The sequence below is a fragment of the Bos javanicus genome, chromosome 23 (assembly GCF_032452875.1).
Source record: "Bos javanicus breed banteng chromosome 23, ARS-OSU_banteng_1.0, whole genome shotgun sequence".
In the NCBI taxonomy this organism is placed as follows: domain Eukaryota; kingdom Metazoa; phylum Chordata; class Mammalia; order Artiodactyla; family Bovidae; genus Bos; species Bos javanicus.
This window is the reverse complement of record NC_083890.1, coordinates 35,684,185-35,756,273: the sequence shown is the minus strand read 5'-3', so window position 1 is coordinate 35,756,273 and position 72,089 is coordinate 35,684,185. Positions and strand designations below refer to the sequence as shown.

Genomic DNA, 72,089 nt, shown 5'->3' with positions numbered 1-72,089 from the left:
GAAAATGCATTGCAGTCATTCAAGCTGAATCAACCTTACGTAGGTATTTCTGGGTTCATGGAACCTGAATGTTTTCCAACATGACTCTGCCAACAAGTCCTGGTGAGTAAGAGGTCTTCAGTCTCCTCAGCATGAAGCATATAGAAACTCTTCCTGGCTTTAGAAGTATCAGTCTTCTATGAGTGTATCTTTTATTCTTGTGAAATGAATAAAAATAAGACAAGATTTGGGGAAAATGCTACATCTTTATGTAGAAATTATAAAATAAGTGCATCAGGTCAAATTTTGTCTACAGAATTAATAAGGTAAATTACTTGTTAGCATGAATGCGCTGAGTTATTTTCCCACGGGTGTGATAAATTTAAGGATGAGCAATCTTTATTTTGGTTTGCCTGGTGGCTCAGTGGTAAAGAATCTGCCTGCAATACAGGAGCCAAAGGAGATGTGAGTTCAGTCCCTGGGTCAGGAAGATCCCCTGGAGGAGGGCATAGCCACCCACTCCATTATTCTTGCCTGGAGAATCCCATGGACAGAGGAGCCTGGTGGGCTACAATCCATAGGGTCGCAAAGAGTCGGACACCACTGAAGCAACTTAACACAATCTTTATTTCCCCTCTCAATCTCCTTTGTATGGAGATTTGCCCAATGATGGCATCAATTCTAAACCATGGAATCATTTTCCACCTCTTATCCTCTTTCAAATTCCACAAAAGATATCTCAGCGAATCCTACCTCTCCCCTTCTAAAATCTTATCATTCTCCCTACCTTTGCATATTCCCATTGCTACTATCTTACTTTGCTACTTCAATAGCTCCCATCCAGACCCGTCTCATCCAGATTAGTAATATCCTAAAGCATTTTCCTTTCTTAGGTTTCTTCATCTTCCCATTTGAGAACACTGTCATAGGAAATGATTGGAAAGACTGAGCATGATACCAGGCTTAAGTATTTTTCTGAAGCATTCAGTGACTCATAGAGACACTTTCTAAATTCTCTTCCACACACTTTTTCCCCTGGATTGACTGCAACACCAGTGACCAGTAATGCCTCATAAACATAGACTCTTATTTCTTAGAAATGTGTTACAATTCAAATAGATGTAGAGCTAACGTTCTCTTTGTACTTCTTATGTTGAATTTTTTTCCAAGAAAATTAACAGTATCATCAAGACTGCTGGGGTAATTTCTAGGCTATTTAAGAGAACAAATTGTTTTCAAGCATTGGTAGGCAGTGCAGAAGAATCTATTTACATTTAAATTATTTCCTAATTACAAATCATTATTAGCTATTAACTAAGAAAAGTCACTTAGAGACAACTACTAAGCAATGCTTTGTTAGACTTGTTCTAATTATGGGGACTGGAGACTAATAAAACCTAGATTAAAACTAGTTCACAATCCATATTTCTTTTCATCAATTCAAATATACCTCTCCTCATTTCCACTAAGCCAAATGCTCGGGGTTTTCTTGGACCTGCAAAATATCTCGGAACAAAATAATATATATATATAAGAGGAAGGATGATCAATTGTCTAAATTCCAGAAATCAGACCCCTCAAGCTTAATCCTTTCCCTGGATTTCTTTAAAGACTATAATCAAGGAGGTAGAACAATGCAGTCTCAGAAAAGACAGCTGCAGGGATAAGTATTTGTTTTCACTTTGAAAACACGTTTTGGGCTCCCATACAAGTCTTTCCAGAATTACACAAAGATTTCAGAACAGAAGTGAAACAATGGCCCAAATTACATATAATTTAGCACATAGTTCTTTAAGTTTGGGCAGACAGAAATCAAACTAGATGTCTCGTCATTTACTGTAGGGTCAATGTAATGAAAAAAGGAACAAAGCTCTGCTTCATTCAATTCTGTACGGGGATAGTGTTACCCCCAATGCATTTCAGTGGAGAAAAGACATACCTCAGGTTCCACGTCATGGAAAAAAATATAGAAATGAAATAAAATTCTGGTATTGACATACATACTCCTTCCTGTGGCATGAGTCATGCTTACTTATTGGTGGAAAATGATGAGAGCTAATTATTAAAAAAAAAAACAAACTTGGAGTATAGTTGCTTTACCAATGTGTTAATTTCTACTGTACAGCAGAGTCAATCAGTTATACATATACATATATTCCCTCTTTTCTGGATTTCCTTCCCATTTATGTCATCACAGAGCACTGAGTAGAGTTTCTATAGAGTAGGTTTTCATTAGTTATCTATTTTATGTGCTTGTGTGTGCTCAGTCACTTCAGTCATATCCAACTCTTTGCGACCTTATGGACTGGAGCCTGCCAGGCTCCTCTGTCCATGGGATTTTCCTGGCAAGAATACGGGAGTGGGTTGCCATGCTCTCTGCCAGGGGATCTTCCTGACCCTGGTATCGAACCTGTGTCTATTACATCTCCTGCATTGGTAGGTGGATTCTTTGCCACTGAGCCACTGGGGAAGCCCATCTATTTTATACTTAGTATCAATAGTGTATATATGTCAATCCCTATCTCCCAATTCAACCCATCCCTCCTTACCCTGAGAGCTAATTCTTTATTTAAGTGTTTTGCAAACTATGTAGTACTCTCTAAAAATAGGTGATGTCAATACTAGCTGCCAGGGGGCACTTCTAAACATATAGACCAAGAATGACAAGCTAATTGATAGGACTTGTAAATTATCTTCTCAAGTGGTTGTTTAAAGACTTGACAAAATATTTCTTTAAAAGGGAAGGCTGTTATGCGCTCTATAAACATGGTGTGTGAAAATTGTGTGCATGTCACATCCAAGATGGTATTTCTCTAATATATTTCTATAGCTTTGATGGCATGAGAGAGTAGGATGGATAAGGATGACCTCACAGAAGTAAGTGATTTCCAATGCTTAGCTTCTGTATAGAGTGGTGGGTTCACAGGTCTTTGATATATTGCTAAAATAAACATATAAATAGCACCAAGCATGGCCCAGTAAAAATCTGTCATAGATGAAGAAGTATATTCATTCAGTTCCGTTCACCTGATAGGCCCTTATAATATGTCAACAAATTATTTAAGAAGGGTACTTACTCTTATCTAATCCTGAATATTCACTGGAAGGACTGATGCTGAAGCTGAAGCTCCAGGACTTTGTCCACCTGATGCAATGAGCTGACTCATTAGAAAAGATCCTGATGCTGGGAAAGATTGAGGGCAGGAGGAGAAGGGCAACAGAGGATGAGATGGTTGGATGGCATCACTGACTCAATGGACATGAGTTTGAGCAAACTCCGGGAGATAGTGAAGGACAGGGAGGCCTGGCATTCTGCAGTCCATGGGGTTGCAAAGAGTCAGACACGACTGAGCCATTGAACAATAACTTCCACATAAGCTTGATATAGTCATTAGTGTCTGTCAACTGTCAATAAAACATTTGAATATCTGGGACTCTTTGATTTCTCAATTAGAGATCCCATGCTTTTCAATGTCCCTCAAATAGACTTGTAGTTATAATAAGCTGACAATGACAAGGCCTTCATTGTGGCAACACAAGTATGAACTTATCCAATGAATGTTCTAACTGTTCTGTATCTGAAGACCATAGTCTTTATTTGATTCTTCACTCTGAGAATAAAACATCCTGGGAACTGAGTCAATTTGATCAAGGAAAAGTCTTTAAGTCATGAGTTAAGCCAGTTATTTTAAGTAATTTAGCAAAACCACCAATTGAATGACCAAAGTAAAAATTCTTTTTCAATAGTTTCTGTTGACAAAGTGGGTGTTGTGCTATTTAGCCTGTTGGTGCTGCTGCTAAAGTCGCTTCAGCCGTGTCGGACTCTGTGCGACCCCACAGAGAGCAGCCCACCAGGCTCTGCCGTCACTGGGATTCTCCAGACAAGAACACTGGAGTGGGTTGCCATTTTCTTCTCCAATGCATGAAAGTGAAAAGTGAAAGCAAAGTCGCTGTCATGTCTGACTCTTAGCGACCCCATGGACTGCAGCCCGCCAGGCTCCTCTGTCCATGGGATTTTCCAGGCAAGAGTACTGGAATGGGGTGCCATTGCCTTCTCAGATCGTGTTGGTGATTAACTGCCAAATACTAACACCATGCACTCATGTGCCTCTATTGTGGACCTTGTAAGGAATGGCAGGACAGAGAAGAATGTTCTCTACTACCCAGATTCTCAAAACCTCTCTGAATAGATCCTTCTTGACTTTTGGCTGCCTGATCTCGGCCACATACTCATGGCTTGTGGTTTCTATTCCCCTCTGCTTTTTTTTTTGGCCAAAGATCACCTAGCATCAAAAAAGTGACCCTTAAATATATAAGAAACAGGATATATTATATAGCATAGAGACTTACAGCCATTATCTTTTAATAACTTTTAATGGAGTATAATCTAGTTTAATGGAGTATAATCTAGGTGTATGCTATGCTGTACACCTGAAACTAATATAAATAAAATATATGCAGTAATTATTTTTAGAAAGCAAATTAAAAAGCCTATGATCCTCAAAATAATTAGGAATCTTTTCAAGAAGTAACAAAGTTATTTTTATCTCTCATTTGTGCCAAGTGGTTGTGCAATGTCTAAAGCATTCCTGTATGTTAAATTTCATGTTTTTTACAGTATGTAATCATAATCTCATTCCAACAAGTGGCCGGAGTAATGATGGGATTTTTAGGACACAGGCTATTAAAATATTGTGAAGTAGACACTGGAAGTTAGGAAGAAACATGAAACAAAAGCCAAACATAGCCTTCTGGTTGTCTGTCCTATCAGCAGGTAGAAGAGGGAGACACACTTTGACTCTTTGCCTACCCCATAGCCAAATTTAGAGGTTAGTTCTAGAGAAGGGATCCTCAGCCTTTGGGAGTCCATGCCTGATGATCTGAGGTGGAGCTGATGTAATAAAGTGCACAATAAGTATAATGTTCTTGAGGCATCCCAAACCATCCCCTACCCTGGTCTGTGGAAAAATTGTTTTCCATGAAACAGGTCTTGGGTGCCCAAAGTTTGGGGACCACTGTTCTAGAATATTCAGCTGCACCATCAAGCCCAGTGTGTCATGGGACTGAGACTTAAAAATGTCCTGCCAAGACTCTTCTGAAGGAAAAAAGCATGTTATGGTATTTCCTTTTTGGAGCTTTGTAATGCACAGACTCATTAAAGGCTCTGAGAAACCCTACAGAAAGAAACCTAAATTTTATTTATCCCAGAATTTTTTGGAACATGCTTGAAATGGAATCCTAATTCTTTTGGAACTGGAATCCTCATTTATTAAATTCCCATGACACTGCCTTTTCTTGGAATGGATTTTGGGAAATAATGGTTTATACATAGATGATTTATATTCCTTAATAGGGTAATAAGGATGTGTGAAAAGAAGCACTCAATATGGGAAAACAGAGAAGTAAATAGCAGTCAGTGGACAGCCTACAGATGCTATTGGTGAGAGACCAATGAGTAAAAGAAGACCATTATTTTTGATGAAGAACAAATAATTGTTGTAATATGTAGACATTGACATATTGTATAAATATACGTGGAGATTTTAAGAGATTACCAGAAATGCAAGATTCTATAAATAGAGCACTTTAAAAAAATATGAAATGCTATACTCAGCCTTAAGAAAGAAATTTGCAACCATATGGATGGATTTCAAGAATATTACACAAAGTGAATCAAGTCAGATAAAAGAAAGACAAATACTGTATGATTTCAATTCTGTGTGATTCTGAAAACAAACAAACAAACAAACTAGTGAATATAACAAAAAGGAAATAGACACACAGACATAGAGAACAAAGTAGTGGTTACTAGTGGGGAGAGGGAAACAGGGAAGGGGCAAGACAGAAGTAGGGAGTTAAGAGGTACAACTATTATGTACAAAATAAAGCTACAAATCTATATTGTATTACAATGCAGGAAACAGAACCAATATTTTATAATAACTATAAATGGAGTATAACCTTTAAAAATAGTGAATTGCTACATTGTTCATGTGTAAATTATATAATATGTTATATCAACTATGTGCCATGCTGTGCTTCATCACTCAGTCATGTCTGACTCTTTGTTTCCCCATGAACTGTCCCACCAGGCTCCTCTGTCCATGGGGATTCTCCAGGCAAGAATATTGGAGTGGGTTGCCATGCCCTTCTCCAGGGGATCTTCCCAACCCAGAATTGAACCCAGGTCTCCTGCATTGCAGGTGGATTCTTTAGTCTCTGAGACACCAGGGAAGCCCACATTAACTATACCTCAGTTTAAAAATAAGAAATGGTATTCTCTATTTCTCTAGGAGGTTTGTCTAAGAATATCTTTGAAGACTTGATTCAGAGAAATACTCTCCTCTTCTGTCTTCTTTGCCATGCTGAAGTAATAACATTTCTCTTTGGGGAACCCTCACGTCCATGCTCTGAGGGTTTCATACGGTCCGCTTCTCTTGTCTCACTAACATCCTCTTTGGGCAGCGGTGGTCCATGGTAATGGAGTGTGGAGCTAGCATGGTCTAGTCCCAGAAGAACTGCTGGGAACACCAAAGAGCATGTCAAGCACTTCATTTTACACTCTCTGCAAATCTTGCATATTTATGTAAGCCACTGAAGAGAATGCAAACAAAGGGGTGGATGGTTAGCATATTTTGGGGGTAGTTGTTTCTTTCCAAAGTCAGATTTAATGTCAAGGCTCTCCTTGGAATTTAGGGCAGAAATGAAATCGATGGGAAATATGTCCCATTATGTAAATGTTATAAATATTTAACATTACAAATGCATATCTATGAATCATAAAACAAAATGCCAAATTGGCCAAAGATTGATTTTTTTTTTTCTGAAGTATGAGGGTTGGTTAGAAGAGTTTTGAAGCAGGGAGAGAGAGAGGGTCTAAGACATGGAATGAGGCAGAGAAAGAGGGCCATTTTCTCTTTATTAATTTACACTTTTCATGAGAAGAGCATTCCAATTCTGACTCAGAGAGGGAACACTGAGAAGATTAGCCTTCCTGGAAGCAAAGCTTTGATGTGTTTAATAACAAAGGGTCTGTGTCTGCCACAGAACTGAAAATGATCCGAATGTCTACTGCAAGGAATAACTCCCTCACAAACTTTTTGATACTGAAAGTTTGCTATCCTGAATCAAATATGTATATATATGAATATATATACATGCACATATATATAGTCATATATGTATAGTACTACAGGCTTTCATAAAACAATTCAATAATAAAATAATAGCTATAACTCACATTTTAATGACTTAGTGTAGGCAACATTGACAGATGGTGAACGCACACAGGGTGAAAATCAGGAGATCAATATAATCATACAAATGAATGCAGAGACTACTTTTTAACTCTTGCAGCTCTGATAATTTTCCTGTAGCTCTGTCTCCAAAGCAAGCTTTCAACATATCAGAGCCCAATTTCCCCTTTCTTTCAAGGCTCCTTCACTTGTGTACTTGTGTGAATTTATTCCTTGAAATTGATAAAGAAAATCTTTGTTCTCTGAAACATGTTGGTATCATGAGATAGTAAGAATGGCTGGGCTAATTGTGTTAGGATTTAAATGGTCAACTGAGCATTCCTATCAGGGAATCTCCACAATGTTTTGACATACATTGGGGTTCAAGAGTGGAGGCAGCAGTATCTGGGGTCTTAAAAGACTCTGAATGTTTTCTTTAAAGTGATGATGCTTTTGGTAATATCACGCAGGTCTGAGTAAGCAGTTTAGGAGTTATTCACACAGTGTCTTTTCTGAGATTTCGGGGCTATTTTAGCTTAAAGCTAAACTTACGAGTAAGCTGGAGATCATGATCCTTCACATATTCTCCATCCAGACAATACCTGGGATTGGTCTTCCCAAAATATTGATTGGAAATGACAATTATGGCTTCCAACTAGGATGCTACTTTCCTTTTGTCATGATTGCAGGAAGTTTCTTGTTTAGACATGTTTCTGTTTTTCTTAAGCAGGTATTTATTGCTTCATGGTTAAGAATCTACCCTGAAGAATCTTGCATCTAAGACATTAGTTCTTTTACGTAATTTGTATGTGAACTGTGGGAAAGTTATGGTCCTCTTTAAACCTATTTCTCCATCTGTAAAATATGGATAAAAGTATTACCCATTTTATGGTAATTAATGAAAAGAAAAATTCACTCAAATTATTGAGCACAGGTTGGTATACAGAAAATAATTTTTAAAAATATAAGCTGTAATTGTGATCTAAACTGGACATTGAGAAAATGTGACAATAATTGTACTGGCAGAAATGAACTTGCTCTCTCATCAACTTGAGCTGAATCCAGTTCTTTACCCACTACTAAGGTCACAAGCTCCTATAAAAGGAAGGAGATAAACAAGAAACTTTCAACTGCTCTCTGTCCAAGGGTCACAAATACTGTCTCTATTATTATGTACAGTAAGAGAAATGTCATTGATTTACTCAAGATTGCTGACCAATAATTTCAGATTATGTATAAATCAGGCATAATGTACACATTATTGAACTAAAAAGTTATATAAAAGTTGCTCTATTCCTAATGATTTCACTTCTTTTTACATAAACAAAATGAAAAGTAGACATTTCAAAGACTAGATGTATATTTTATCAAATTGCAAAATCATTTTGCATTACTCCAGAGTAAAGCCATTCTTTTCATAGTTCTTTGCTGACAGGTTGACACACACAAAGACCATCATGACACCTACATTCTCTATAGTATTTTCCCTTATAAGTGGCCCATCAAATATTTCTGTAATGCTTAACCGGGTATTTTAAAGAAATGGATTATTTCAAATTTACTTCATTTAGTGCTTGTTGTCATATATTGCTCAAGTTATAGCTGTAAAGAAACTAGTTTTATGACAATATAAGCAAGCAAACAAAAGAAGGATTAAAACCACCGTGAAAACTCAACACTTGTCTCCTAATTCTTTACAGTTGCAAACCTGAATGCCTTGGTTTCCCTTGATGGCACTTAACTGAGTTATGTGTATATAGTAGAGGTCCCTCTCCATGTAAATCTGAATGGCTAGGAAGGGGAGACTCAGAACTCTGCCCTCAGAAAGTCAGAATATTGTTTTATGGAATCCGATCTGCTACTAGAAATCAAATCTCATATATGAATTTTGGCCACCATAGAATTCTATAACTTCTTAACCATGCTCTTCTTTTCCCTTTGAAAGCCTGGACAACATTGTACAGTTGAAGGAATGGGCTATCCCCACAATGCCCTTCGTTCAGCTTCATCTTCTACCCTTCCCCATGTGTATGTCATCACAGCCCCTGGCTACTTTCTGGGATGCTGGGGAGAGAGAATGCCTGGACTGCGGGAATTGTACCAAAGCCACTGAGGTCACTTTATAAACAGACTGTGTTTAAAGGAGGTTTGAAGAGCTCTGAGGAAATGTGAAACCCACTGAGGCTCTGCCCAGGGAAAGGACACCCCCACTCCCTAATTCTCTCTTGCTCAATCCATGGAAAAAGACTCAATTAGACAAGTTGCTGAGTTTAAGGTCAAATTGAAATTCTTTTCCCACCTCTCTTCATTTTTTCCAAGCCAAACATTTCACTGGCTCTAATGCAGAAAGCATAGCAGTTTATCCTTACTTGCCCTAGAAACCCTGTTATTTTCAACTTAAATAACCACTCTCTGGCTTGGAGCTTTTAACCTGCTACCAAGTGAGGTTTCACTGGGTTTGCTCTCCTCTGATTTGTCTCAATTTGTATCATTTTAATTTATAGATACATAAGCCAATGCTTTGAATTTTGCTTATCTACACATAACCAGCCATCATACTCCACCTATAAGATTTCTCTCCCACTAAAACCTCAGTTTTCACCTACACTTTATAGCAGAGGTTCAGTAACATGCATGTTAGGTTGCTTCAGTCATATCTGACTCTTTGGACCCCATGGATGGTCGCCCACCAGGCCCCTCTGTCCGTGGGATTCTCCAGGCAAGAATACTGGAGTGGGTTGCCACGCCCATGCCCTCCTCCAGGGGATCTTCCCGACCCAGGGATCGCATCTCTTACGGCAGGCGGGTTCTTTACCCCTAGTGCCACCTGGGAAGCCCCAGCAGAAGTCCTCTAAGGATGGTCCCAATTCTGTTATCTTTCATTTTCTCTTCAACCTATTCTGACTAGGTCTTTGCACAGATTAATTCTCACTCGTGTAAAAAAATCACCAATGATTTCCATCTTATGAAATCTACAAGGCCATCAAGTGTAAACTCTATACCTATGAAATTTCTAGAAGAAACAGAGAAGGAATCTTCTGTGAACTTTGATTAGTTAGGCAGAGAGTTTTTTGATATGACTGGAAAAGCCTAATTTATGGGGGAAAAAATGATCTTCTGGACTTTTTCAAAGTTTGAAACTTCTGCTCTCTGAAAAGCACTGTTAAGAGAATGAAAAGACAAGCCACAGACTGGGAGAAAATATTTGCAAAGCACATATCTGATAAAAGTCTGGTATGCAGAATACCTAAAGAGCATTCATAACTCAATAGTAAGGCAACACACAATGTGATTAAGAAATGGACAAATGATTTGAACAGATAGTTCATTGAAGAGGACAGTAGGGATGGCAGATAAGTACCTGAAAATGTGCTTAGTATCAGACATTAGAGAAATGAAAATTAAAACTACAATGATATATTACCTTTTAGAATGGCTAAAATTAAAAGAAAGGAAAAAAAATAACTATGGAGCAAGTAGAACTGTCATTTATTGTTGGTAGGAATGAAAAAAATGGTTCAATGACTTTGGAAAACAGTTTAGATGTTTTTTTAAAGAGTTAACCATGCAATTACCATATGGCTCAACATTCAGCTTCCTTAGTATTTACCGAAATGAAATAAAAACCTCAAGACACACTCACAAAAAAACTCTGTGAATGTTTATAGCAGATTTATTGGTAATCTCCAAAAACTGAAACCAACACTCAACAGGAAAATGGGTAAACAAATTTTGGCTTATGGATACAATGGAATACATCTCAGCAGTAAGTGGATTAGAACTACTGATCTTGTAACAATTAGGATGAATCTCAAATGTTTTATGCTAAATGAAAGCAGCCAGATTTAGAGAGCCACATGCTGTATAATCCCATATATATGTCATGCTTGCAAAATAGAGGGGCAGGAAACGTATCTATAGCAGAGGATGTGGAAGGTGTTTACTTCAAAGAGGCACTAAGAATATTGGGTTCTGATGAAAAGTTCTGGGTCCTAATTAGGGTAGTGGTAACACACCTGTATTTGTTTTTCAAGACTTACAGAAATGTGCACTGGAAAGGATGACTTTTTCCTATACTTATACTTTATTTTTAAAAATAAGAAAAAAATTCCATGGACAATTACTTCATAAACGTCTATAAGAACTTGATTACCATTCATAAATAATACAGTGGTCAATTCTAAGTTCACCCCTTATCTGACCTTTCAGTGCACTTAACAAAGGTGAACTCTTCCTCCCTTCATGATTTTTTTTTTCAATTTAGCTTCGGATAACACACTTCTCTTGTGTTCCTTCTACATCACTGGCCACTCCTGCACAAGCCCATTTGGTGGCCTTTTCTCCCTTCAACTGGGACCACTGTCCTTCTGCTCCAGACCCACTGGTTTCCTTGTTCTTCATCAACAAAGACCAAATACCTTCCCTCCTCAGGGCCTTTTTCATTTGCCTGTCCATTAGCAAAGAACACAATTCTTTGCAAAAGTCATTTTCTATTTTCAGGTTTTTATTCAACTCTTATTCTGATGGAGGTCTTACTTACCTAAAATAGCTGCTCCCTTCACATCATTTTTCTATAATTACTTTTACTGAATATCCTGGGTTTTCATAGCGCTTATCTGGAATTATCTTTGTTTTTTGTCTCCCATAGGGACACACACATTTCATGAGAGCTGTGGTTTTACCTGGCTCTTTGCTGTATATCTGATGCATGTGACAAGGCCCACACAACAGACTCTCAGTAAACACACACATGTACATACACATACACAAATATATTCTTTCTCTTTCTCTTACATACACAATCTTTCCTATACTACTTGCTATAAAATTCACCCCTGCCCCTTCACTAATCCTAAAGTAAATTAATAACACATTGAACTTTATGAAATTGTGAAATTGTCACTGTTTGATCATTTTGATCAAACCGTAACTCCATACGGTTCAAATTAGCACCATTGTATTAAAAACTAAAACTAAAATGTGTGAATGCACCAATGATATTAATTAAAATAATATAGGTATTTGATAGGAAAGGTCAAATGTCTTGAACAGAATAGTATTACTTATAAGCGAAACTTAGTGCTACCACTGTGATGTCTTTACCTTTCCGTGAAAGTTTGTAAGCCAGTAGGGAGTGACCTGCTTCCTGAGTGATAAGAAGAAATGAATGGATTTCACACCGTCAGCTGGCTAATCCATTACCTGGCAACCAAAACATTGGAGACCAATCCCCATTTTCAAAAAACTATGTTCTCTCTTGAAGTCTTATTTAATTAATATCTGTGCAATCTATGAATGAATCTAAACCAGAGGCATGTATAAAATCATAATGGCAATCACTGATAGATAACTAGCTCTTTCTCTGCTAATCCAGAAAAAAATATTTTTTTTTTTTCATTTTTCTTTCCAGCACACCAGCTTTTATTGAATTTAAGAAATGCCCCGAATGAATGCTTTTTTTTCTCACAACTTGAAACATATAATCCCATGGTATTTGCACATTACACTTAATTGCAAATAGTTATCGACAGCCTAAATCTTACATTAGTATTCTAGCCTCAGTGAGATTTATTTGTACTTTCAACCTTTAGTACTACAGATGGTTTAATACTGAATAATCTTTATTTTTCAATTTTTCAGCAACCTTTACTTTTATAAGTTTTCTAACCCAAAGTTTTTCCAGCAGATTTGAAAGTATAATAATCTATTAGTGTCTATAGTCCATTAGCTGAAGACAATGTAGTTAATATTCACATTGTAGGTTTGTCAGTTGAGCATGAGACTAGAAATTTATTTCCTATTCTCTTATTTTTCTCCCATCAGCTAGTGTAATTTATAAGCATATGCCTTTTTTGAGCATACTCCAAAACCTGATATTTATGGTTTTACAATCATGTCAATAATCAAGTTTACTCTTCTGATAACTCAGTTTTTACACACAATTATTAAGCCATGCTGGCTCAGTCAGTGATACAAATGGTCCTTTTTTGATGAAGATGTCTGAGCATGCTCTTGGTTATTAGACACTGAATGAACAAAGAATTGTTACTAGCAAGAGTATCAGTTCAGTTAAGAATGACAGTTTTGCCTGTGAAAGCAAGGCAGAGTGCTTTAAATATATACAATAAATACCTGAAATTTCATCTCATTTGACTGTTCTTATAGACAGTTTTGAAAAATTTCAGCAAAATGAGTGGTTCACTTAAAAATTTCACTATAAAGACATTGATAAAAATTCACAAAGAAATTACTATGTAGCATATTTTCGATTAATGTTAATGAATTTAAAATTTGTAAAGTGAATCTGTTTATATTTCTATAAAATGTTTTTCTATGATAGCACATGTAAACATACGTGTACATACATACATACATACATACATGTTTGCACATGCATTGATCAGGAGAGAGAGGACCAAATGGTAACAGCATGGTCTAAAAGGTCAGTGTCCAATAATAAGGAACCAATAGTAGACCAGAAAGACCATCCGTGAATTAATTGTCCTGCTTACGTAGAACAGTAATCACTGAAGAAAACTGATTAGTTGTTACTAGCCAGTTTAACTTATTCAAAGCCTCTGTTATTTTATTGCATAATAAACTAGTGAATTAGTTGGAGAAGGCAATGGCACCCCACTCCAGCACTCTTGCCTGGAAAATCCCATAGACGGAGGAGCCTGGTAGGCTGCAGTCCATGGGGTCGCTAAGAGTTGGGCACGACTGAGCGACTTCACTTTCACTTTTCACTTTCATGCATTGGAGAAGGAAATGGCAACCCACTCCAGTGTTCTTGCCTAGAGAGTCCCAGGGATGGGGGAGCCTGGTGGGCTGCCATCTATGGGGTTGCACAGAGTTGGACAGGACTGAAGCGACTTAGCAGCAGCAATAGGATGATTAAGTTTGTTCGGGGAAAGAAAAACAATGCAAATATTATCACTTTCTTTGTCTCTTATCATTGGATATTTGAAAACAATTGCATTTGTAGGTACTTGGGTGGAGTATATCTTTTTACTTACAATTTTGCAATGCCAAAGAATGCTCAAACTACCACACAATTGCACTCATCTCACAGGCTAGTAAAGTAATGCTTAAAATTCTCCAAGCCAGGCTTCAGCAATACATGAACCGTGACCTTCCAGATGTTCAAGCTGGTTTAGAAAAGGCAGAGGAACCAGAGACCAAATTGCCAACATCTGCTGGATCATGGAAAAAGCAAGAGAGTTCCAGAAAAGCATCTATTTCTGCTTTATTGACTATGCCAAAGCCTTTGACTGTGTGGATCACAATAAACTGTGGAAAATTCTGAAAGAGATGGGAATATCAGACCACCTCACCTGCCTCTTGAGAAACCTATATGCAGCTCAGGAAGTAACAGTTAGAACTGGACATGGAACAACAGACTGGTTCCAAATAGGAAAAGGAGTATGTCAAGGCTCTATATTGTCACCCTGCTTATTGCTGGGCTGGAAGAAGCATAAGCTGGAATTAAGATTGCTGGGAGAAATATCAATAACCTCAGATATGCAGATGATACCACCCTTATGGTAGAAAGTGAAGAGGAATTAAAAAGCCTCTTGATGAAAGTGAAAGTGGAGAGTGAAAAAGTTGGCTTAAAGCTCAACATTCAGAAAATGAAGATCATGGCATCTGGTCCCATCACTTCATGGGAAATAGATGGGGAAACAGTGGAAACAGTGTCAGACTTTATTTTTGGGCTCCAAAATCACTGCAGATGGTGACTGCAGCCATGAAATTAAAAGACGCTTACTCCTTGGAAGGAAAGTTATGACCAACCTAGATAGCATATTGAAAAGCAGAGACATTACTTTGCCAACAAAGCTCCATCTAGTTAAGGCTACGGTTTTTCCTGTGGTCATGTATGGATGTGAGTGTTGGACTGTGAAGAAAGCTGAGCGCTGAAGAATTGATGCTTTTGAACTGTGGTGTTGGAGAAGACTCTTGAGAGTCCCTTTGACTGCAAGGAGATCCATCCAGTCCATTCTAAAGGAGATTGGTCTTGGCTGTTCTTTGGAAGGAATGATGCTAAAGCTGAAACTCCAGAACTTTGGCCACATGATGTGAAGAACTGACTCATTTGCAAAGACCCTGATGCTGAGAAAGATTTAAGGCAGGAGAAGGGTATGACAGAAGATGAGATGGTTGGGTGGCATCACTGACTCATTGGACATGAGTTTGAGTCAACTCTGGGAGTTAATGATGGACAGGAAGGCCTGGTGTGCTGCAGTCCATGGGGTCACAAAGAGTCAGACACGACTGAGTGACTGAACTGAACTGAACTTGTCATAGCGCCTTATAAGGATTATAATGGCTTGAATTAGTCTTATATCTGAGTCCAGACCGAACTTTTACCACTAGGCGAAACTGCTTCTTCTAAAAATCCAAAAGTGAAGAAGTACAGATATGGCTTCTGGCCAGATCCTTGATACTGTGATTATCTGACTTAATTTCTTTGAGGAGAAGCTATCATAAATAAATACATTACAGTGTGTCCCCAAATTCAAGACACTTGTTATGGCTTTTTCAGATTTATAATTAGACCAATTGATTTAAATTTAGAAGGGCTTCATCTGAAAAGGTGTCCAGGTATTGAAGAAAAACGTATTAAAATATTCATCAGAAACAAAACTGTCATGCTGTTTTATAACAAATTTATCTTACATTTCTTACCTTTTCTTGGTAATGAAGATAATAGATGGATAGATATTCTAGTTTTTGTTGTTGTTGTTCAGTCACAAAGTCTCGTCCGATTCTTCATGATCCCATGGGCTACAGCACACCAGGCTTACCTGTCCCTCATCATCTCCAGAGTTCGTGTCTACTGAATTGGTGATACCATCCAACCATCTCATCCTCTGTCACCCTTTTCTCCTTCTGCCTTCAATCTTTCCAATGAGTCTCTGGAAATGAGTTTTTTCCAATGAATCATCTGTTCGCATCAGGTATTCAAAGTATTGGGGCTTCAGCTTCAGCATCAGTCCTTCAAGAGTATTCAGGGTTGACTTCCTTTAGTCTATTGACGGGTTTGATCTCCTTGCTTTTCAAGGGACTGTCAAGAGACTCTCAAGGAACTCTTCTCCAGCACCACAGTTTGAAAGCATCAATTCTTCAGCACTCTGCCTTCTTATTGTCCAGCTCTCACATCCATACATGACTACTGGAAAGACTATAGCCTTGACTATACAGAACTTTTTCAGCAAAATGATGTCTTTTATTTTTAAGACACTGTCTAGATTTGTCATAGCTTTCTTGCCAAGTTAATATCTAACTAGATATTCTAGTTAGATATTAAGAAATATGTATCTATATCTTTATAAATAGATAAGGAAATAAGATTAGTTTTAACAAATGATGGGGATTTCCTTGACTAGTCCCCTGAGACTGAGTATTCCAGCCCACATAAGCTTTAGAAAGTCAAGAGATACTCTTGGTGAGGGAAATAACATTACATCACTATTGTCCTTTCAGGTTTGCAAACAAAAGCTGGATACAGCCAATTATAAAAGTCCGAGCCAGATACCTTTGCCTTACCAAATTACAATGTTGGGGAATTTCCACTACAGTCCTGGGATGTGTCCTGTGAATAAGCCAGCTTTTTATGACCTCACTTGACTTACTCTCACTGCTAACCATGTCTTTCTTCTAGGAGAAAAAGGAACCAGGAAAAAAAAGATGAAGAAGAAATGAGTGGTGAGTGATCCTATCTAATATATACTTACCCTTCTACTTTGTAATGTGACACTAAGGATGAACAAGTTCCATAAAAATTTCCTAAATTAGATCATGCTTATGCTCCAGGAATTCAATAATTAAGACAATATATTGATGGGAAAAGCAGTGACTAGTGATTGACAGAGCTGTTCTTGACCTGACACCTGATACTGAAAAGCTGGTCAAGCTCTTGAAGCTTTGGTTGCCTCATGTGTAAAATTTATGTTCTCTTAGTCTTTCCACATGCTTAGCCTTTGAAAAGATGAAGACAAAAGCTGAGATGTCACAGGACTTTATTATTGTTATTTGGGGCATCATTGTTTACTTGTTTTCAAAACTTTAGGTTTAGATCTATATTTAAGTAAGAGTTTTCTAGACAAGCCAGTCTGAGACTGGCCAGGTAATTACATGTTCACTGTAATATTTCAGTGTCAGTACATCTTAAGGGCAGTGATATCCACTCACAAAGAGCTTTCAGCAAGTTTCAATTCTAACTCATTTCCCTTGAACTTACTCAATTTTTGGGTTCTTAAATTTTTATTACTTTAAAATATTTGGCCACATCCTGCAGTATGTGGGACCTTAGTTCTCTCACCAGGGATTGAATTCATGCCTCCTGTATTGAAAGGTGGAGTCTTAACCACTGGATTGCCAGGGAAGTTCCTTTTTTAATTTCAATCAATAGATTAAATCCTGGAAAACTTTGTTTTAACATCAAGTATTTACTCTTAATATTATATATTATTAAATACTATTTGTTTAACTGCAGGCAAAAAGTCTCAAACAAGAGCAATTGAAAAAACTGCATCAGATAGAAGTTTATGGGACTAACGCAAACTTTCCAATTGAACTATTCTATCACATTTCCAGAACACAATCAAGTTGTACTGAATTAAGATCGAATTCCTCTTAAGAGGAATTTATGTCAAGAATAATGATGAATGATAAAACTAAGACCAGAGATCTAAAAGTTCTTTGGGAATGATTGATTGGTTTTTCAAAGGTAAACTGTTAGTATGTAGTTGCTGCTATTTGAAAGTATAATTTGACTAATTTCAGAAAAAATGTGTAATAAATGATAAAGGTTTCAGCATAATAACAAAGTTTGTAATAAATATAATTCATTACAGTAACCTGTTAGGTATAATTTAAGATTTAACCTTGCTCTGTTTTGGTAGACTTAAGTTGCTAGGGTAATACATCCTCACATTGAATAAAGCTTGTCAACAGGAAAAAAAAACTCAACCTAAAAGTTGAGAATTATGTTTTATTTGGTGGACAAAACTGAGGCCTTAAGTCTGAAATGCTGCCTCTCAGATAGTTCTGAGGGATTGATCTGCAGAGGTAAGAGAGAAGCCAGGGTATGTAGGAGATTTTCTACAAAGACCAGGTAATTAGAACTTCATTACTGTTAATGAAAAGAAACCAGATATCTCAAGTTAATGAATTTAGCACTTTTCAAAGTATGGGAAGATGCAAGAGTCTGGTCTTACTGAAATCATTCCTCTGATATGAACCTTGGTCATCTAGAGTCAGTATCCTGTTCTTTCCCATCCTGGGTCCCCTCGAGGGGCACCTCTGGGGGTGGTTTGGTGGCTTGGTGGCTGCGGTATCCTTTGTTTACTGATAAGGCAGGCAACATTGTTCATAAGGTCAAGTTGATGGTGAGCCATTTGAAAATAAGACAATCATACTCTTATTTGGAGTTAGAAAACTCTATCTCAATCATACAAATCAGTGTTTACGAAGGTTAGCTTCTCCTAAGGTGAGTTTAAAGAAGGCTTTCTCAACTCTGGCACTATCGCTATTTGGGGCTGGATAATTTGTTGTGGAGGGCTGTCCTGTGCATTGAATGGTGTTTAGCAGCATCTCCAAAGTCTACCACGAGATGACAACAGCACACACCCGTTTGTGGCGATTGAAAGCCTCCAGACGCTGCCAAATGTTCCCTTGTGGGTAAAATGACCTCTGGTGAAAAACACTTTTCTAATGTTTCATCCTTCCTCGATGAGTTCATGATGGGATTTTTATGACAAATTCTGCAATAATATAATTCTCTAAAAGATTCACATTTAATAGTAACATCTTAAAGATCCTGAAATATCTTATTGCAGTGAAACCAATTTACTTTTGTTTAATTGAACATTTCCCAAATATTTTGACTACAAAATCATCAGTATCTCAGTAACTGCTATTGTAAATTTCTGCATTTTGTTACAAAACATACTGGAAAATCATGGTGAAATTGAATGTTTACATAAGAACTTAATTCATTTAGAAGAGCAGTTGTTTTGCTGGGTACCCCAGCTGTGGTCCCTGCATACAGCCAACATTAACTACCAGATATCTGAGTGTAGAAGCTTTTGAGATGCCTCAACTCTATCTACCACTTGCCCTCAGCCTGCATTAAAGACCATAAGCAAGAACCATCAGAAATAAGAAACTGACTGTAGTTGTTGGAAAGCTACTAAATTGCAGGGGTGGGGGAGTTTGCAACAATAGATAATCAAAACTATATCATCTTTAATGAAAGATTCAAAGAATATTTTTAGCATTATTCAATATATCATGAAATTAGTCCTGTGTAGAGAGGTTACTGCTTGAGATGAGTTATTTGACCTATCTTATTTCATAATGGGCTTCTCTGGTGGCTCAGTGGTAAAGAATCTGCCTGCCAGTGCAGGAGACAAAGGTTTGATCCCTGAGTGGGGAAGATCCCCAGTAGAAGGAAATGACAACCCTGTCCAGTATTCTTATCTGAGAAATCCCATGAACAGAGGAACTTGGGGAGATACAGTCCATGGGGTAACAAAAGAGTCAGACAGGACTTATCAACTAAACTATATCAACACCAATTCTTGATACCTCAGTAGAACTCGGAGATGGCAATGGCACCCCACTCCAGTACTCTTGCCTGGAAAATCCCATGCACAGAGGACCCTAGTGGGCCGCAGTCCATGGCGTCGCTAAGAGTTGGACACGATTGAGTGACTTCACTTTCACTTCACTTCAGTAGAACTAGATATAACTAGAAGTTGCTCGCCATTGCTGCCTTGTAGAGCTTTGTGAACAGAAGATAACATGCAACAATCAGGAACTATCATAAACCACAACAATTCATATTCCTTAAATTTGGTAATAAAGTATTTTATCACAATCATATTGGTGCAGGCTCAGTAAGCCAGAAACGTGGTCGATAGTCTAATCCAAAACTCCTTTTTCATGTTCGATGATTATATAAGTCTATATAACTTCTTAACAATCACATACAATTTGGTCCAAGGAAAAAGCATATTTTTCATCCTAAATCTTTAAGTTTGCTCTGAAATAACCCTTTCAAAAAATAAGACTTAAGATGTAAACTTGTAATTTGGGTTTATAATGGAAGTAAAACAGTTTTAATGTCATTTTTTATACTGTGCTAAAATGTGTCAGCCAAAAGGGAGAATATATATATATGTAATTCTTTCATTACATTACAAAAATTTTTTTTGGTTTATGTTTGGGATGATGAAGTTTCCTATGCTTGGGATGACACTGAAGTAAACTATAAGAAAAGACTTTCTGAGGTTTTTGTTTTATTTTTTTATGAGGAAAAACTCATGACATTTTCACAAAGCCTTTGGTCTTAACCCAGGAAATCTGTATGCTTAGGATAAAGGCAGAGAAAATGAGCAAGAGTACTCTAAAGGTGGGCTGCTATTATTAAATGCAAATATATTCATTAAGGAATTGGCCAAATAGGAAGTTATATTCCATTTTTAATGAACTTTTTAAACACACAAATATTCTGCAGGTGTGCAGTTATAATTTAATTAACCTTTAAAGGAAGCAGTGGTTATCAATGGATAGGGGCCTGGATGATAAGATGTTATCTAGATTTAAGTTTTCACCTTTTATTTTACATACATGTTATATAAAATTTTTAAAATTTTATATAACATGTATGTAAAGCTGCCTTATTTCTACTTTCATACTCTTGACTTTTTCACAGAGTCAAAGCTCTGACGGCACCATTTTAATGGAATTTTTATTTTGAGTTGTATTGCTAGGAAAACTTCATATGATGGGAATGTTACATGTAATTTTTAACAATATATATTTTCTGAAAACTTTAAAACACTGATTAGGAATTAAGATATATTTTGCAGTACACAGTGAGACTATGATAGTTATCTGAGTAATATCAGGACAGGCACACATACACATCTATGGCTCACCCCCTAAATACTGTAAGTAAAAATGACTTACTGAATTTCTAAAGTAAAAATATTCAGGTAACACTGATAAAATCTACCCATTGGTGTGTCTATTATAGAATTCGTTTAGAGCACTAAAAAAAAACTGGCTTCACTCTTTTAATCATCATTGTTTGGGTCATCAAGGTACTTGAAAAGTAAAAAATATTACTAATTTCACTAACAGTTGCTTAGAATCTACAAAACCTACCAAACAATTTGACTGACCACTTTTAACTATCTGATTTGCTCATGTGTAAGTTATGACCAACCTAGATAGCATATTCAAAAGCAGAGACATTACTTTGCCAACAAAGGTCCGTCTAGTCAAGGCTATGGTTTTTCCAGTGGTCATGTATGGATGTGAGAGTTGGACTGTGAAGAAAGCTGAGCGCCGAAGAATTGATGCTTTTGAACTGTGGTGTTGGAGAAGACTCCTGAGAGTCCCTTAGATTGCAAGGAGATCCAACCAGTCCATTCTGAAAGAGATCAGCCCTGGGAATTCTTTGGAAGGAATGATGCTAAAGGTGAAACTCCAGTGGTTTGGCCACCTCATGCGGAGTTGACTCATTGGAAAAGACTCTGATGCTGGGAGGGATTGGGGGCAGGAGGAGAAGGGGATGACAGAGGATGAGATGGCTGGATGGCATCACCGACTCAATGGACGTGAGTTTGAGTGAACTCTGGGAATTGGTGATGGACAGGGAGGCCTGGCGTGCTGCGATTCATGGGGTTGCAAAGAGTCGGACACGATTGAGAGACTGAACTGAACTGAAACAAAAATTTTAAAGTTTCTACACACAAATAAGACACAGATCTGGGCGAGCAAATACAATAAATTTCATTAGCCCTCCATAATCTGGGGATGTAGAACCTGCACATATGCAGGACATTTCTATTACAACACCATTTTATAAAGGGACCTGAGCATCTGTGAATCTTATATCCATCGAGGTCCTGGAACCAATGCCTCCTGCATATTGAGGGACAACTGTACTTCTTGAGATTGTTTGAAAAAATAACAGGAACAAATCTTCTGTCTCGATATTTGAGATTGAATTTCTCTTTAGAGTCTTGCTATTCAGTCACTAAGTCGCTTCCAACTCTTTGTGACCCCATGGACTGCAGCATGCCAGCCTTCTCTGCCCTTCACCATCTCCTGGAGTTTGCTCAAGCTCATGTTCATTGAGTTGGTGATGCCATCCAACTATCTCAACCTCCATTGTCCTCTTCTTCTCCCGCCTTCAATTGAATCATATAAATTCTACTTAATTTTTTAAACTTCATTTATGTACACAGGAGTTTGAAAAACCTAGTTATTTCATCAGATCAGATCAGATCAGTCGCTCAGTTGTGTCTGACTCTTTGAGACCCCATGAATTGCAGCACGCCAGGCCTCCGTGTCCATCACCAACTCCCGGAGTTCACTCAGACTCACGTCCATCGAGTCAGTGATGCCATCCAGCCATCTCATCCTCTGTCGTCCCCTTCTCCTCTTGCCCCCAATCCCTCCCAGCATCAGAGTCTTTTCCAATGAGTCAACTCTTCGCATGAGATGGCCAAAGTACTGGAGTTTCAGCTTTAGCATCATTCTTTCCAAAGAAATCCCAGGGCTGATCTCCTTCAGAATGGACTGGTTGGATCTCTTTGCAGGGACTCCTTGTTGGATCTCCAAGGGACCCTCAAGAGTCTTCTCCAACACCACAGTTGAAAAGCATCAATTCTTCGGCCCTCAGCCTTCTTCACAGTCCAACTCTCACATCCATACATGACGACTGGAAAAACCATAGCCTTGACTAGTCGAACCTTTGTTGGCAAAGTAATGTCTCTGCTTTTGAATATGCTATCTAGGTTGGTCATAACTTTCCTTCCAAGGAGTAAGCGTCTTTTAGTTTCATGGCTGCAGTCACCATCTGCAGTGATTTGGGAGCCCAGAAAAATAAAGTCTGACACAGTTTCCACTGTTTTCTCATCTATTTCCCATGAAGTGATGGGACCAGATGCCATGATCTTCGTTTTCTGAATGTTGAGTTTAAGCCCACTTTTTCACTCTCCACTTTCACTTTCATCAAGAGGCTTTTGAGTTCCTCTTCACTTTCTGCCATAAGTGTGGTGTCATCTGCATATCTGAGGTTATTGATATTTCTCCCGGCAATCTTGATTCCAGCTTGTGTTTCTTCCAGTCCAGCGTTTCTCATGATGTACTCTGCATATAAGTTAAATAAACAGGGTGACAATATGTAGCCTTGACGAACTCCTTTTCCTATTTGGAACCAGTCTGTTGTTCCATGTCCAGTTCTAACTGTTGCTTCCTGACCTGCATACAAATTTCTCAAGAGGCAGATCAGGTGGTCTGGTATTCCCATCTCTTTCAGAATGTTCCACAGTGTATTGTGATCCACACAGTCAAAGGCTTTGGTGTAGTCATAGGCTTATCTTAAAAAAGTGTTCGTAAATGATAAAATATGTGTTCATATATTCTTGATGTGACCTTAATGGGAAAGCTTTATTTAAACCAAACTTGAAAACCTCCTCAGTTTCATAGCTGTATCCAGTATATGCTCCTTGATTTTCTATTTATCCAAATGGACATTATCATTCTTGTGAGGTACACCTGAAAGTAGTCAAGCTCTTATTCTGCAGTTATTAAAAGAAACTTATAGCTTATACTCATTTTCTTTCTTTATGAAGTGAATGTCCCTTCCTGGAGGAAACACCCTATCTTTCATCTATTAAGTTAATTTATAAGATATGAATACAAAATAGCCTATAAAAGATAGAACATTCAAATCCCATATCATCTATAGTGGTAATAATAATATTGCTTCTCTCAAGTGGCCAACATATAACCTTTTTTTTTAATCTACAAAAATTCTCTGACTTTCATTCTACTAATGATGTAGAGTTGTCAAGTGTAAAAACTAAATGAAGCTGTTATGACGTATACAATACTCAAATCAGTAAAAGAATTCTTAGAGACCAAAATGGCAGACAAACCAAAAACTAATTTGAAGAAGTAGTAAAATTACTAGCTTTTCATCCCTTATCTACATAACTCATTAAGACATATTCAAACAAACGTATTGTTTTATAACATAATTTAAAATCATTCTCAAATTCTCTTTGGCAGTGGTAATGTTTCCTTAATGGCTCCAAAGAGTTTACAACTGTTATTTCTCTCTCTCTCTCTCTTTGGGAACCCAGTTACCCTGGCAATTTCCCTTGAAGTAATGTGTTTCTCAGTTTTCCCTCAAGGTCACATCTGCATCTCCTCACCAAGATTCACCATCACCCACATAGTAAGTTCAGAGGGTACAGGTGTGGTTATAGGAGGCAAAAAGAAATATTAATGGTATGACAAAAAAAACTAGAGTTCCTGTGCCAATTCTGTCAATAACTACATATGGTCAACACATTTTCTTCATGTGTAAAATGAGATATTGGTTAGATTGACTCTATGGGTCCTCTGATCTCAAATACTATGATTTAGACAAATTACAGATTGTTCAGAAGTTGCCCTTCAGGATGATTAGTCTTCCTGATGGATAAACAGATTGAAATTGAAATGGACATAATCAGGAGAAAATGGAAGAGAAGCTATTATAAATATTCAGGTCAAGATAACCTAGAGAGAGGAGAAAAGAAACTGTTATGAATGTTAGAGAGACAGAGTAATTGCAACACACCCAGTGGTTGAGTGTGAGTCAAGAGAGACAGAAGAAAAGGAAACACACCCCTGAGACGTTAAGTGTAGGTGACTGAGAACATATTAAAGAGAAAAGATGGGTAGTTAAAGATTTTTAAAAAATAGTTCATCATATCTTGGTTGAAGACATACGGGTTGAAATGTCTAACAAGTTGATGGCAGCTCGGAAGAGAGTCGGGGAAAGAGAGAGTTTGGATCATCTTCACGGATATGACAAAGTCATGACACTGAATGTGACAGCCAATGGGAAGAATGCCACTGGCAGTGATGAATGCCCAAAAAAATGTTTGACATTTCAAAGGACTCCAAGAGTTATTTAGATTCAGCGATTAAAAAAAAAAAATCACTGTGGCTAGTAAGGGAAAAGCAAATAAAACAGACTGTGCTAAGTTACTTCAGTCGTGTCCAACTCTTTGTGACTCTATGGACTTAGCCTGCCAGGCTCTTCTGTCCATGGGATTTTCCAGGCAAGTATACTGGAGTGGGTTGCCATTTCTTTCTCCAAAACAAACTGAACTACTTCTATATTCTTATGTGCCATATTCTTTTAGAAAATTGCTACATTTTCATTACAGTCAAGTATAATGTCATTTATCATAGATGTTTCATAGGTGTTTGAAATACATACACACATATCTACTCCTACTCTTATGTCTTTATTAATTTCCCCTCATGTTTTCATAGTATATGCTTTATGTTTTGGATCCTATTATTAAATGCACAAAGACTGTTGATAGCTTTGTCTCCATTATAGATTGTCCACAACAAGATCACATGGCCCTTTGCATTAACAATTTTTGCTTTACATTTAAACTTGCCTAAGGGCTTCCTTGGTGGCTTATTCAGTAAAGAACCCACCTGTAAAACAGGAGATTGCCAGCAATGTAGGAGACCTGGGTTCGATCCATGAGTTGGGAAGTTTCCCTGGAGAAGGAAATGGCAACCCACTCAGTATTCTGGCTTGGGAAATCCCATAGACAGAGGAGCCTGGTGGTCCCCAGTCCTTGGGGACACAATGAGTCGGACATGACTTAGCGACTAAACCACCACCATTAGTAAATTTACTACTCCAGCAAATTTTTTTAATTTTATTTTTTGTGGATTAAACAGAAGAGTAATATAAAGAATTATCAGGCTACGATAAAAGAATAAGGAGTTTGGGATTCACATGTACATACATCTATATTTAAAACAGATAACAAGGGCCTACTGTATAGCACAGGAAATGCTACCCAACAATTTAAAATAATTTGCTTAAAGTGGTTTTTTGTACTTTAACTTTGCTTAGCTACTTCATTTTAGATCTCAGCATTAGGGTTCTTTAATGAGTAAACTTATCCCATAATGCATTTGATGTTTGATTCTATTCTGATCTCTATATTGTTTGTTGCTTATGTTTCCTTGTTTCTAGTTTTTGTTAAATGGAAAATACATTTTGTGTGTTCCTATGTATTTTTATGTGTGCGTGTGTGTTTGATATTTCCTTTTTACTGAGAAACTAAAGAATTTATAATCAGTTCTCATATCTCATATGTAATATATATGCTAGCATATACCTACCTATCATCTATCTACTTACATAGCTGTATATAAATGGGTTTCTTTTTCTTGGGTTGGTTTTGGTCACTGCCTCCTGTACAATATTACAAACCTACATCCATAGTTCTTCAGGCACTCTGTCTATCAGATTTAATGCCTTGAATCTATTTGTCATTTCCCCTGTATAATCATAAGGGATTTGATTTAGGTTATACCTGAATGGCCTAGTGATTTTCCCTATGTTCTTTAATTTAAGTCTGAATTTTGCAATAAGGAGCTCATGACCCGAGCCACTGTCGGCTTCTGGTCTTGTTTTTTTTCTGTTCATATTGAGCTTCTCCATCTTTGGTTGCAAACAATATAATCAATCTGATTTCATATTGACCATCTGGTGATGTCCATGTGTAGAGTTATCTCTTATGTTGTTGAAAAATGATGTTTGCAAGCGAGTACAAAGAATGTCTATATAGGTAGACATACTTTATATTGTTATATAAATACATGTGTATATATAAACATGTATATACACACGTGTGTGTATATATATATATATATATATATATATATATATAATTTCTTTTGATCAATAGAGCATTCCATCAAGGAATTCATTCTTATTTATATTTCAACCCTAAATGATAAATAGGAGTTTGCAAACAATTGTCACTTTAGTTAATCACTAAATATCAAAACCTATATTACACTAGTAAGACATATTGCATTTAATGAATAAATAAGAAAAAAAGATGGATGGACATGTCACAGCTAAGATACTGTAAAGAAATTTTAATACAAAAATGTAATGAAGGATGATGGGAATACAGACTAGAACTGGAGGATATTTTTTGCTGTGGAGAACCAATCCTATTTCCCAATCTGAATTCTTTCTATATATTGGAAAGGATAAACAGTGAAAATAGACAGGAGAGATAGCTCATCAACACATGTATGGCTTTATGAGTTATTACAGTATCAAAATACTTCTCCTGATCGGCACAGATATGTTACCCTGAGTTTCCAAGCACCTTGACTTCCCTTGAAAGTTTCCGCCTCATCTTAGGGATTCCTACTCTCTCACCACAATGGAATGATTAAAGAAATGAAACATATCAGATTAGGGAGCCTCAAGGACCCTGGTCTACTGTTATAGCTTCCTGTTCTGTTTGATGGTACTCAGGCTAATGATAAAATTTAAAATTATCCCTGGAAGAAGACATGGCTGAGTCCCATTTCCTATTAGACTATCTCTCCTTTTCCCTCTGACTCTCGCTTGAAGTATGTATGCTTCAGATCCACTTGCCCGTAGACAAGGAATACACACAACAATATCTAAATATGAAGAATCTTTTGCAAGTTAATAAACTGCCCCACATAAAGTTAGCATACGGCCAAATATTTGATGCTTTTACTTGCAAAAATGAAATCTCAAGGAGAGAATCTATGAAATCCCTAGGCACATCATCCTTGGATCTGGCATTATTTTATATCAGGCATTAAAACTTGTCCAAAGGTATAGATGATTCAAAACACTCATATGATAAGAAACTCAGAGTAAGCTAACACAACCCATGGATCTAGATCAGAGGATATGAATAGAAACTCAGAATAAGCTAACACAACCCATGGATCTAGACCAGAGGATATGAATAGAAACTCAGAGTAAGCTAACACAACCCATGGATCTAGATCAGAGGATATGAATATCCTGTAAGTGAAAAAAAGAAAAAGAAACATGAAATTACAGGGGAAATTTTCATTTCCAAATGCTTCCAATATTGCTTTCTTATTTAAGGAACAAATGCCCTCAAGACACTGTTGACAAATCAAGTTATTTAGGGTTATTTAGAGAAGCTGATGATTTGCAAAGCCCTAGTAAAGCGACAAGCATTGAACTTATGGGGGAAAAAATATATGTCTTAATACAAATGAAGTTAATGTACATAACAGAATGTAATCAAATCAATGCTTTTGTTTATCCTGCAAACAGTGTAATTCAAGAAAGCCCCATTATGATCCATCTTTTCTCCAATGTATTCTTTACATTTTCTGATCATTTATATCAAAAACAATACAGGCAACTCTACTCAATACACTGTAATAGCCTAAATGGGAAAGGAATCTAAGAAAAAGTGGATTATGTATATGGAAAACTGGTTCACTTTGTCATACACCTGAAACACAACATTGTAAATCAGGTATACTACAACAAAAATGAAAAAAAACAAAACAGAAAACCCAAACAAACAAAAGCAACACATCTCCTATCTGCTTTTCTTTTGAAGAGGAGAAATCGATTTATTTAGAGAGAAGCACACGCAACATAGTGGGCCATCTCAAAAGGTGCTGTGTTATGTGATCAGTTGCTCAGTCATGTCCGATTCTTTGCAGCCCCAAGGACTGTAACCAGCCAGGCTCCTCTATCCATGGACTATTCCAAGCAAGAATACTGCAGCGGGCTGCCAATTCCTACTCCAGGGAATCTTGCTGATTCATGATGAAACCCACATCTCTATGTCTCTGTGTTGGCAGATGGGTTCTTGGCCACTGACACCACCTGAGAAGCCCCCTCAGAAGGTGAGAGGCCCTGAAATATGGGCTGGTTCATTTTTATGGTCTGGGTAATTCCATAGGCTAAAGGGTGGGAGTATTATTCCAACTATTTTGGAGAGGGGGCAGGTTTCTAGGAACTGGGCCACTGCCCACTTTGGAACTTTTATGGTTGGCCTCAGAGCTGTCATGGCCTTGGTGGGCAAGTCATTCAGCTTGCTAATGCGCTACAATGAGCGTATCCCAGATTCTACTTCTTATCTGATCTTTTGAAATTTTTCAATCCATAACACTATGCCTATAGTCATTTTCAAATTAGAGACCGTCACTCCACATATAAGTGAAAACATACAGAACAAGTATAGCAAAACAAAAACAAATTCACAGATACAGAGAACAAATCAGTGGTTGCCAAAGGGGAAAGTGTGGGGATATGAGCAAATCAGGTGAAGGGGACTTGGGGTTACAGACTCCAAATATTATTTATTTCAGTTATAAAATAAGTCACAGAGATGTAATATAGAGCACAGGGAATACAGCCAAAGTTATTATACTGTAATAACTTTGTATGGATAATAGCTTAAAAATATCTAATTACTATATTATACATCTAAAACTAATTTTATAAGTCAACTATACTTCAATCAAAAATAATAATGATAAAAAGACAATTCATTACTAGTGTAAGTTGAAATGTCCTTGTGATCCATTTATTCTGATGATTTTAACCACCTAAATTTCTTTAGCTCTTTAATATTCCATACTATATCCAGACAACTTTCAAGTTATGTGAAGTATTTTAAATATTTCTGCATCATTAAGGAAAAAAAGAAAAAATATTATTTCAATCTTAAAAATAGATGAACAAAAGAAAATATAAAGAGCGTATAGGCTCCATTTCTAATTAGGGATGAAATCCAACCTGATGTTACTTAGTATTAGAAGCTTTTAGAAAGGATGGAAAATATATCTGTTAGTTTTAGGAACTAAAAATATCATGGAGAATTGAACATTATTTGACCTATTTATTCACCCACTTGACAGAAATCAATCACCAAGTTTAATCCTAAACTCTCAGTCCAAAAATGGCAATGAACGAATATCTGTCAATAGAAACAGACAAGTCCATTCTTAGTGAACTTCTTGATTGCTCTAATGTAATGGCAAGTTTTGATAAAGAGGAAGATCTGCAAAAGAGCACATACAAAAATTAAGGTAGATAGGCAGTGACATATGAGAAAGACAGATAAGACAGTTATGACATTTTATATAAAATAAGCCTTTTACATTATTTCAACCCACTCCAGGTCTCTTGCCTGGAAAATCCCATGGATGGAGGAGACTGGTAGGCTGCAGTCCATGGGGTCACTAGGAGTCAGACGTGACTGAGCGACTTCACTTTCCCTTTTCAGTTTCATGCATTGGAGAAGGAAATGGCAACCCACTCCAGTATTCTTGCCTGGAGAAACCCAGGGATGGGAGAGCCTGGAGGGCTGCCGTCTATGGGGTCGCCCAGAGTCAGATACGACTGAAGCGACTTAGCAGCAGCAGCAGTTTGCATTATTTAGCTATGGCAGTATCCTTTTAACAGGAAATATAGGGCTGTGAATCAGCAAGAAAGCACACAAGAAATTTTACAGAGAAACATGGACCTCTTCGGAATCAAATAGATCAGTTGGCCTCCATTGAATAAACAACTTAGGCTTTTTAAATTACTTTTTTCCTCGGTATCTACAAAAGGTAAAGCACCTTTAAATTTTAAGATTAAGTTGTCAATTCTTAGGGCAGATTTTCCTATTATTAAGTTTCAGGAAAGGAGGGGAAATTGGGGCAGCATTAATTTCTTTACAAATGGCACTGCTCTCAACAACTCAGACTTTCACTGTCCAGGGAAAAACAGATACCAAGCATGGCATTTTGACCCAGCTTTAAGTTGACGGAGTCTATGTAGCATCATACTTGATTCATTTGATGCAAAATCAGTATTGATTAAGCTAAGGCAGTTAGGAGGATAGTTTTTAAGTGGCGTTAGTCTTTGTTATGATTTCTAAGTCCCCATAAGCGCACTTGGATAATTGCTAAAGCAAAATACAGCAGGAGAAACTATAGAAAATATGAATGCAATAAAAAGAGATTATTTTCTTAATGCAGCTCACTTGTCAATTTACTCTGAGAGACATATGGTAAAATTGAAACTAAAGGTCACAGGCTGCTTGAGATGCATGAACTTAAAAATTAAAGAAAGTCATCAGCAACTTGGTCTATATTCATTACCATCATCTCATTCAGGAAATCTCTAAAAGGCAAGTGGAACTTTAGAGCCCATGAAAGATGAATTTTTGTCACCTTGACCCTAGAGTGGCTTGAGGTCAGAGAATTAAAGCTATCATAAGTTAATAACAGTTTGTGTAACCTTACCCTTAAGGAAAGTGAACATGACTGTTTAGAATTTTGTTTTACTGCATTTACCAGAGTTTGTGTGTGTGTGTGTATGTGTGTGTGTGCCCTTGAAAACCACTGTCACTTCCCCAGTATGAACTCCCTAAAGTTAGGGGTGAGTTTTGTGTTCATTGGAGAAGAGAGGGCAACGTATGTTGGAGGATTCATTTTCCAGCCCTCTTCACATCCCTCCTGATTTCTCTTGAAGTGATAAACCTTTCGGTATCTAACTTGACTAATTCTATATCCTTGACATTTAAACTCCCCATCCCACTGTTTCTCAATCTGGGGACGAAAGATATAACTTTACATACATGTTAAAATCAAAAGACTTATGTGAAAACGCATGTTTTACCACAGAGATATATCCTTTTAGAAAGGACGAAACAGAATGTGTAAAAATCAAGAAAAAAAAATGAGGAAAATGTATTGAGAGTATAACAGGAACTGAAAATCTTACTTACTCATCCTTATTCTATATTTCTTAGTATTTAGTGTGTAAATTTTGAAATCTTGACTTCAGCCAGCAATTTTGAATGAGAATAAAATACTCTTTGATAATACATGAGACACCTAAGTGAAAGATAATGCTATATTCAAGAAACTGCAGAGAAATAAAGGCAAATGTTACAAGAAATGACTGCTATAATTTTATAGTTCCTCTAACTCAAACTAGTCTCCAGATCTCACCATCATTATCTCTCTCATTTCCTTTCAGTCTAATTAATCAAAATCCTTCCTAGATGTTCATTTCTGGTCAGTATGTCTTCCTGAATATGAATAAGAAATAGAATACCATTCAATGTTTGAAATTATGGGGGTAATCTCAATGACGGAAATAGATGACTGGCAAAAGGGAAGGGAATGCCTGATTAAATATATTCATGAAGATGTCAAAGCCTTATAAAGCCAACATCTGGGGAAGAGAAAGCCATAGGACGAGAGCTTCCTGGTGAAGTGTGTTTCTTGAAATCATCACCACCATGGACAGCAAAGGTTCGTCACAGAAAGGTATGTACAGCAGCTTGCGGAGTTGTTGGGTTTTATCCATGTTCCAATGGGGGCATTAATTTGAAATTTGAGGAAATATTCTCTTGGGTTTCAGGATTACAGAGTTTAGAAGAACTAGCTAATCCTGCTCTAGAAATCAGTTGTATAGGGGCACAATAGGACAGTGGTTCTTGAATGGAGGACTGTCTTCCAGAGACATTTGGTTAATGTCTGGAGATGGTTTTGGTTGTCTTAATATGGGGCAGGGGTGCAACTGGTGCCCAGGGGGCAGAGATCAGAGATATTGCTAAGCATACTACAATGCACAAGTTAGCCCCCAGAACAAGTACTTATCCAGCTCAGGGTACCAATCATGTCAAAGTTGAGAAAACTTAGACTGGAATAAGACCAAAAATGTCTCTGAGTCCAATTCATCACAACTCCAGAAGGTAGAAACAAACATTTTCTAGTTACCAAGATTCTTATGTGGTGTGGCTAAGATGAGTCAGTCTGATGAAACTTTTAACTCTGAAGCTATAATACAGACAGTGACAGCAGAGTAGTCTCCTACAATACTTTGTTGACTGGGTTTAATCCAAATGATATCTTAGAAGAAAACACAGGCTAGTAACAATAATCGCCTTTACTTGCTTGGTTGACATTTGCTAGAAAAAGAAATTGCAGATAACTAATGAGAACTTACTGTATAGCAAGGACAAATCTACTCAGTGCTCTCTGGTGACCTAACTGGGAAGGAAATCCAAAAAAGAGGGTATATATGTATACATACAGCTAATTCACTTTGCTATACAGCAGAAACTAGCATAATATTCTAAAGCAAGTATATTCCGATAAAAATTAATTTAACAAAAGAAATTATAAGGCAAAGACATTAATTACAAAATTTATCTTATGAAACAACAAAAACATTTCTTTTTTATCTCATCTTAGGCTGTGGAAAAAAGTCCTTCAGATGATAAAGGTTCAGATAAATGTAGTCAAAGTTAAAGAATATCTATCCAGTTATGAATTTCCTAGAACCAATATTCCAATTTCTCTATCTGTAAAGTACTTTATATTTATACTTGTAGATAAAACAGTTAATCAGCTGTGTTACATGACTGTAAAGTACCTAAAATAATCTCTTTGGAAATATGCCTTTGAAAAATTAAAAGACTGTTATATGAATTATCTCACAATATTGATATTTTTATTTTGCAACTAAAAGGTTGTTCATTCTATACTACATTCTATACTACATAGTCTTTTAGATATTTTCAGGTGTTGAAGGTTAGGTATTTTTTCACCCTAAATCTTTAGCCCTTGCCTTGTTTTGTCTTGGACACTTTCCAATTACATTTATTCAAGATTCCAGACGAAAGGAGTTTTTTGGTAAACACATTTCTACATTCTTTATTTTATTTGGAGCAATTTGAACTTAAACATGATTTAAATCATTGCCTTTTTCCTTTTGAAAGTGTAAGTTATTGATATGTTAGTGGTTCATATCAGTCCATCTGCTGAGATAGTAAATTGGTGACTACATTGTCTCTGCTAATTGTAAAGGACTTTAAAAATGAATGTTTTATAGACAGAGCAGAATGAGTGGATAAAATCATCTTTCTAGGGTCACTGCTGTCATGCAAAGACAAAATATTTTTCTCTACTAGTAATGGCAATGATCGCCCCAAGCACGGGCCATCACAGCTACTGATGGGGTCCCTGTTACACACATGCAACCCAAGAGCCCAACTGCCTGTGTGTTGTGACATGAGGAAGTGAAAAGATGACAGTGTGGTCCCCAGTCACCTCCATCTGCTAATCATGGGACTTGGGGGAAAATCACTTGCCCTAAGTCACTGTTTATTAATAAAATCTGATGATAATAATGGAGATCACTGGAAAGAGCCCTGATGCTGCGAAAGATTGAAGGCAATACAAGAAGTGGGCAGGAGAGGATGAGATGGTTAAATAGCATCACTGACTTAACAGACATGAATTTGAGCAAACTCCAGGATATAATGAATGAAGGGGAGCCTAGAATGCTGCAGTCTATGGGGTGACAAAGAGACTGAACTTAGTTATGCACAACAAGAATACAGTGAAGGCCAAGGCTATCTCAGAGGATTATCATGAAACACAAATTTTACACATTTTTAAAAGCTTTTAGCAAAGTATCAAGGAAATGGATGGGGTTAGCAGATCCAAGATGCAGTATCCTTTTTCTCTTAGAATTCTCTTTGTGTTCGATAATAGGGTTCAGGAAGTCATGTGTTTCTTCTTACCCACCATGATGGTAAACCACACAAATCAACTGTGCTGTTCTTGCCATTTCAGTGTCTAAAATGCAAGCATGAGTCAGTAACAGTGAAAAAATGACAAACTCCTACAAGCTGCTGAGAATCTGCAGAGAATCCCAAGACATTAGACTATCGTAGGAGAATGACCTAAACACGCTGACTCACATTAATTTAAATTCCAAGTGTTTGCAGAACACAGGAGCACTTCTGGGAGCAATACAAAAATGCATGGAGTAACCTACTTCTGCAACTATATATCTGTGCAAATATCATCATCCATCTGAATTTACACAGTGGAAGGTGTTGCTTCTTCCCCACCCCAGCTGCTACAGCACCAAATCCTGCTCAGGGCAACGGGGAGAGATGAGGCCTCCCTGGAGAGGATGGCTTTTGCTAACCTTGGGCTAATACATCATCTCAGAGCGGCTCATGTTTTTATTTAAGCAGGGTCCCGCCTGCTCCTGCTGCTGGTGGTGTCAAATCTACTCTTGTGCCAGGGTGTGGTCTCCACCCCCGTCTGTCCCAATGGGCCTGGCAACTGCCAGGTATCCCTTCGAGACCTGTTTGACCGGGCAGTCATGGTGTCCCACTACATCCATGACCTCTCCTCGGAAATGTTCAACGAATTTGTAAGTACTGTATTTCTTGCTTATTTCCAGAAGAAACCTTTGCGTAAGTGACTGGGCTATACTATCCTTTAAACAAGAAGGCTGCATCAGCCAAACTTCAAAGAACACACTTTCTAGGTCAAATAAGACATTAGTTCATAAGATATGGTAACTGAAGAAAAGATGTTTCATGAAATCTCCATGATTCTTAAGCAGTGACATACCTGTTTCAATTTGCTTTTATTTGTTAAATTTCCAAAATAAATTTAAAGCACCTGTATTTGTCAGCTTGGACTCTCATAGCAGAATACCATAGACTCAGTGGATTAAACAACAGAACTTTATTTCCTTGCACTTCTGGGGGCTGGAGGTCCCAGATCAGAGTGCCAGCAAGGTCAGTTTCTGGTAAGGGCTCTGTCTACCCAGGTTGGCTTCTCCCTGTGTCCATGCAGGGTTGGGGGCAGGGAAGAGAAACAGAGGAAAGGCACAGAGACAAAAAAGAAAACTCTCCAGTGTTTCTCTTCATAAAGACTCTAACATTTTGGATCAGTGTTCCGCCCTACGAGCTCATTTAACTTTAATTAATCCTCATAATCTTCTGGGCTTCCCTTGTGGCTCAGCTGGTAAAGAATCCACCTGCAATGTGGGAGATCTGGGTTCAATCCCTGGGTTGGGAAGATCCCCTGGATAAGGGAAAGGCTACCCACTCCAGTATTCTGGCCTGGAGAATTCCATGAGTGGGACACAAATGAGTGATTTTCACTTTCATTGTCAATCTTCATAAGGGCTTCCTAGGTGGTGCTCGTGGGGAAGAACCCTCCTGCCAATGCAGGAGACATGAAAAATGCAGGTGCAATCCCTGGGTCAGGAAGATGCCCTGGAGGAGGGCATGACAACCCACTCCAGTATTCTTGCCTGGAGAATCTCCATGGACAGAGGAGCCTAGAGGGCTATAGTCCACAGGGTTGCAAATAGCGGTGCACAACTGAAGCGACGTAGCTTGCACACAGTCTTCATAAAGACCCTTCTCCAAACACAGTACTTCGGAGATTTTTGCTTCAACACATGAATTTGGGGGAGAAGGAAATGGCAACCCACTCCAGTGTTCTTGCCTGGAGAATCCCAGGGACTGGGGAGCCTGGTGGGCTGCCGTCTATGGGGTCGCACAGAGTCGGACACGACTGAAGTGACTTAGCAGCAGCAGCAGCATTCGGTTCATAGCAGTACCTGACAAAAAGCACTCTTAGGTGGGGCTGGGAAAAAGAAGCATCTTGGTTTTCTGGTCCTTCAGTGTCTCTCTGGGCATTCTTCACCCAGCACACAGTAAATAGCCAATAAATGGGAACTGCACTTCAGTGAACTGGGTGGATGGAACACATTAGACAGAGCTGAATTCCTGTAATGAAAACAAATAATGATAGTTTTTTAAATGCTACAAATTACTGTTCTAAGATGTGCAATATATGGGTTTATAACTACAATAGAATGCTTGGTTTATAATTGGAAACAAAATTATTCTCTTTCTGATGAAATTACTTTTAAAGTTGTATACTCTTTTATGTCAATCAAGGAGCCCATAGTAGAGCAGAAAACTGATAAAAAATGGTGCTCAAAGTTTCTATTAAATTCATATAGTTCTTTTTATTCACTAGTTTTCCTTTCATCTTCCATTTTTGACTGTCATCTTTTTTTCCAGATCTTCGAAGTAATCTCTTTAAATGCTCACAACTTTTGCTAAAGATAAGGTTTTCTTTATCAACATGTTAGCTAGTTATTTTGACTCTCCTTCTCAGTCCATTGCTTACTATTTTCAAAAATTTTATGCCATGTTTTTCTGACTTACCATTTTCTCACCATCAACAATGCTGTATTCTGCATCTGTGAAGCATACTAAGCTATGGGTTTGTGGATTCAGATTAGTCAAAGAAAAGTTATAATTATATATCTTCTTTTAAGGGAGTACATTGGTTCCAACCCAAAGTAAACAAGAGATTAAATGTCTACATAGGTATCATACATATGCACTATATTTGGTTCAAATACTAAAAAAAGATGATACTTAATAAAGCAGTTAATATTTCATATTTGGGTTATTTTTAGTGTTTGCTATCCAAATAGTAACTATGGGAAGGATGAAATGAAACAAGGGAAAAAAAAAGAAGGAAAGAGGTTGGAATTTAGATGACAAGCAACTGTTTTCAGAGATAATAGAAAGTAAAAGTAGGAAAAAGAATTACTTTCAATTTTTATGTGACCCTCATTAAAAAAAATTATTCATCTATCAAATGTGTTAATATTCTGCTAAAGGTTCATTTATTGAATGCCCAAACAACCCTAACGAATTGAATTTGCTTGATTGCTTCCAGGATAAACGGTATGCCCAGGGCAAAGGGTTCATTACCATGGCCCTCAACAGCTGCCATACCTCCTCCCTTCCTACCCCTGAAGATAAAGAACAAGCCCAACAGACCCACGTGAGTCTTTTATCCGGGTTTTCACCAGAACAAGTGAGACAGTGCACTGGTGTTACCAGGCTTCAGGTTATTAGAGGTCATGGTAACTGGACATGCAGAGAAAGGCGGAGAAACATTATGCATTATGCAGTTGCATTATACAGTTGATGAAATATGAGTAAAATCAAGGGATGACTATAAAGATCTGTAGCAGCAAAATAAATAACAGATCTATGAATTGTCCATGCGGACAACATAAGTTCAACCAATGCATTAGATCCAAGGTTGCAGCCATTATACTGTATGAAAACATGAAATAAATGGAATGTCCATGTTTAAAATATAGATTAAAAAAATTCATGGATATGTAAGAAACACAACCCCAGTTTTGAGTATTCCCTGTACTAGTGACTCCTACATGGGAGTCACTTCTACACTGCACTACTTAAGCCACCAATTCTGCCTTTCAAGGCTCACCTGATTCTTCTACTTCTCTGATACCTACCTCATTCTTGACTGACTCCTCTAACACCTCTTATTTTTAATTATAAATCTCCCTCCAAAACGGGTCCTAAAAAATATTATGTTTTGTTTCTCATGGTTGTGATGATTGCCTTTGTTCTGATGACCACATGTCTACCGATAAGCCTCAATCATGTATCCCAGATCCAAATTTTTATCATTATAATCGCTCCTTTCTCATTCCCTGAACTAGGCACAGCGCTAACATTATTTAAAATATTTCCACATGCACCTCCCCTTAAGTACAATCTGTTCTCTTGCTTCAGCTTTGTTAGTGATACCAGGATTTTTTTCATCTGCTAATCTTCTTAATAAGGAGGATGATAAAATGAAGGAAGAAGGTCAAGAAGAAAAAGGAGGACTTTTAAAATAAGTTTAAAATAAATTTAAAATTTATTGAGAGCTATTACCTTGCCATACAATTTACAAAGTACTTTGTTTTCATTACTGTGTTTAATCCTCATGAAAATTCCTGTAGCACAATGACCGTTATTACACTTCCTGTAATATGGAAACCAAGACTCAGAAAAATTGTGGAATTTGTACCAGTCACATAGGTAGTAAGCAGTGATTCTGGGTTTCTTCCAATCAGAGCTCTCACTCTTCCTCTTTAAGCTACAACGCCCCCAGGAAAACCATGCTGCCACTCACCCTAGAGTCTAAATTTCATTTCAGCTCCCTTACTCTCACATCCCATCATGTTTCTATTGCAATGTCTGTTTGATTCTTCTCTGCTGTTCATTTCCTGTACCATTAAAGTAGTTCATGGCCATCAAGAAATCAAGAATTTTAATCAGAGATGCTCAGCCCCTGGGAGCATGTCCAGTCCTGATAGTAGTGAACTAAGGGGCAAAACCCTCCATGGGGAATCCCACTAATGCTCTTAATAAAGACAACACTGTGCCATTTTCTGCCCAGACACATGTCAACAAAATAGACTGCTCTGATATCAGCTTGGGGGCTGACGTTGGGATGGACTGAGGAAAGTGTGGTTAGGAATGTCATATCTTCTTTACTGCCTCTTTGTTCTAATATCATAAAAGGAACTACCACTCAAAAACTAAAAATACATGAATGAACACATCGATTCATTAATATGAATGAATCACTGGGTGAAAATGAGTTGGGCACTGGTGGAGTCCTTCTTTCCTGGGTCAGGTACTCCAGGCACATACTGAGTTCCAATAAAATACTTAGATTTCTCTCCCCAGACAAGCAAAGCATTCAAATATAAAAGAACTCACTCAGTGGATGGCAGAATTTCAGAGGGAAAAAGAAAATTCTTTATGTTATAAATTAGAACTCATCAGAAACATTGGTTACTAAAATAAGCCAGATTTTTAAGTATTTCAGCAAAGTATAAACCGATAGCTTACATTTTATAATTTTGCAACCTTCAAAAAATTTTCAATACATATAGGAAAAACCAGGAGTTTTTTAGGTCAATCACTCTGAGCAAAAATCACATGTTACCAAATCCACTGAATTATGCTTATTTTAATGAGATTGTTTCTTGTGGTTGTTCAGCATGAAGTCCTTATGAGCTTGATTCTTGGGTTGCTGCGCTCCTGGAATGACCCTCTGTATCACCTAGTCACCGAGGTGCGGGGTATGAAAGGAGCCCCAGATGCTATCCTATCGAGGGCCATAGAGATTGAGGAAGAAAACAAACGACTTCTGGAAGGCATGGAGATGATATTTGGCCAGGTGAGCAGCCTCATGAAAGCTTCCTTGCTATTTTCATGAATGAGAGAGGTGATTTCTGTAATGAGGAATGAGTTTTGAACTATCTCACTGTACAAGAACACAATTCAGGCCTTCTTTTTCTAGACCGGTGTTACATAAAGCAAGAACCTGTTCATTCATAGTGATAGATTCTCTTGTAAGTGAATTAGAATTCCACAGCAATTTTTCACAGGTATAGTCTTTCTTGAATTGCACAGTTACACCAAAATCTTGCCTCTTCCTGGGTACAGATGGCTGAAATATTTTCAGGGATAAGAGAATTAGAGAATACAATTTGCAAGATAAATGTTTTCTTCAAAATATCCCAAGATATCCTCTACTGAAATTCAGCTTGTATTCTTTCTCTATTCTCCTCAAACCACAGGATGAGAGTGAGAAGAAAGAAAAGAGAAGATCAAAACCAAATACTTGAGTTCTGCTTTAGTTTTTATTAATAAATTACTAACATATATCTGATACACTGGCTCCAAAATCCAAGTGTAGAGACTTTCATGTATCTTCCCTAATTTTTAATTTGATAATTAGAAAGAACAAAGATGAGCAAATACTACTAAAACTCATAATAACTCATTATCTTTTGGATGTTTAGGTTATTCCTGGAGCCAAAGAGACTGAGCCCTACCCTGTGTGGTCAGGACTCCCGTCCCTGCAAACTAAGGATGAAGATGCACGTTATTCCGCTTTTTATAACCTGCTCCACTGCCTGCGCAGGGATTCAAGCAAGATTGATACTTACCTTAAGCTCCTGAATTGCAGAATCATCTACAACAACAACTGCTAAGCCCACATTCATCCTATCCATTTCTGAGATGGTTCTTAATGATCCATTCCCTGGCAAACTTCTCTGAGCTTTATAGCTTTGTAATGCATGCTTGGCTCTAATGGGTTTCATCTTAAATAAAAACAGACTCTGTAGCGATGTCAAAATCTAAGACTGCAATTTTGTCAATGTTTCTTATCTTCATTTAATAGACAATCAAATGAAAATCCTTCCTTATGATTGAGAGAAAGAACTTCTGATTAAAATTTGTCACAAATAGCAGAAACTGACATTACAAAGACCATTAATAACTTACTTTAGAATCACAGCAAATTATTCTGGGTCAAGTTATTAGAATTAAAAATTAGATAAACATTCATTGTGTTGGTCATGCTACCAAGAAGACTGAATTCTCAGGATTTTTTTCCAAAAGTCAGCCAACTTTCACAGAATTATAACAGACAATGTAAATGCTATGAAATTAGTGTACTCAAAGAGCATGAGGTTTACTGAACTGTCTAAAGATTGTTATAATGCTGTCTTAGTCCTTTGGGGCTGCTATAACAAAATATCACAGACTTAAAAACATTTAAAAACAATGGAAATAGATTTCCACTGTTTGGAAATGGTCAGGTGGGGCCCTCTTCTGGTCACACACTTCTTACTGTATCCTCACGTTGGGGAAGGGCTAGAGAACTCCGTGTGTCTCTTATATATAAAAGCAGTCATCTCATCTAGGAGGCTCCATCCTTCACCACCTCCATAACTTCACTACCCAAAGGCCCCACCTATGAAACACCATCACCATGGGAGTCAGGATTTCAACCTATGAAATTTCTGGGGGACACAAATGTTGGGACCGGAGCAGATACAAAGGTGAACTGGCTCCATCCTCCTCCAGGGGCTGTCTTCCCCCACGCTCCACTGCATCCTCATTTCTTGCATCATCTTGCAGCATTCCATACGTTCTATCACTCTGGGTTTAACAAGTCCTGCTCAGTTAAGTGTCAACTCCATCTCATATTCAGCCTATTTAAATGTTTCTCTCTCCTCTGCTGAGGCCCTGGGGGAGCTACCAGGGAAAGCAGATATGTCCATTTCTGCAAGGTTCCTTCTCTCCCTCTCTAGATCTTCATTCCTCGGGCCATGTTGGAAGTAGGCAAGGGGTGATAAAATGAGAAAGTTCTGACATCACTGATTTATGTGGTGCTGATGTAGCCTTCTCATGGTTAAAAGAGACTGATCTGCAATTCGCCTTGACTGACAAACATCTGTCTTGTGGGGCACCCTTGTGATTTTTCAGGACATTCATAAGTTGTGGATACTCGGCAGCATAGTTTCTTTTTTAACCCGGGAAATGTTCTAGCACCCACAACTCCCCACTTGCAGTATTCTCCACAGCCTCTGTTTCCCTCACTCTACAAACACCATCTGGAGAAAATTAATTGGCTTAAGGTCAGCTGCCTACTAGCTGACCCACCAGATACCCATGTATCATCAACACTCCAAACAACCGAATGGCAAAAATACTGGTGTGCATCTGATCCCCTCTTGGGGTCTCGGGACAATTCTCTGCCTGATTACATACACACAGAGTAGATCAGGAAGTTGGATTCATAAAAAAACTGGGAAGTGAAATACCATTCTCTTCTTTTAAACTATCTTTGTCAATTATCAAACCTCCCCTATTAGGTCCCTGAATTACGAAACCCTCCAAATAGACTAAGCCTCTATAGAGACTGGAGAGAAGTGACTGGATTAGGGTTGTTCAGCTTGTTCAACTGCTTCTAGATAACCTGCAATGAGGGCCGAGCTCTCCTGAAGAAGGCAGTGATGTTGCTGGGCTGGTTTTGTAGCATAATTTGGGCTTTAGCAAGAATTCCTAGACAACAGACAATGGGAAATATTCCATCCAACATCTTGGGAGAAATGAAATAAAAAGGTAGATGGGAAGGTGGATAAAGATGAAAGAAAGAAGAGAAAGATAGAAAGTGAGTGAAAACTTGTGAAGGATGAAATGCTATTAAAACACTCTATTTGGTAAACTCTCAAATACATATGGGCTCCCCAGGTGGCACTAGCAGTAAAGAACCTGCCTGCCAGTGCAAGAGACATAAGAGACATGGGTTCAGTCACTGGGTTGGAAAGATCCCCTGGAGAAGGGCATAGAAACCCACCCCAGTATTATTGCCTGGTTAATTTCGTAGGACAGAGGAACCTGGCAGGCTATATAGTCCATAGGTTTGCAAAGAGTTGGACACGATGCAGACACATAAGATTTCAATTTTATATTCTAAGAGCAAATGTCATCTCATTTTTGTTGTCATTCAGTCACTAAGTCATGTCCTACTCTTGTGACCTCAGATACTGAAGCACACCAGGATCCTCTGTCAGACTTTGTTCAAATTCATGTCCATTCAGTCATGTCCATGAGATGGTTAGATAGCATTAAGCATCTCATCCTCTTCTTCTTTTGCCTTCAATCTTTCCAAGCATCAGAGCCTTTTCAATGAATTGGCTCTTGTATCAGGTGGACAAATTATTGGACTCTCAGCATCAGTCTTCCCAATGAAAATTCAAGGTTGACTTCCTTTAGGATTGACTGGTTTGATCTCCTTGCAGACAAGAAGACTCTTGGGAGTCCTCTCCAGTCCTACAGTTCAAAAGCATCAATTCTTTGGTGCTCAGCTTTCTTTGTGATCCAACTCTCACACCATACTTGACTACTGGAAAACGCATAGCTTTGACTATACAGCATCTCATATTCTCCTTTTCCTTCTATTTCCTCTTCTCTTTTTCTGAAATTTTCCTTTGTTTAGGAATATTCTTTTGTTGCTACTTACTGACTGTGATGATTCTACAAGTGAACACAACTTGTCAACTCTTCAGCTCAGAAGTCAAGGCAATTTCCTTCTGTTATACAAAGACACCTTTCACACATACAAGAACACTTTCCAGCAAAACCAACCTTTTCTCTCATAGACAGAGTTATTTTTGCCTGTCTTGCTCATGCCTTTAGCTATGATGACCCCAGCCTTACAGAACATGACAGAATACTCTGCCCCCAAACAATCTGTCTGTCTCTCCTTTGGCTCCAGAATGCATGCAAAAAGTCATTATTCTAGGATTTTCACCTCTTCTTTTAAAAGGCAGAAGACCATGAAAAAACCTGTATACACTCTCTATCTAAGTTATTTATTGCCTGAAACAGCTAATTCAATTGTGTTACCTGCTTAACTTGCTTTCCTTCAATGCCTATATATTTCCAAACAAGGTTGTTGTTCAGTCACTCAGTCATGTCCCACTCTTTGTGACTCCGTGGACTGAAGCATGCCAGGCTTCCCTGTCCTTCACCATCTCCCGGAACTTGCTCAAACTCATGTCCATTGAGTCAGTGGTGCCACCCAACTATTTCATTCTTTGTCGTTGGATGATATTTATTAGAGGGGAATTTGGCAATAAGGGGGCAATGCAATAGTAGGAAATATATACTCACCACTAGCTCACACACATCATCTCCCATTTGTCTCTTATAAAGTTTATTCTAAGCATAATTTAGGACTTTAGATCAACAGAGATGCTGACATTGCAAGGCCTCTCCCAGCTTAACCATGACATGTAAACTGAATACTGTAGATTCCAGACAATTTTGAGCAAAGTCATATGCATTTTGTAGAATCAGCAAGGGGTAGTTGAAAAGAGAATATTTGGGAAGGATGTAGGTTTAAAAAAAATTCTATTTTCCATAAATTGGTTCTCAAGTTGTGGAACAACAGAATATCACATAAACGTGCAAATTGCTATATTATTTGGAAGAGCAAAGTAAGAATAACAGGTGAAACAGGGTGCTAGAGTAGATTGAAGTACAGCTAGGAGCTATCTGGGTGTGAGAACAGGATTTTTTTGAGTAACAAACAGTGATGGCTTTATGATGGAGCTTTGAAAGGCTGATGGGATACTGATATGCAAAAATAGGAAGAAAACATATCTGTTAACTCATTTAGAATCATCTTATGAAGTAAATATTTCATACATCCTGGACCAAGGGAACTGAGATCTTAATGCATATAGCATTGTAAGTTACCAGTGAATAATCAAGCTTAACCAAAACACAAGAAATGTTTACTTATTTAACAGATATGTAATGTTTCTCATGATTATTTTCCCAGAATGTGCTATATAGATTACTGTAGGATTAGAATGGAGAAAATCTTTTAAGGATAGTTTATGCATTGTGGAGAATCACTTATGACAATTTGGGAAATTTGTGTTTATTCTAAAACACAATAGGAAACCAGAACATTTTAATGCAAGAGAACAGCATGTCCAGAATTAGAAAAGAGAAATCTTAATCTGTATTGAGAAGTTGTGGATGTTGGGGCTTATAGAGAAAAAGAAGCAGTCCAGAAACAGCTTGGAATATTATGACACTAAAAGAAAATCAAAGATGGCTCTGTCAAGCAAAAAGAAGCAAAGAATGTGAAAGATACAGGAAAAGAAATAGGCCTTGACCACACAGGTGGAATGAGGTAGACATGAGTCAAAAAGGCATCAAAAAAACATGGGACTAGATGAGTAAGTAAATGAAAGAAAAGTCAGAGGAAAAGAAAGAGATAAATTAAGGTTTTGGCCACAAGCATCATTTTCCTGTATTTCATTGACTTTACACCAGAAAACATTAAAAAAAAAAAAGTTAAGCTACTGCAGCAAATGACAGAAATAAGTGCACTCAAGAGCCTCTGCTAGACTTTATCAAATACCAGAACCAAAGCATCACTACTCAGTGATTACAAGCAGTCAGTCTATGGTCACTTTCAACACTTAAATAAGTCATACACTGTATAGTATAGAGGATGAATGGAAATAAAGTAAAAACGATCCATTCCTTTACAGAGCCAGCCTGAGCCAAATCCTAAACAAAACATAAGTAATGCTCTCCTTAAACATGTGTCCACTTCCTCCAAGAGTTTCTCATTCCTTTTGCCCAATCCACCCTTGTTTACTATCCCTGCATTTTCTTACTCTCAGCAGAAGTTCAGCTAATCTAAAAGATGTAGCCATACTACTAAATGATGGAGTCTAAGCTGTGGTAGCATGATAGAGGAGTGTTTCAGCCCACAGACCTTCATTAATGACAGTGATCTTTTGTAGCCAGTGGTGTTCAAAATAGAATATCAGCAATAATACAAATGACACAGAGATGGAAGAGCACCACAGACCAGTTCTAAGCAACAAAAGCTGCTTTTAATGGGAAAACATCGATGACTACACCACCCCGCCCCCCTTCCCCCGACACACACTCATAGTTCTACCTTTGTCTCAGAGAAAGATTCCTGGAAGAAGAAGGATAGGAGCTCAAACTCCTTCCAGGAAGCCAACTGGGGAGCCTGAGCCATGGAATTTCAATTTGGGTCTAGAGTCCTTTTTATGAGGATATTGTGTCTCCCACCCCTCAGATGGGTGGCCTTGGAAACAGCAGTTACAATTGTGATTTTAAAGAAATACTAAATACAGATGTTCTTCTATTTACTGCCTTTAAATTTTATAAAGAGGTAATTGTGAGATTTCATATGTAAAACTGCCTTATTCAGAGGATTATTTTACGCTGATTAGAAAATAAATGACCCTTAAACAAATTTGGCCAAAACGTTGTCAGCACTTCATTGTAATGACACTCTGCAAATACTCCAAAGCTGTGTTCTTAATAAAACAAGAAAGGCACCGCATTCACATCAACATAATGAGTTGAAAAGTGAAAAATTTTAATCAACCAATTGTACCATTCTTACTAAAAAAACCAAAACTATACTGGATGTGGGGGGCATTTGCTTCGGTTTTATGGTGGTTTATCCTATTGGATTGACAATCTAGTTTTACTTTGTGTTGACTATTATTGTTACTTAATGAGCTTCCCTGGGGGCTCAGGAGATAAAAGGATCTGCCTGCAATAAAGGAGATCCTGGGTCAATCCCTGGGTCAGGTAGACCCACTGGAAAAGGGAACGGTTACGCATTCGCATTCCATTATTCTTGCCTGGAGAATCCCATAGACAGAGCCTGGCAGGTTGTAGTTCATGTGGTCACAGTTGGATGCCCCTGAGCAACTAAACACACTTTTATTAAATGCTATGTAATACATCATAGTCCTTCAAATTTGTGGATTATTTGAGGTAACTTTTCAAATTTTTAGTTTAGAGGATGAAGTGGGCTCCCTGTTTCCAGAATTGGAAACTTCCAGCACCAGCAATTATAGCTACATAAGGTAGGATATAAAATAAACAAACAAAAAAGGATTGACTCATAGCATGGGTGTGTGTCCAGCTTTCTTTTTATTTGCATTTATAATACTTGAGTAAAGTGCTTTGATAGTATTCATGGAGGAGTAAGGTAGGGCAGGATGGGAAGAAAATAGGTCTTGGATAGGTCAAGGAAAAAGGCTCTGGGGCTGGGAGAGTGGGAGGGTTTCACCTTTAGTTGAAAGAACTTGCCTTTGTTTCCAATTCCATGGACTCCTTTAGCCATCAGTTCAGTTCATTTTAGTCGCTCAGTCGTGTCCAACTCTTTGTGACCCTACGAACCACAGCATGCCAGGCCTCCCTGTCCATCACCAACTCCCGGAGTTCACTCAGACTCACGTCCATCGAGTCGGTGATGCCATCCAGCCATCTCATCCTCTGTTGTCCCCTTCTCCTCCTGCCCCCAATCCCTCCAAGCATCAGAGTCTTTTCCAATGAGTCAACTCTTCGCATGAGGTGGCCAAAGTACTGGAGTTTCAGCTTTAGCATCATTCCTTCCAAAGAAATCCCAGGGCTGATCTCCTTCAGAATGGACTGGTTGGATCTCCTTGCAGTCCAAGGGACTCTCAGGAGTCTTTTCCAACACCACAGTTCAAAAGCATCAATTCTTCGGCACTCACCTTTAGCCATAACATAGCATAAATAGAAGATTTGAACTTAAATAATAAATTAATTAAAGAAGGCAGGATGGTTTTGTTTCTGCAAAAGCCTTGAACAAAGCATGTGTTTCTGTTTAACACTGGATAAGCTCCAATTAATGTCTAGATCCTTGTCAGAATGTTTACTTTTCTGTGGGATTTGTTTTTTTTTTTTCCCCAATGGGTCATTCTGAAGCCTTAGCTACAGGTCCGGACTTCAAAGTTGCTGCCAGCTTCACTGGAAAAGCCATTGTGTTACATTTCCCCCACCCCCACTGGAATGAAATCTTAATTTTTAAAAAATCACATGGGGCTTGAAAATGATCAATCTTGGTACCAAAACAACAGAAGAAACTTGATGAAGAGTTGAAGGAAATTCACCAAAGCAACAACAAAAACAATAAATACTGAAAATATTGGATATTCTGCATTGTACAAGACTTTGGGTGTCATTTAAAGAAACAACAGCAAAAACAACATTTTTTTGCAAGGTAGTTGTGAATGCCTGATATGAGTGTGAAAAATCACTGCAAAAGAAGTTTGGAAAATAAAGAATGATATTTTATATTACCTTGTTTATTTTATTCAACTCCATAGGCCTGTAGAAGGTAAAATACATATACCATGAATTACAAATATGTCAAGACAATAAATGAATAAACCTGAATGATTGTATCTTACATTTTTATTAGAAAATTTAATCCATAATAAAAGACACATACCATAATACCACAGACTGCAGAGCAACTCTAAAAGTAGAACAAAAGAGAGCCTGTAGATGACAGCTATTTAACTGAAAAGATAAAAGAATTTTGTAAAAGTAAACCAAAATAAAGCCTCTGATATCACTGTAAAGGGATTTGATTTCTCTCTTTTCAATTTTTAAAACCTATAGACCAATTTTAGTCATCATATAAGTAAAACACCCACTCCTTCCCAGGATTTCCCAAGGATTGCTGAAATTGAACCACAAAGATATGGGTTTTGGTCCTGTGTCTTCCTGCTTCTGATGCTAGGTTTATAAACTAGTATTTGCTGAGCTTTCCAGGTGAATCAGTGGTAAAGAATCCACCTGCTAAGCTGGAGATGCAAGTTCGATCCCTGGGTTGAGAAGATCCCCTGGAGAAAGAAATGGCAACCCACTGCAGTATTCTTGCCTGAAAAATCCCATGGACAATGGAGCCTGGTGGGCTACAGGCTATCAAGTTGCAAAAAGTTGGACACGATTTAGTGCCTTGACAGCAGCAGTTTAACAAATCACCCCAAAACTCAGTACTATAAAACAACAATCAGATCAGATCAGATAAGATCAGTCGCTCAGTCATGTCTGACTCTTTGCGAACCCATGAATCGCAGCACGCCAGGCCTCCCTGTCCATCACCAACTCCTGAAGTTCACCCAAACTCATGTCCATTGAGTCAGTGATGCCATCCAGCCATCTCATCCTCTGTCGTCCCCTTCTCCTCTTGCCCCCAATCCCTCCCAGCATCAGAGTCTTTTCCAATGAGTCAATTCTTCGCATGAGGTGGCCAAAGTACTGGAGTTTCAGCTTTAGCATCATTCCTTCCAAAGAAATCCCAGGGCTGATCTCCTTCAGAATGGACTGACTGGATCTCCTTGCAGTCCAAGGGACTCTCAAGAGTCTTCTCCAACACCACAGTTCAAAAGCATCAATTCTTCGGCACTCAGCCTTCTTCACAGTCCAACTCTCACATCCATACATGACCACAGGAAAAACCAACAATCACTGGTGCACAATTATATGGGTTATCTCGTGGTTCTATCCCCTCGAGTGGCTTGCTGGAACTGGTTGATATAAGACCACCTTATTGCATGTCTTAGGCCTTCTCTGGGCCTCTAGGAGGCCAGCCCATGTCTCTTCACCTTCAGGCAGATGGATTTCCAGCAGGAAGAAAGGGTAAGTGCAGTGCACAACCCTTAGCAAGGATCTGTTTGCACCACATTTGCTGCTGTTTGAGGGGCCAAAGCAATCATATGAGTAAGCTCAGTCAGAGTACAAGGGCATGCATAGGGAATAAAGCAAGGAGATGTGATTTAAATTTCTCAAAAAATATTTGGGGAATTAAATGAGAAAATATATACAGAAGCTTTGAAAAATTCAGGGAACTCCATCATTGTAGAATATTATCATATCGCTAGAGAAATGGCTCTTGTTCTGGATAGCTTTTTTCCCTCTAAGTGTAATTATAATTATTATTGTTATTACTATTTAGTTTTTATATGATATGTCCCAACAAATTAAGAACAGATTGACTCCGGGAATTCCCGGGTGGCCCAGGAGTTAGGACTCCACTTTTTCACAGTGGAGGGCCCAGGTTCAACCCCTGGTTGGGAAACTAAGATCCTGCAAGCTTCATGGCATGACCAAACACGTACAAATACACAAATATATCGACCCCAATAGAAAACTTTTAAAATTTTCAAATATTTGAAAAGCAAAATCAATACTTTTTAAACAAAAATTTTAATGTTTTAGCCAGGTATCTAGGAAGTATTTATTAATTTAGCAGAAAAAATTCTGACATCTTACTTATTCTTTATGGAATTAAGACTTTTACATATTTTGCCTAAATAGCTGGCCATCTAACAAAGCTGATTTTTATATAATATCTGGTTGTTCCATCTACCTAACACTAAAGATTTTGAGTTTGTACTGATTAAATTCTTTTATTTCTTTTTTTTAAAAAGATAGTACAGCTGCCTGTTTTTTAATAACCTTGATTTTTCTAGAATATGCCCTGAGATATGTCTTTTGCTAAGAATAGTGACTTTTTCCCTACCATACCCAATGCATCTCTTCTTTACTAAATTTACTCTAGCGAAATAAGTTCTAATTTTTAATTTCTTAATACCCACTGTCCCCAGCAAGTGTAAGCTTTATAGAAAAATTGATACCTTATCTTAATATGAGGTGTCTACACATGGCTACTATCCATAAAGAGGCAACTGACTGTTCCCACCTACCACCCAGCACTTTATCCAATGCATAGCTTTAAATGTCTTTTTGTTCTCTTCTTTTTCTCCTGTTTCAGCTTTAACTACCTTATTATTTTTTTTTCCATTTTATTCCCCTATTGTGTCATTAGCCACAAGATTTCTTAGCAAATATATTAGATTCATTGCAAATTTGAGTCATGTTCCATGAGAAAAAATATTTAGATATATAAATCAGAATTATTAAAAGAAACATGGTAATTGGTATAAAAAAAAAAAACAACAAACAAACAGTTAAAAACTCTTGGGATATGGTTATCCTAAGGCTATATAGTTCTTTAACCACAATATTTACCTTGATGGAAAGTTTTAGTTACATATTCGGTAGGCCTCACCTGTGGTGAGATATTTATGAGATACAAGCACTCTTACATTGCTAAGTCTCTTCAGTCGTGTCCGACTCTGTGCGACCCCACAGAGGGCAGCTCACCAGGCTCTGCTGTCCCTGAGATTCTCCATGGAAGAACACTGGAGTGGATTGCCATTTCCTTCTCCAATGCATGAAAGTGAAAAGTGAAAGTGAAGTCGCTCAGTCATGTCAGGCCCTCAGCGATCCCATGGACTGCAGCCTACCAGGCTCCTCCGTCCACGGGATTTTACAGGCAAGAGTACTGGAGTGGGTTGCCATTGCCTTCTCCGACTCTTACATTACACATATAGAATAACTTCAATACATATGAGTTATAATAAAGGCTAACCCCAGGACAATTAAAAGGCCCAATGTAATCACAATCCTTTCATTTGTTGACGGGGAAAGGTTGAAGGCAGGAGGAGAAGGGGACGACAGAGAATGAGATGGTTGAATGGCATCATCAACTCAATGGACATGAGTTTGAGCAAACTGGTGGAGATGGTGAAGGACAGGGAAGCCTGGTGTGCTGCAGTCCATGGGGTTGGAAAGAGTTGGACACAACTTAATGACTGAACAACAACAACAACTAGTTCATTGCTGTCATTGAGTCACTAAGTCCTGTCCGATGGTTTTGGGACCCCATGGACTGTAGCTCACCAGCATCCTCTGTCCATGGCATTTCCCAAACAAGAATACTGGAGTGGGTTGCCTTTTTCGTCTCCAGGGGATCTTTCCCACCCAGGGTAGAACCCATGTCCCCTGCATTGGCAGGTAGCTTCTTTACCACTGAGCACCAGGGAAGCCCACCAGTATCTAATAAACTATGCTTATAACTTTTTTTGAATCATTGTAAATTTATAAATGCTAGCAACAGTGAAATTTGGAGAGAAAAAAAAATTATATCTAACACAACTTTTGACTTGAGAATAGTTCCTGTATTCCCCTTCTTTGAAAATGAAAATCAAAATTCACTTACAACAATGTCATAAACTGAGCAGTGGCAATCTTCTGGTTTAACTTTTTGATCCTACATGAAAAAATTAGATGCACAAATTGTATTGTCAGAGCAATGGTCTGACATTGCTGGATGTCAGGTTTTTTTTTTTTTTTAAATATAATCTCAGTTGATTCTAATCCAAATATCCAGTTTCATCTTCCATGCCCACCCAACTCTAAGCAATCTATCTATGAGCCATAAGGAATTTGAGCTCCATCCTTAGACCTGGCACATGACCTCTGACCTGGGCATGGTAGTAGAAAGCCCCGCTCAGGCCTTCTCCCCTAGACCAAGAGGATGTTTCTTCTCAGGATCTTTGTTTCCATTTTTCTAGACCTAAATCACTGAAACGCTGGAATTTTCTGCCTACTAAGCCAGACACTCTCTCCCAAGGCCATATGAGGAGGCTTGTCTCTGGGATGATGGTAATGGAGGGTTCGCTCCTAAGCTCATGTGTCAGTGTGTCTGCCCAGAAGTCCACTCATAGTAGGGACAGAACTGCAGGAAGCAAGTGAAGATGTGTAACTCCCAAGCTAGGGCTCCGTTGCTGCTTTTGCCTGTCCCTTTAAAAGATAGGAAAGAGCTGATGGAAGTCATGATCTTTCCCCAAACCTGCAGTGCTCTTTTAGGTTTAAATGTCTTTCTTTGTATAAGCTCTTCTACACCTTGGAGTCCTGTCCCCTTTCACTCCTGGAGAGCTCCTCCAGATTCAATTTCACTTCCTTTTTGAAAATTCTCATCACTTTTCTGGGCAAATCAGCTCTTCTGTCCTTTTGGTTACTATACTAGGTTTTACTTATACTTATCATAGAAATTAATACAACTGACTATTTATTCACATATTTATCTCCTCATGAAAAATGGGACCAGGAAGTCTTAAATTCAAACACTAGCCATTCATAAATATTTAATAAAAGTGTGTTGAATAAAATGTGTAAAATATATTATTTATTTATAAATTGATTATCAAGGTCATTGCTCATGTCAAAATTCTTTAGGCTACAGCTCAGGATAATGTTAAATTTTTATGAATATAAAGGAATAAAATAGTAAACTCAAAATCAGTTCAAACATTTTCCAAATGTGAATACTTTTAAAAATTTCATCTATAAAGACAAATTCTTAAGATAATGCAATCCTTGAAAAAAACTGACAGTTGTACTTGACATTCAAAGGTAACTTTTGAAAAGCAATTGTGTTTGTCTTTTTAATCTCTGGCTGCTATTACTTTGGGTGACCTATTTTCTTCTTATGGCTCTGCTGTACACATATGTATTTCCCCTAATTCTATAATATATTGATAGCAATAGTTTTAATCTAGGTTCAATGTAATACGGACACTGTGTCCACTTAAACTTGACATTTGTCTCTGTGTTGCGTATATTTTATTTAAGTCGGTATTATTTAAGCTATTAGGAAAATACAAGTATTGGTTCCTCAAGTGGTTTGTAAAAGTACCCCCAATTAAATAAAGGACAGAACCACAACAACACAAAGGTAACTTTTTACTATTGATCACAACTGGGACTTCCCTAGTAGTTGAGCTGGTAAAGAATATGCCTGCAATTCAGGAGACCCCAGTATAATTCCTAGGTTAGCAAGATACATTAGACAGGGATAGGCTACCCATTCCAGTATTCTTGGGCTTCCCTCATGGCTCATGGCTCATGGCTCATGGCTCAGCAGCATGGCACCCCACTCCAGTACTCTTGCCTGGAAAATCCCATGGAGGGAGGAGCCTAGTAGGCTGCAGTCCATGGGGTCTCTAGAGTCTGACATGACCGAGCGACTTCACTTTCACTTTTCACTTTCATTCATCAGAAGGAAATGGCAACCCACTCCAGTATTCTTGCCTGGAGAATCCCAGGGATGGGGGAGCCTAGTGGGCTGCCGTCTATGGGGTCGCACAGGGTCAGACATGACTGAAGTGACTTAGCAGCAGAAGCATGGCTCAGCTGGTAAAGAATCTGCTTGCAATGCAGGAGGCCTGGGTTGGATCCCTGGGTTGGGAAGATCTCCTGGAGAAGGGAACAGCTACCCACTCCAGTATTCTTGCCTGGAGAATACAGACCATGGGGTCAAAAAGAGTCAGAGATGACTGAGCAGCTTTCACGTTCATTGTTCACCACTTGGACAAAGGGCAGAGGGTTTATCAGTAAAATCTGGGGAGTTTTATTCTGCTTTCCAGGTCAAATGCCTGTCTCATGAATATTACAACCTAGACTCTTCCTTTTCTCTCTTCTTGTCAGTAAAATTTCTCAAGTCATCGTGTTATTCAGGGCTATGTGGGCATAGATTCTTATGTCAATTAATATAGCTGAAATAGGAACATAAAAAACATAGAAATGCATACAATCAAAATCTCTCTCTCCTTTTTTATTTAAGGTATATTTTTAAATATAATTGACATATAGCACCATACAAGTTTTAGATGTACAACACAATGATTTGGTATTTGTATATATTGTAAATAAGGGCTTCTCTGGTGGCTCAGATGGAAAATAATCACCACAGTAAATCTAGTTAACATCCATCATCACACTTTGTTATGATTTCTTTCTTGAGGTGAGAACTTTTAAGATCTAGTCTCTACAACTTTCAAGTGTGCAATACACTATTATTTACTGTAGTCACCACTACGCTTTGTGTTATGTCCCCATAACTTATATGTAACTGTACATTTGTAAGTGTGCAATACACTACTATTTACTATAGTCACCACTAGGCTTTGTGTTATATGCCCATGACTTATATGTAACTGTACATTTGTACCTTTAAACCCACTTCACCCATGTTGGCTGCCCACCCAAACCCTGCGTCTGGAAACCAACAATCTGTTCTCTGTATTTATTTTTTGTTCGTCGTGGTTATTGTTTGATTCCACATTTAAGTGTGATCATGCAGCATTTGTCTTTCTCTGACTTATTTCATATAGCATAATGTGCTCAAGATTCATTCATGTTATTGCAAATAGCAAGATTTCTTTATGGTAAGTCCATAACCAAAACATTAAAAGTACCTTCATAATCCTGATGTATAAACTTGGGGTGCCTCCACACCCTTATAGTGAATAAATAGTTGGTAGTGGTATGTGTGTCTTAGTTGATTAGTCATGTGTGACTCCTTGTGAATCCAGACTGTAGCCCATCAGGCTTTTCCATCCATGGAATTTTCCAGGCAAGAATACAGAAGTGGGTTGCTGTTTCCTTCTCCAGGGGATCTTCCTAACCCAGGGAATGAACCTGGGACTCTTGCATTGCAGGCGGATGTTTTACCATATGAACTACTAGGTATAATTGATGTAATTTACTTTTTACTCTTCTTCTTCACTGTCAGTTTGATCAACCACAATTCTGCTTCAGTCCTATCTGAGACCCAAGGTTTAGCACAATAGCAAGCATCATTTGCACCTGGCCTGAGAGAAGGGCCATGAAACAGTTGCTGTACTTTGGCAAAGGCTATTACTATAACTGACTCAATGGACATGAGTTTGGGTAGACTCCGGGAGTTGGTGATGGACAAGGCGGCCTGGCATGCTGCAGTTCATGGAGTCACAAAGAGTCGGACACGACTGAGTGACTGAGCTGAAATGAACTGATTACTATAACGATAAAAGTGGAGCAAAGCAAACAAAATTTTCACTAGAGACAGTATGTCAGTTTTTAAATCAAAAGAGAAATGCAATGAATAAATTTTGTGGATTTTGATGCATCACAATTGTTTACTATTTCTTTTCTTGGCAATTTCAGTTGTGACAAAAATACCTTAAGAAATAAATAGTATATGTATACAAAAAAAAAAAAAATCCAAGATGCTTTTCAAAATAGAAAGAGAAAAGAGAAAACAGATGAGACTTCTATCAAATTTTAATCGACAAAGCAAAGAATATTACGCTCTCTTTCTCTCTTTAGTCGCAAAGTTGTGTTCAATTATTGCAACTCCATGGACTGTAGCCTTCCAGGCTCCTCTGTCCACGGGATTCTCCAGGCAAGAATCCTGGAGTCAGTAGCCATTTTCTTCTTGAGGGCATCTTCTTGACCCAGGAATTGAACCCGGGTCTCCTGTGTTACAGGCAGATTTTTTTTACCAACTGAGGTATGAGGGAAGCCCATATCACTAATAAAACTTCATTAAATCATTAAATACTTAAATGAACTTTGAACTCTAGCTTATTGAATGGTTCCTTTTTATGTATTTGAAGCCCTATTATGAAATATATACATAAAGAAATTCTAATGTAAAACCACACTATTTAATGTATTCCTCTCAATCGAAAATTTCATTTACCTTTCCAAAATTTAAATCACCTCAGAATATTATATCTCAGTTTATATTTTTTAATATAAATTTATTTATTGTAATTGGAGGTTAATTACTTTACAACGTTGTATTGGTTTTGCCATACATCAACATGAATCCACCACGGGTGTACACGTGTTCCCCATCCTGAACCCTCCTCCCACCTCCCTCCCCGTACCATCCCTCTGGGTCATCCCAGTGCATCAGCCCCAAGCATCCTGTATCCTGCATTGAACCTGGACTGGCGATTCCTTTCTTATATGATATTATACATGTTTCAATGCCATTCTCCCAAATCATCCCCCCGCCCCTCTCCCACAGAGTCCAAAAGACTGTTCTATACATCTGTGTCTCTTTTGCTGTCTCACATACAGGGTTATCGTTACCATCTTTCTAAATTCCATATATATGCATTAGTATACTATATTGATGTTTTTCTTTCTGGTTCACTTCACTCTGTATAATAGGCTCCAGTTTCATCCACCTCATTAGAATTGAGGGAACCCTCTTACACTGTTGGTGGGAATGCAAATAGTACAGCCACTATGGAGAACAGTGTGGAGATTCTTTAAAAAACTGGAAATAGAACTGACTTATGACCCAGCATGGCTTAGCTTCATTGAGTTAGACAAGGCTGTGGTCCTAGTGTGATTAGATTGACTAGTTTTCTGTGAGTATGGTTTCAGTGTGTCTGTCCTCTGATGCCCTCTTGCAACACCTACCATCTTACTTGGGTTTCTCTTACCTTGGACATGGGGTATCTCTTCACGGCTGCTCCAGCAAAGTGCAGCCACTGCTCTTTACCTTGGACGAGGGGTATCTCCTCACCGCCACCGCTTCTGACCTTGAACGTGGAATAGCTCCTCTAGGCCCTCCTGCGCCCGTGCAGCCACCGCTCCTTGGAAGTGGGGTTGCTCCTACCGGCCAGGGCCCCTGGCCTCTGGGGTGGGGTAGATCCTCCAGGCCGCCGCCCCTGGCCTCGGACGCGGGGTAGCTTCTCTTGGCCACCACCCCGACCTTGGACGTGGGGTAACTCCTTTTGGCTGCCTCCCCTCGGGCATGGGGTCCTCCCGGCTTCTGCCCTGAAATCGGACGTGGGGTAGCTCCTTTCCACTGTGTTAAATGCGCCGGTCACAGCCGCCCGTGCTAAATGCGCAGTTTGTAGCTGCCCGTGCTAAAGACAGTATGGTAATCACACTAGGACCACAGCCTCGTCTAACTCAATGAAACTAAGCCATGCCCGTGGGTCCACCAAAGATGCGCGGGTCATGGTGGAGAGGTCTGACAGAATGTGGTCCACTGGAGAAGGGAATGGCAAACCACTTCAGTATTCTTGCCTTGAGAACCCGATGAACAGTATGAAAGGCAAAATGATAGGATACTGAAAGAGGAACTCCCCAGGTCAGTAGGTGCCCAATATGCTACTGGAGATCAGTGGAGAAATAACTCCAGAAGGATGAAGGGATGGAGCCAAAGAAAAAACAATACCAAGTTGTGATTGTGACTGGTGATAGAAGCAAGGTCTGATGCTGGAAAGAGCAATATTGCGTAGGAACTTGGAATGTCAGGTCCATGAATCAAAGCAAATTGGAAGCGGTCAAACAAGAGATGGCAAGAGTGAACGTTGACATTCTAGGAATCAGAGAACTAAAATGGACTGGAAAGGGTGAATTTAAATCAGATGACCATTATATCTACTACTGCTGGCAGGAATCCCTCAGAAGAAATGGAGTAGCCATCATGGTCAACAAAAGAGTCCAAAATGCAGTACTTGGATGCAATCTCAAAAACGACAGGATGATTTCTGTTCATTTCCAAGGCAAACCATTCATATCACAGTAATCCAAGCCTAAGCCCCAACCAGTAATGCTGAAGAAGCTGAAGTTGAACGGTTCAATGAAGACCTACAAGACCTTTTAGAACTAACACCCAAAAAAGATGTCCTTTTCATTATAGGGGACTGGAATGCAAAAGTAGGAAGTCAAGAAACACCTGGAATAACAGGCAAATTTGGCCTTGGAATATGGAATGAAGCAGGGCAAAGACTAATAGAGTTTTGCTAAGAAAATGCACTGGTCATAGCAAACACCCTCTTCCAACAATGCAAGAGAAGACTCTACACATGGACATCACCAGATGGTCAACACTGAAATCAGATTGATTATATTCTTCGCAGCCAAAGATGGAGAAGCTGTATACAGTCAACAAAAACAAGACCAGGAGCTGACTATGGCTCAGATCATGAACTCCTTATTGCCAAATTCAGACTGAAATTGAAGAGTGTAGGGAAAACCACTAGACCATTCAGGTATGACCTAAATCAACTCCCTTATGATAATACAGTGGAAGTGAGAAATAGATTTAAGGGACTAGATCTGACAGATAGAGTGCCTGATGAACTATGGATAGAGGTTCGTGACATTGTGCAGGAGACAGGGATCAAGATCATCCCCATGGAAAAGAAATGCAAAAAAGCAAAATGACTGTCTGGGGAGGCCTTACAAATAGCTGTGAAAAGAAGAGAAGCAAAAAGCAAAGGAGAAAAGGAAAGATACAAGCATCTGAATGCAGAGTTCCAAAGAATAGCAAGAAGAGATAAGAAAGCCTTCCTCAGCGATCAATGCACAGAAATAGAGGAAAACAACAGAATGGGAAAGACTAGAGATCTCTTCAAGAAAATTAGAGATACCAAGGGAACATTTCATGCAAAGATGGGCTCAATTAAGGACAGAAATGGTATGGACCTAACAGATGCAGAAGATATTAAGAAGAGGTAGCAAGAATACACAGAAGAACTGTACAAAAAAGATGTTCATGACCAAGATAATCACGATTGTGTGATCACTGACCTAGAGCCAGACATCCTGGAATGTGAAGTCAGGTGGGCCTTAGAAAACATCATTATGAACAAAGTTAGTGGAGGTGATGGAATTCCAGTTGAGCTATTCCAAATCCTGAAAGATGATGCTGTGAAAGTGCTGCACTCAATATGCCAGCAAATTTGGTAAACTCAGCAGTGGCCACAGGACTGGAAAAGGTCCATTTTCACTCCAATCCCAAAGAATGGCAATGCCAAAGAATGCTCAAACTACCACACAATTGCACTCATCTCATACGCTAGTAAAGTAATGTTCAAAATTCTCCAAGTCAGGCTTCAGCAATACGTGAACCGTGAACTTCCAGATGTTCAAGCTGTTTTAGAAAAGGCAGAGGAACCAGAGGCCAAATTGCCAACATCCGCTGGATCATGAAAAAAGCAAGAGAGTTCCAGAAAAAACATCTATTTCTGCTTTATTGACTATCCCTAAGCCTTTGACTGTGTGGATCACAATAAACTGTGGAAAATTCTGAAAGAGATGGGAATACCAGGCCACCTAACCTGCCTCTTGAGAAATTTGTATGCAGGTCAGGAAGCAACAGTTAGAACTGGACATGGAACAACAGACTGGTTCCAAATAGGAAAAGGAGTATGTCAAGGCCGTATATTGTCACACTGCTTATTTAACTTCTATGCAGAGTACATCATGAGAAAACTGGGCTGGAAGAAGCACAAGCTGGAATCAAGATTGCCAGGAGAAATATCAATAACTTCAGATATGCAGATGACACCACCCTTATGGCAGAAAGTGAGGAGGAACTAAAAAGCCTTTTGATGAATGTGAAAGAGGAGAGTGAAAAAGTTGGCTTAAAGCTCAACATTCAGAAAACGAAGATCATGGCATGTGGTCCCATCAGTTCATGAGAAATAGATGGGGAAACAGTGGAAACAGTGTCAGACTTTATTTTTGGGGGCTCCAAAATCACTGCAGATGGTGACTGCAGCCATGAAATTAAAAGACTTTTATTCCTTGGAAGAAAAGTTATGCCTAACCTAGATCAGATCAGATCAGTCACTCAGTCGTGTCCGACTCTTTGCGACCCCGTGAATCACAGCACCCAAGGCCTCCCTGTCCATCACCAACTCCTGGAGTTCACTCAGACTCACGTCCATCCAGGCAGTGATGCCATCCAGCCATCTCATCCTCTGTTCTCCCCTTCTTCTCTTGCCCCCAATCCCTCCCAGCATCAGAGTCTTTTCCAATGGGTCAACTCTTCGCATGAGGTGGCCAAAGTACTGGAGTTTCAGCTTTAGCATCATTCCTTCCAAAGAAATCCCAGGGCTGATCTCCTTCAGAATGGACTGGTTGGATCTCCTTGCAGTCCAAGGGACTCTCAAGAGTCTTCTCCAACACCACAGTTCAAAAGCATCAATTCTTCGGCGCTCAGCTTTCTTCACAGTCCAAGTCTCACATCCATACATGACCACAGGAAAAACCATAGCCTTGACTAGACGAACCTTTGTTGGCAAAGTAATGTCTCTGCTTTTGAATATGCTATCTAGGTTGGACATAACTTTCCTTACAAGGAGTAAGTGTCTTTTAATTTCATGGCTGCAGTAACCATTTGTAGTGATTTTGGAGCCCAGAAAAATAAAGTCTGACACTGTTTCCACTGTTTCCCCATCTATTTCCCATGAAGTGATGGGACCGGATGCCATGATCTTCGTTTTCTGAATGTTGAGTTTTAAGCCAACTTTTTCACTTTCCACTTTCACTTTCATCAAGAGGCTTTTTAGTTCCTCTTGACTTTCTGCCATAAGGGTGGTGTCATCTGCATATCTGAGGTTATTGATATTTCTCCCAGCCGGCTCAACCTAGATAGCATATTGAAAAGCAGAGACATTACTTTGCCAACAAAGGTCCGTCTAGTCAAGGCTATTTTTTTTCCAGTGGTCATGTATGGATATGAGAGTTGGACTATGAAGAAAGCTGAGTGCCAAAGAATTGATGCTTTTGAACTGTGGTGTTGGAGCAGACTCTTGAGAGTCCCTTGGACTGCAAGGAGACCCAACCAATCCATTCTGAAGGAGATCAGCCCTGAGATTTCTTTGGAAGGAATGATGTTAAAGCTGAAACTCCAGTACTTTGGCCACCTCATGCGAAGTGTTGACTCATTGGAAAAGACTGATGCTGGGAGGGATTGGGGGCAGGAGGAGAAGGGGACGACAGAGGATGAGATGGCTGGATGGCATCACTGGCTCGATGCACATAAGTCTGAGTGAACTCCAGGAGTTGGTGATGGATAGGGAGGCCTGGCGTGCTGCAATTCATGGGGTCGCAAAGAGTCAGATACAACTGAGTGACTGAACTGAACTGATGACACAGCCATCCCCCTACTGGGCATACACACTGAGGAATCCAGAATTGAAAGAGACAAGTGTACCCCAATGTTCATTGTAGCACTGTTTTTAATAGCCAGTACATGGAGTATTACTCAGTTTATATTTCGCTCACATCAGGAAACATAATAAAACACTGTTACAAATACCCATCACCTACAAAGTGGTTGAGCCTTTAAATATAACTCATTCATTTCACATGTTTCATTTCATTTCACTAATAATGTATGATAATATTGTGCAATTTACAATGAATGTCAATTTTATGGCAGATAAGATAATGGATATTTACTAACTCCACTTTTTACATCACTCACAACCAACTATATAGACATATATAAGTTGTGTCAGAGTGGAAATAGACACTGAAAAAACTTGCAAACAGAGGAAGCCAAAGTAAACAAACAAGAGGGAACCACTCTGGAAGCGACAGGTGCAACAGATTAAAACCCTGTAGTTAACATTGACCAAGCATTGGAAGTGGAGAAGGCAATGGCATCCCACTCCAGTACTCTTGCCTGTAAAATCCCATGGACAGAGGAGCCTGGTAGGCTGCAGACCATGGGGTCGTGAAGAGTTCGACACAACTGAGCGAATTCACTTTCACTTTTCCCTTTCATGCATTGGAGAAGGAAATGGCAACCCACTCCAGTGTTCTTGCCTGGAGAATCCCAGGGACGGGGGAGCCTGGTGGGCCGCCGTCTGTGGGGTCGCACAGAGTCCGACACGACTGAAATGACTTAGCAGCAGCAGCAGCAGCAGCGAGCATTGGAAGGGGCCTTAAAACTTGAGCATAAGTATAAGCTGGAACAAGGAACTATCTGAAACTGAACTGACCCCACACTGCCCACAACAGCTCCAGAGAAATTCCTGGATATATATTTACTATTATAGTTTTAAAAAATTTTTAAAAATTTTAAGCTTTTTATTACTCCTTTAATTTTCATTTTTATAACCTACTATTACCTTGCAAGAAAAGACCCTATTTTTAAAACAAATTTCATATATACATATTTTTTCATTTTTGTGATTGATTTTGTTTTGTACTTTTAATACTGTATTTTTGAGAGTCTAACTTCTACTCTAGATTATTAATCTTTACTTTTTGGTAATATCGTCTTGTACCTTTAAGAATCTAATCTTCAGTATCCATTTTGACTTAGGGGTGTGATTACTGGCTTGATTGCTCTCTCCCTTTTGACTCTCCCTTTTCTCCCCCAGGTCACCTCTATCTCCACCCTCCCCCCTTTCTTCTCTTTTTAACTCTGTGAATCACTTTTAGTGTTCTGAGCTGTGGAGAACACTTAGGGAACTGATTACTGGATAGATTGGTCTCTCCCCTTTTGACTGCCCCTCATCTCCTCCTGGTCACCTCTATCTCCTTCCTCCCTCTTCTAATCTCTGTGTAACTCCATGAACCTCTCTGGGTGTTCCAGACTGTGGAGAGCACATAGGGAATTGATACTGGCTAGACTTCTCTCTCCCCTTTTGACTCCTCCTTTTCTCCTCCTGGTCACCTCTATCTCCCTCCTCCCTCTTCTCTTCTCTGCATAACTCTGTGAGCCTCTCTGAGTGTCCCTCACTGTGGAGAATCTTTTCACCATTAACCTAGATGGTTTGTCATCTGTATGGATGGAGAAGTCTTGAGGCTACTGTAAGAATAAGACTGAAAGCCAGAAGCAGGAAGCTTAAATCCAAAACTTGAGAACACCAGAAACCTCCTGATTCCAGGGAACATTATTTGAAAGGAGCTCATCCAAAAGTCTCCAAACCTACACTAAAGCCAAGCTCCACCCAAAAGCCAGCAAGTTCCAGAGCAAGACACACCATGTTAATTCTCCAGCAATGCAGGAACACAACCCTGAGCATTAAAATACAGGCTGCCCAAAGTCACGCCACACCCATAGACACCCCAAAACTCACTACTGGACAATTCACTTCACTCCAGAGAGAAAAGATCCAGCTCCACCCACCAGAACACAGATGCAAGCTTCCCTACCAGGAAACCCTGTTAAGCCACTAGTCCAACCCCACACACAGGGAGCAACCTCCACAATCAAGAGGAACTACAAACTTCCAGCCTACAGAAAGGCCACCCCAAACACAGCAATCTAAACAAAATGAAAAGGCAGAAATATTTAGCATGTAAAGGAACATGATAAAGGCCCACCAAACCAAACAAAAGAGGAGATAGGAAGTCTACCTGAAAAAGAGTTCAGAATAATGATAGTAAAGATGATCCAAAATCCTGAAAACAAACTGGAGTTATAGATAAATAGAGTAGAGAAAATGATAGAGAATATGCAAGAAATGTTTAACAAGGACCTAGAAGAAATAAAAAAGAGTCAATCAATAATGAATAATGCAATAACTGAGATCAAAAGCACTCTGGAGGGAAATAGAGGCAGAAGATAGGATAAATGAGGTGGCACACAGTATGGTGGAAATAAATGAAGAAGAGAGGAAAAAAGGAAAAAGAATTTAAAGAAATGAGGAAAACCTCAGAGACATCTGGGACAATGTTAAATGTCCCAACATTTGAATCATAGGAGTCCCAGAAGAAATAGGCAAAAAGAAAGGGTATGAGAAAATACTTGAGGAGATAACAGTTGAAAACTTCCCCCAAATGGGGAAGAAAATAGCCATCTAAGTCCAAGAAACCCAGAGAGTCCCAAATAGATTAAACCCAAGGTGAAACACCCCAAGATACATAGTAGTCAAACTGATGAAGATCAAACACAAAGATAAATATTAAAAGCAGCAAGGGGAAAGCAACAAAAAACACACAAAGGAATCCCCATAAAGATAACAGCTGATCTTTCAATAGAAACTCTTCAGGCCAGAAGGGAATGACATTACATACTCAAAGTGATGAAAGAGGAAAAGCTACAACCCAGATTACTATACCCAGCAAGGATCTTATTTAAATATGGAGGAGAAATCAAAAGCTTTACAGACAAGCAAAAGCTGAGAGAATTCAGCAACACCAAATCATCTCTTCAACAAATGCTAAAAATCTTCTCTAGACAGGAAACACAGAATAGGTTTATAAACTCAAACCCAAAACAACAAAGTAAATGACAATGGGGTCATACTTATCAATAATTACCTTCAATGTAAATGGGTTGAGTGCCCCATCCAAAAGACAAAGACTGGCTGCTGCTGTTGTTGCTGCTAAGTCGCCTCAGTAGTGTCTGGCTCTGTGCGACCCCATAGAAGGCAGCCCACCAGGCTCTGCCATCCCTGGGCTTCTCTAGGCAAGAACACTGGAGTGGGTTGCCATTTCCTTCTCCAATGCATGAAAGTGAAAAGTGAAAGTGAAGTCGCTCAGTCGTGTCCGACTCTTTGCGACCCCATGGCCTGCAGCCCGCCAGGCTCCTCTGTCCATGGGATTTTCTAGGCAAAAGTACTGGAGTGTGTTGCTATTGCCTACTCCACAAAGACTGGCTGAATGGATACAAAAACAAGACTCCTATATATGCTGTCTATAAGAGATCCACCTCAAAACAAGGGACACATACAGACTGAAAGTGAAGGGCTGGAAAAAGATATTTCATGCAAATGGAGACTAAAAGAAAGAAGGACTAGCAATACTCATAACATATAAAATAGACTTTGAAATAAAGGCCGTGAAAAGAGACAAAGAAGCACAGCACATAATGATCAAAGGATCAGCCCCAAAAGAAGATATAACCATTATAAATAGATATGCACCCAACATAGGAGCACCACAATATGTAAAGCAAATGCTAACAAGTATGAAAGGGAAAATTAACAGCAACACAATAATAGTGGGAGACTTTAATACCCCACTCACACCTATGGATAGATCAACAAAACACAACATTAGCAAGGAAACACAAACTTTAAATAGTACAATGGACCAGTCAGACCTAATTGATACCAATAGGACATTACACCCCAAAACAATGAATTTCACCATTTTCTTAAGTTCACACAGAACATTCTCCAGGATAGATCACATCCTGTGCCATAAATATAGCCTTGGTAAATTAAAAAAAATGAAATCATTTCAAGCATCTTTTCTGATTACATTTCAGTAAGTTTAGATGTCAAATACAGGAAAATTACAAAATCCATGGAGGCTAAACAACATGCTTCTGAATAACCAAGGAATCACAGAAGAAATAAGAAAATAAATCAAAATGTCCATAGAAACAAAGCAAAATGAAAACACGACAACCGACAACCCAAAACCTATGGGATTCAGTAAAAGCAGTGCTAAGGGGAAGGTTCATAGCAATACAAGGTTACCACAAGAAACAAGAGAAAAATCAAATAAATGACTTAACTTTATACCCAAAGCAACTAGAAAAAGAAGAAATTAAGAAGCCCAGGTTTAGTAGAAAGAAATAAATCATAAAAATTAGGGCAGAAATAAGTGCAAAAGAAACAAAGGAGACTATAGCAAAAATCAAAAGTAAAAGCTGGTTTCTTTGAGAAGATAAATAAAATAGACAAACCATTAGCCAGTCTCATCAAGAAAAAAAGGGAGAAGAATCATATTGACAAAATTAGAAATGACAATGGAGAAATCATGACAACACAGAAATACAAAGTATCCTCAGAGACTACTATCAACAACTATATGACAATAAAATGGACAACTTGGAAGAAATTGAGGAATTCTTAGAAAAGTATAACCTTCCAAAACTGAACCAGGAAGAAATAGAAAATCTTAACAGACCCATCACAGGTGCAGAAATCAAAACTGTAATAAAAAGTCTTTCAACAAACAAAAGCTCAGGACCAGATGGCTTCACAGGTGAATTCTACCAAAAATTTAAAAAGCTAAACCTATCCTACTCAATCTCTTCCAGAAAATTGCAGAGGAAGGCAAACTGCCAAACTCATTCTATGAGGCCACCATCACCCTAATACCAAAAGCAGACAAAGATGACACACAAAAAAGAAAACTACGGACCGATATCACTGATGAACTTAGATTCAAAAGTCCTTAACAAAATTCTAGCAAACAAAATCCAACAACATATCAAAAAGATCATACAACATGACCAAGTGGGCTTTATTGCAGGGATGCAAGGATTCTTCAAATCTCTTTAACAAGTGGTGCTGGGAAATCTGGTCAACCACTTGTAAAAGAATGAAACTAGAACACTTTCTAACACCATACACAAAAATAAACTCAAAATGGATTAAAGATCTAAACGTAAGACCAGAAACTATAAAACTCCTAGAGGAGAACATAGGCAAAACACTCTCTGACATACATCACAGCAGGATCCTCTATGACCCACCTCCCAGAATATTGGAAATGAAATCAAAAATAAACAAATGGGACCTAATTAACCTTAAAAGCTTCTGCACATAAAGGAAACTATTAGCAAGGTGAAAAGACAGCCTTCAGAATGGGAGAAAATAATAGCAAATGAAGCAACTGACAAACAACTAATCTCAAAAATATACAAGCAACTCCTACAGCTCAACTCCAGAAAAATAAACGACCCAATCAAAAAAATGGGCCAAAGAACTAAATAGACATTTCTCCAAAGAAGACATACAGATGGCTAACAAACACATGAAAAGATGCTCCACATCACTCATTATCAGAGAAATGCAAATCAAAACCACTATGAGGTACCATTTCACACCAGTCAGAATGGCTGCAATCCAAAAGTCTATAAGCAATAAATGCTGGAGAGGGTGTGGAGAAAAGGGAACCCTCTTACACTGTTGGTGGGAATGAAAACTAGTACAGCCACTATGGAGAACAGTGTGGATATTCCTTAAAAAACTGGAAATAGAACTGCCTTATGATCCAGCAATCCCACTGCTGGGCATACACACTGAGGAAACCAGAAGGGAAAGAGATACGTGTACCCCAATGTTCATCGCAGCACTGTTTATAATAGCCAGGACATGGAAGCAACCTAGATGTCCATCAGCAGATGAATGGAAAAGAAAGCTGTGGTACATATACACAATGGAATACTACTCAGCCATTAAAAAGAATACATTTGAATCAGTTCTAATGAGGTGGATGAAACTGGAGCCTATTATACAGAGTGAAGTAAGCCAGAAGGAAAAACATAAATACAGTATACTAACGCATATATATATGGAATTTAGAAAGATGGTAACAATAACCCGGTGTATGAGACAGCAAAAGAGACACTGATGTATAGAACAGTCTTATGGACTCTGTGGGAGAGGGAGAGGGTGGGAAGATTTGGGAGAATGACATTGAAACATGTAAAATATCATGTAAGAAACGAGTTGCCAGTCCAGGTTCGAAGCAGGATACTGGATGCTTGGGGCTAGTGCACTGGGATGACCCAGAGGGATGGTATGGGGAGGGAGGAGGGAGGAGGGTTCAGGATGGGGAACACATGTATACCTGTGGCAGATTCATTTTGATATTTGGCAAAACTAATACAATTATGTAAAGTTTAAAAATAAAATAAAATTAAAAAAAAAACAAATCAATATGATACACCACATTAACAAATTGAAAGATAAAAATCATATGATTATCTCAATAGATGCAGAGAAAGCCTTTGACAAAACTCAACACCCATTTATGATAAAAAAAAACCCTCCAGAAAGCAGGCGTAGAATAAACATACCTCAACATAATAAAAGCTATATATGACAAACCCACAGCAAAGATTATCCTCAATGGTGAAAAATGGAAAGCATTCCCTAAAGTCAGCAACAAGACAAGGGTGTCCACTCTCTTACTACTATTCAAATAGTTTTGTTAGTTTTAGCCACAGCAATCAGAAAAGCAAAAGAAACAAAAGGAATCCAGATTGGAAAAAAAGAAGTAAAACTTTCACTGTTTCCAGATGACGTGATCCTCTACATAGAAAATCCTAAAGACGCAACCAGAAAATTACTAGAGCTAATCAATGAATATAGTAAAGTTACAGGATGTAAAATTAACACCCAGAAATCCCTTCAATCCTATACACTAACAATGAGAAAACAAAGAGAAGTTAAGGAAACTAGTCCATTCACCATTGCAATGAAAAGAATAAAATACTTAGGAATAAATCTACCAAAAGAGACAAAAAGTCTGTATATAGAAAAGTATAAAACACTGATGAAAGAAATCAAAGATGACACAAATAAATAGAGAAATATACCATATTCATGGATTGGAAGAATCAATATAGTGAAAATGAGTATACTACCCAAAGCAATCTATAGATCCAGTGCAATCCCTATCAAGGTATCAACAGTAATTTTCATAGAACTAGAAAAAATAATTTCACAATTTGTATGGAAATACAACAAACCTCAAATAGCCAAAGCAATTTTGAGAAAGAAGAATGGAAGGAGTAATCAACCTGCCTGACTTCACACTATACTACAAAGCTACAGACAGAAGACAGTATGATACTGGCACAAAGACAGAAATATTGATCAATGGAACAAATAGAAAGCCCAGAGATAAATTCATGCACCTATGGACACCTTATCTTTGACAAAGGAGGCAAGAATATACAGTGGAGAAAAGACAATCTGTTTAACAAGTGGTGCTGGGAAAACTGGTCAACCACTTGCAAAAGAATGAAAGTAGAATACTTTCTAACACTATACACAAAAATAAACTCAAAATGGATTAAAGATCTAAATGTAAGACCAGAAACTATAAAACTCCTAGTGGAAAACAGAGGCAAAACACTCTCTGAAGTAAATCACAGCACGATCCTCTATGAGCTACCTTCCAGAAAATGGAAATAAAAGCAAAAATAAACAAATGGGACCCATTTCTATTTATTTTTACCTCACTGTCATTCAATTTATATTTTGTGTATATTTTTAAAATGTCATAATATATTAGAATGCTATGCTAAGTCACTTCAGTCGTGTCCGACTCTGTGTGACCCCATAGATGGCAGCCACCAGGCTCCCCCGTCCCTGGAATTCTCCAGGCAAGAACACTGGAGTGGGTTGCCATTTCCTTCTCCAATTCATGAAAGTGAAAAGTGAAAGTGAAGTCGCTCAGTCGTGTCTGACTCCTAGCGACCCCATGGACTGCAGCCTACCAGGCTCCTCCATCCACGGGATTTTCCAGGCAAGAGTACTGGAGTGGGGTGCCATTGCCTTCTCTGAATATATTAGAATAGCATTGCATATATAATATTTTTACATTATATAGTTTAGGGCACTGACAGTGTGTTGAAAAGTGGAAAATACTATGGAGATTAGTTCTTCAGGAAACAGAAAAGTATCAAAATTTACTGCATAAAATGTTACTTAATTTGGGGGAGTTTGCCAAAAGCTATTTATGAAACAGAATGATCTCTGTTAGTTTCCAAGGCAAACCATTCAATATCACAGTAATCCAAGTCTATACCCCAACCAGTAACGCTGAAGAAGCTGAAGTTGAATGATTCTATGATGACCTACAAGACATTTTAGAACTAACACCCAAAAAAGATGTCCTTTTTATTATAGGGGACTGGAGTAACAGCAAATTTGGCCTTGGGATATGGAATGAAGCAGGGCAAAGGCTAATAGATTTTCACCAAGAGAATGCACTGGTCATAGCAAACACCCTCTTCCAACAACACAAGAGAAGACTCTACACATGGACATCACCAGATGGTCAACACCGAAATCAGATTGATTATATTCTTTGCAGCCAAAGATGGAGAAGCTCGATACAGTCAGCAAAAACAAGACCGGGAGCTGACTGTGGCTCAGATCATGAACTCCTTATTGCCAAATTCAGACTGAAATTGAAGAGTGTAGGGAAAACCACTAGACCATCCAGGTATGACCTAAATCAAATCCCTTATGATAATACAGTGGAAGTGAGAAATAGATTTAAGGGACTAGATCTCATAGAGTGCCTGATGAACTATGGACGGAGGTTTGTGACATTGTACAGGAGACAGGGATCAAGATCATCCCCATGGAAAAGATATGCAAAAAAGCAAAATGGCTGTCTGGGGAGGCCTTACAAATAGCTGTGAAAAGAAAAGCAAAAAGCAAAGGAGAAAAGGAAAGATACAAGCATCTGAATGCAGAGTTCCAAAGAATAGCAAGAAGAGATAAGAAAGCCTTCCTTGGTGATCAATGCACAGAAATAGAGGAAAACAACAGAATGGGAAAGACTAGAGATCTCTTCAAGAAAATTAGAGATACCAAGGGAACATTTCATGCAAAGATGGGCTCAATTAAGGACAGAAATGGTATGGACCTAACAGAAGCAGAAGATATTAAGAAGAGGTGGCAAGAATACACAGAACTGTACAAAAAAGATGTTCATGACCAAGATAATCACGATTGTGTGATCACTGACCTAGAGCCAGACATCCTGGAATGTGAAGTCAAGTGGGTCTTAGAAAGCATCACTATGAACAAAGCTAGTGGAGGTGATGGGATTCCAGTTGAGCTATTTCAAATCCTGAAAGGTGATGCTGTGAAACTGCTGCCCTCAATATGCCAGCAAATTTGGAAAACTCAGCAGTGGCCACAGGACTGGAAAACGTCAGTTTTCATTCCAATCCCAAAGAAAGGCAATGCCAAAGAATGCTCAAACTACTGCACAATTGCGCTCATCTCATACGCTAGTAAAGTAATGCTCAAAATTCTCCAAGTCAGGCTTCAGCAATACGTGAGCTGTGAACATCCAGATGTTCAAGTTGGTTTTAGAAAAGGCAGAGGAACCAGAGATCAAATTGCCAACGTCCACTGGATCATGGAAAAAGCAAGAGAGTTCCAGAAAAACATCTATTTCTGCTTTATTGACTATGCCAAAGCCTTTGACTGTGTGGATCACAATAAACTGTGGAAAATTCTTCAAGAGATGGGAACACCAGACCACCTGACCTGCCTCTTGAGAAACCTATATGCAGGTCAGGAAGCAACAGTTAGAACTGGACATGGAACTACAGACTGGTTCCAAATAGGAAAAGGAGTATGTCAAGGCTGTATATTGTCACCCTGCTTATTTAATTTCTAGGCAGAGCACTTCATGAGAAACACTGGACTGGAAGAAACACAAGCTGGAATCAAGATTGCTGGGAGAAATATCAATAACCTCAGATATGCAGATGACACCACCCTTATGGCAGAAAGTGAAGAGGAACTCAAAAGCTTCTTGATGAAATGAAAGTGAAAAATTTGGCTTAAAGCTCCACATTCAGAAAACGAAGATCATGGCATCTGGTCCCATCACTTCATGGGAAATAGATGGGGAAACCATGGAAACACTGTCAGACTTTATTTTTTGGGGCTCCAAAATCACTGCAGATGGTGAATGCAGCCATGAAATTAAAAGACCCTTACTCCTTGGAAGGAAAGTTATGACCAACCTAGATAGCGTATTCAAAAGCAGAGACATTACTTTGCCAACAAAGGTCCGTCTAGTCAAGGCTATGGTCTTTCCTGTGGTCATGTATGGATGTGAGAGTTGGACTGTGAAGAAGGCTGAGTGCCAAAGAATTGATGCTTTTGAACTGTGTTGTTGGAGAAGACTCTTGAGA

The 72,089-nt window shown here is 38.5% G+C and overlaps 1 protein-coding gene across 2 annotated transcripts; it reads left to right on the top strand.

Annotated features, from left to right (window-relative positions):
• The first annotated feature begins 32,314 nt into the window (after positions 1–32,314).
• On the top strand, positions 32,315–40,963 carry LOC133236614 (prolactin). 2 transcript variants are annotated; one of them, XM_061398733.1, is made up of 5 exons: positions 32,315–32,423; positions 35,150–35,331; positions 37,677–37,784; positions 39,813–39,992; positions 40,621–40,963. In XM_061398733.1, exons 1-5 carry the CDS (start codon positions 32,396–32,398, stop codon positions 40,810–40,812), a joined length of 690 nt encoding a protein of 229 aa, XP_061254717.1. In that variant the 5' UTR covers positions 32,315–32,395; the 3' UTR covers positions 40,813–40,963. The 2 variants fall into 2 exon arrangements, with proteins under 2 accessions (XP_061254717.1, XP_061254716.1); XM_061398732.1 differs by having other exon boundaries at positions 32,326–32,423; positions 35,147–35,331.
• Positions 40,964–72,089: the final 31,126 nt, after the last annotated feature.

Excerpts from the sequence above, each read along its gene's own strand:
- LOC133236614 (XM_061398732.1), top strand. The coding sequence starts at position 32,396 with ATGGACAGCAAAGGTTCGTCACAGAAAG. Across the intron at positions 35,332-37,676 it reads CGGAAATGTTCAACGAATTT|GATAAACGGTATGCCCAGGG; the intron begins GTAAGTACTGTA and ends GATTGCTTCCAG. Across the intron at positions 39,993-40,620 it reads TGGAGATGATATTTGGCCAG|GTTATTCCTGGAGCCAAAGA; the intron begins GTGAGCAGCCTC and ends TTGGATGTTTAG.